General features: G+C 41.9%; 2 protein-coding genes across 2 annotated transcripts; one reads left to right on the forward strand and one right to left on the reverse strand.

Moving 5' to 3' along the window:
* Nucleotides 1-7,212: 7,212 nt before the first annotated feature.
* TMEM100 (transmembrane protein 100) lies at nucleotides 7,213-10,904 on the reverse strand. The gene is made up of 2 exons (XM_009960875.2): nucleotides 10,892-10,904; nucleotides 7,213-7,679 (listed from the first exon to the last, which is right to left on the reverse strand). Exons 1-2 carry the CDS (start codon nucleotides 10,902-10,904, stop codon nucleotides 7,213-7,215), a joined length of 480 nt encoding a protein of 159 aa, XP_009959177.2.
* An 11,646-nt stretch (nucleotides 10,905-22,550) lies between these two features.
* Nucleotides 22,551-32,962, forward strand: PCTP (phosphatidylcholine transfer protein). The gene is made up of 6 exons (XM_086473723.1): nucleotides 22,551-22,697; nucleotides 26,828-26,945; nucleotides 31,051-31,130; nucleotides 31,465-31,636; nucleotides 32,335-32,402; nucleotides 32,897-32,962. Exons 1-6 carry the CDS (start codon nucleotides 22,551-22,553, stop codon nucleotides 32,960-32,962), a joined length of 651 nt encoding a protein of 216 aa, XP_086329849.1.
* The last annotated feature ends 39,127 nt before the right edge of the window (nucleotides 32,963-72,089 follow it).

Here is a 72,089-nt window from a genome sequence, read left to right on the forward strand (position 1 = left end):
GATAGCAGATGTCATTCTTTGAAGCACCATCAGTCGGTAGGCGAAGAATGAATTTTTCTTTGTCTCTATCTAGCTAAAAACAAAACAGAAGTGGCAACACAGATGGTCATAGGTAACATACTCCATCGATTCCAGGGGACTAAGCCTATTCACACAGACTGCGTATCCGACCCCAGCACTCTTAACTGAGGAGCTCTTGAGTTACACGATGTGAAGTACAGTGGGATTTCAGCTCATCCATTCCATGGAAGATGAGGAAAAACGATCATGGCTTGATTCAGAGGAGCAGACCTCTCACCACAAGAAGCCAGAGCTAGCTTGTGGGATCAGACACTTCTTAACCATCAGACTGCAAAGGGAGTGGGGAGGTGGTGAGCACTGGATTACAAATGAACTTCCATTTCAGCTGCAGCCCCCACATGCCTGGCCCTTCCAGCAATTATTCTGGCTCTCGGCCACCAGTCCTGGGAAGAAGCTTCCTTCGGGGGAGTGCATTTTTATGCTGCGAGCACTAGAAGTACACCTAGCTCAGGCTGTTTGCCCCCATGTGTAGTCAAAGAAGCATATGTGGGTGTGTGTATATATAATCTTTTCTATTTTATTTTATTTTTTTATCAATACAGATCAGCTCAAGACATTAAAAAATGGACTAGTGACATTTGGTTTAAAAATGAGATGCCCTTCTGGACATCACAGCTGTCTCTCTCCTACAGCTTTAAGATGAGGAGCAAGAGGACTAATATTCCAGATTAATACTCCAAGTACCTCAGAGAAGAATTGCCATATGAGAACCTAAACAGATCTTGTCACATGTGGTCTGGCAGAGGGGAACGTAGGAACAAGAAGTCTTCCTATCCTCCTCTCTGTGCTCTGCCCAATGTCTGTGAAGGATCTGGGGATGCCAACTACCCAGACTGACAAGGGGCTGCTAGGGTAGTCTTGGAGAACGCACACTTCATTTTGCACAGCGTCACAAACTGAACCCAAGTCTCATTTAAGAGATGATTTGGGCTCCCCTAACCCACCATTTAATTTCCCAAGTGTTTGTCCTGCTAAACACTGAATTGAACTACCTTTCCCAGGGTCAGCGGTGCAGTATCAGCAGAAAGCTAGCTGCAAACCATTTCAAGCTGGTAGCTTATGTCCCCTCGCTAGTGCATTTCCCGAGAAGTGGTGAAAGTCGTTCAATGAAGCTTTTGTGTTCTTTTGGGGAATCTCGGCTAATTCACACACAGGAGTAGTTTGTACCTCTTCTCCTTTGTCAGGCAGCAATTGTACTATCCGCAGCACAGCGAGAGCACAGGCAAGAGAACAAAGAGCAGCAGGCAGCGAGAATGTGACACCATCTCTTCCCATGCAGCTCTGTTGCTGCGGCTCTGCCGGCTGGATGTTATTTTAGTGGCTGTGCATCCCACCCATGCGTTTCTGTGGGCCCAGAAGCCGCGCTGCTGTGACGCCGTGTGAGCTCGAAGCTTATTCATGTTCAGGAATGGGAGGGTCAGGGCCATCGACACACACCAGCATCCTGCTGCCTATTATTTCCTGCCAGTGCTGGCATTGCACCAAGCCCTAACATGACAGGTGGATGGAGTTCACAAGGAAATAATGTCATGGGCCAGTTTTCCAGGAAAGCTGTTAACTCTATTCACAAACTCGGGCCTTCAGATTGAAAGGGAATGTGGCTGAGAAGAGGTGGTGAAGGGCTGCTCTGGTGTTATTAAGGTGGTTTTTTTTTTTAGTAGATTATTCACTGACATCTCTTGCTGCGGTACAGAAATCTTTACCTCTCTGTAGTGCGTACCTCTTTGTGAGCAGACCGGCTGAATGCCTTGTAACTTACACAACCGTGGGGGCACTGCCTCTGCAAATCCCAAATGGCCATTTGATTTCAGTCAGTTCACAAAAGATGGTAAGAAATTAAACTTCTGCCTCTTGTTGAGCTAACTGGTTCCTGGGAAACAGAAAAGGAGAAGAAATATGAGGCGAGAACTAAGACGGATGTTAATCTAGGGACTTCAGGCATGAAGAATGAAACTGAGGATACAGCCAAGGATGCATCAGAAACAAGACTTACAGATTTTTTAAAGTCTCTGTCTTTCAACAAGGCACTTGTGTAAAGCTCTACTATCCCTCCACGACTTTATGCAATGTCCAACATTTGCTGTTGTGTGTTCTTCCCTTTCCTTTTTTCCTCTCTGATTTCAGTTTAATACTTTTTTTCTCTTAATCTAGAAAGCACAGAAGAGTTAAGAAGTGAAAGCAATCAATCTGAAAAAAGTCTTTCAAAAATGCCATATTTGCCACAAATGCAAATTTTTGAATGCAATAGCTAGGACAATAGTTCTCTGACTGGCTGCTCACAAGAGGAAGGATTAGGTCCTCTGTCATGTTAATAGTGACATCAACAACCTGAATAAAAGCCAAAAATTCAAGTTGATTCTGCAGTTTAAGACCATTGTTCTCCCGTATGGTTTAGCTTGTAAGATTTAGTCTACACACAGACTTTTGCCAGGATTTATATAATTTTTCACATCATACAGTGCAATTCTTGATATCGTAATGTACTTTTACATATAAAAAGCCCTTTGTAATTGACAAAAAACTGATATAGCTAAAACATCCTACAGTCTAAATGCATCAGAGGTGTTGGAAATACATATGCAAAATGATGGCTGCCAATATTGTTCTGCTCTTCTTATTTTGGAGTCCATTGTAAAAAAAGAAATCAGGTGAGACCTGCTAATAATATGCAACAACCTCCATCTCAGATATTAAAGGAGACGTAGCCTTGGACTTTGACTCTGGATAAGCAAAACTGAGGCAAGAATATGGGATATTCCAGAGGGCTTGTTCCTGGCCTGACCCTCCTGGCTCCTGACAAGACTCTCAGGCCTTTTTTTGTTCACACTCTGGGTCTGGTTCCTTTTCTGCAGTAATATTGTACATTTGTTATCTGGTAACAGGAGCTCTCCCAAGTGTCCAAGGCAGAGAAACTTTATTCTTGACACAAGTCCACGAAACTAATCTTTCTCTCTCCCTCTTTCTTTTTTTTTTTTTTTTTTCCCCAGCCTGGCAAATTACGGTGCTAGAACCACAGTCACGTACGAAACATGACATGTTAAGTGACTGGGGAATTGTAAATTGGGTGTTTTGACTTGAATAAATACTAAGCATCGTCACACCAAACTGATTATTATTTTAAAATACTGTCCCAGGCTATAACTGGCTTTGTGTACAATAGCAATACAGGGTGTAGTTACAGACACAATTTCCTGTGCTTAGGTTTTGAAATTATTATTTAAGATCCCTGTAACATTTGCCCGGCGCACCAGCGCAATTCCCCTATTAGATAATTTTCTATCCTTGTGAGGGCGATTTTGCTTGCGCAATGCTGCCAGAGTTTTCAGGAAGGGAGAGACAAGCAATTGTGACAATAAAATTTGCATCAGCTCCCACCCAACCTCTCCCAGAACCAAAATACCATTTGTTGCATTCAAAGCCTTTTCACACCAGAAGGGAAGGTGTTTATGAACTGGAAAGCCATTGTCATCTCCACAGGGTTGCATCCTCCAGGCTGACTTCTCCCTCTCAGGTTCCCATGAGAAACACCAAACAGCAATTGCGGAGTTCCAAATAGCTTTGTATCAAAAACTTGGTGGACTGCACGACCCGGCATCCAGGCATGAAACCCCAAATCAATCCAGATTAGGTCACGGCGTTCAAAAGCTGAAGCAGAAATTTTGCTGTTTGTAGCTGACCATTTTGAGAGGGTTGACCCTTGTAAAAGCAGTGTAAACGTGCCCTTGTAAAAAACCATTTCAGATCTAACAATATCACCAGTTTCTGGAAAAATGAAGGTACTAAACCTGCCACGCTGTACTCACATAGCACCTCTCCCACAACGATTCGTTTTTAGGGGTTAAAAAGAACATGTTGTTCCTGTGTTAGAACTAGGAGAAGGGGTGCAGGGAAAGAGAGGATAGCCATGAAAATGTCTGCAATATGTAGATTTGTAGGAAGAAAAAGCATAGACTGTGAGCCTTGTGTTGGATGTCATCATTGGTCGTTCAGGAAACATGCTACTACTACTTCAGATTGTCCCCAAATCGATACACAGCAAGGCAGAGAAGTCTCTGACAGTTTCTAAGGCCAGGTGGCAATTTGGTGATGAAACGCGTGAAAACATCATCTCTGACTGAACTGTTCACAACTTCTGCCTTGCTCCTGCAGGACACCAGGACCGGGTGCTGGCATTTTTCCCCATAAAGTTACTACTTTGCTTCTCTGAATAAAGGACAAACAAGAGTGAATTCTCACGCAGACTTGAGCTCACTGCTTGATCGGAAGATGCCTGTGCATGTCCCTTGCCTCACTAGGCTACAGCCGATGCTACTGAGCTCAGCAGCGTGTGCCATGGCATTCCCCTCACTTAGAGGCCTCTCAACCTGTCAGTTAGCTGGTGTTATGGGGCACCATGCTGTACCTGAAGCTTCGCTAGGGGATCACGCCTGGGGTCATTGCCATGCTCTCTGCCACTGCTTACATGCTGCTTAATGCCTACACGCCCCACAACAGGCGAGGCAGGGGGTGGTGCAGGCACTCTGCTGTGTCCTTGTATACGCAGCACAAATGTAAAAGAGAGCAGAGATAAGGGAAAGGAAATCTCCTCTAGTAGTAGCAGAGCAACCCTTACTTTTATTTACCCTTCCTGAAAAAACCGCTCCTGAAACTCCACTGCCTCTGTTCCACTGAGTTTGGCCTTTTCTTTTGATTAGGAGCAGAGCCTCACCTTGCACCCCTTCCACACGCCGCATGCAAGCTCACTGGTATCACAGCAAGGGCAAAGGGAGCACGCGTGCAGGGGAAAGACTTCTGAAGAGGGCAACAGGCTGCTTCTGCTCGGGGTTCAGCCTGGGAATCACGGGGCTGAGCTGCTACACACGTGTAGTAGAAATCACTGCATCTCTACAGCCCTTGCAATTCTCTCCTCAGCAGCCTGCAAAATTCCACTGAGGAAAAAGAAATGGGGAGGGGGAAGAAGGAGTCAGAAAAACTGTTGTGTTCACAGGGGAAAAAGAAATAATCAGTCCTATTGAGCTTATTGAGCTTTGCTAATGTCAATCACTTTTCTCATTTTAAACAGGAAAGACACCACTTTAGTCCACCTGTTCCATTATTTATCATGCTATGTATTTCCCGTGAATTGTCACTCATGCAAAACCTGTACATCGTAAGGGGACACCCTAATATTTTTAATGACCTTAAGCAAAGCGATTGACATTAGACACCGGTGTCAGATGTTCTGGTGACGCAACATGTTCTCCTAGCAGCAGGAAAGCTTCCTGCCGTGATTAACTTAGGGCTATGGAAGTGCTAAAATGTGTTGTCAGCTTTCCTCTGATGCAAGTGATTTTATTATAGCGTCTGGTAACCACGGAGTGTGGCAACGCAAATACTGACTCCAAACATGCCCTCCCATACATATAGCTTGCTCTATTTAAAACACAAAGTGCACTTTGCAAATCCGGGGATAAGTTATGGATGTAACAAGCTTAAACCACGGAGGGCAGAGGAAAAGGCGGCACCGAAGCCAGAATGCCTGGGTGATTCCAGCAGGAGACGCGTCCGGCTCTGGGGTGACCTGCAGAAGGCGATATCCCCTGCGGCACCTGCTCGGCAGGTGTGCTCTGCAGCGGCGGCGCCACAGCCCTGGATGCCAGAGGCTCTGGAGGTCAAAGAGGAGGCACGCTCGCACAGGCCTCGCTCGCTGTGGCAGCGGAAAGCAAAAATCACATCCAGCCCTTTTCAGTCTGGAGAAAGTAAAGAGGAAAAAAAAAAAAAAAAGAGAGAGAAAAAACCGCAGCCCATCTGCCCTCTGACACCCTTGTACATGGTGGGGTGGAAGTCTGTGACTTGGCTCAGCACCACTCGTCCTTTAAGATTTAGTTGAAGAAATAATGTTCTGGTTTGCTTCAGTCTGCAACCAGCCCCTCAATTATTCGTTACCTGAGAAAAGCTGGAAGATCTCTAGAACACAAGAGTTACAGAATCAAACATCTCAGGCACACGGGGGATACCTGGCACCTGCTTTTGGTAAAGATTCGTAATCCCAAAGCTCATTCAGCAAAAACCTCCTACACAGATGACTCGGCTGCCACAATTATTAATAGTTGTGTCTAAAACTGACTATGCCAGTAACTATCCGCAGCACTGATGGTTATAATTTTTCAGTAACTGAGTCGTAAATCAAGCTGCAAGGGGGATGGGCTATCAAACCAAGATCCATAGTCTGCAGAGATTTTTGGAAGGGATCAGCAGTACATATATTCACAGTTATTGTCACAGATGTTGTTCTACAAAAATAGAATCATAAAGCAGTCAAAGTTGAAGATACAGGCTATTTTGATAGCAATAAAAAAGGATTTTCTAAAGGTCTAGCAGCACTGAATATTATTTTAATGAAATTTACTTTTTAATTTTATAGCAAAATAATCAAAAGTGCTAAACCTGACCACTTTAATTTACAAAAAAAAAAAGTCTCATGTTTTAAGCTATAACCATACCTCGTTATTTAGGTTAGACAATATAATTACACATTTCTACCTATTTCTATTCAATAGTAAAACAAAATTAATATTAGTTGGTTTAAAAAAGGGGGAAAGTACCACAGATATTGGGAGGGGCAAGTTACATAAAATATAAGAATCAGCTTATTGAGCCATCTGCAGTGTGCTTGGTTGCCATTGCCTTTTTTTTTTTTTTTTTTGAGCTACAATTTAAGTCACAGACCATAAGCTTGTAGTCGCTTCAAATGCTACGACTTCTCCCTTGGTCAAATGTCACAGTGTGTATTTTAAGGAGATCTCTGGCATTTCAAGTCAGTTCAAATTATTTTCTTATTTCGCACAAGTTCCCTTTCCAACACGATCAGCACGTTGGAGAATGCAGCTATGACGGTTGCAGTTATGACGACACTGTTTTCTGTGAAGGAAAAGTGTTTTTTCCTCCGTCTTGGAAAGAATCACTACCAAGCTTGCAGTAAGAAAAAGATTAAGAGCACTTGCAGAGTTTTTTTAAGAGTATTTCTTAATCCATTCCATTTTCATTTCAGTTCACTTCCAGAGTTAAATTAAAACCTGCAATCTCTCCCGCTGATAGTCACGTTGACTTACAAAGGTTCTGTCTTCTGTCCAACCTTCTTCTCGGTTGCCTTTAACCAAACAAGGTTCGCTGATTTGCCACAAGTGCCGTCTGGCTCTCCCGCCTCTTTGCTTTCTTTTTTTGCTGCCTGATTTTCCAGCACACTGCACTAGAAGCCAGCAAAAGGAGTCCTGATGACAATAGGACTAATCCAAACACCGAGATGATTGATCCATGGGAATTGAAGCTGTACGCCACAGCAGTAACCACAATGCCGGCTATGAGGATAACCACACCGAAGGGAATGGTACAGCGGTAACAGGAGAGTTCTGCTCCTCCTGTCGCTGCAGTCAGCTGGCACTCACTGACAAGAGGGATGGTGGTTATCACACAGTCATTGTTATTGCTCTTCTCTGCCGTTACAGAATCAGGATGCTTTGGAGCGCCTGGGATCTCTTTAATAGGTTCGTTTGTCATCTTGATCATCCTGACTTCGCCAGTTCTTAGGCTAGAGGAGGCTCTGCTGAGCACGCATTGCACTATGGAGAGAAGAGCAGGAGTTGAACTAAGAAGTGTTACTGTTATGTGACAAATGGGTGGCACAAAAGTATCCCACTCAGGACTGCAAACAAGCAGACACTCTGACCTGACAAGGATTTATGTACAAGCTTAGTTGTAACACTACTGATTGTGGAGGATTGGAATCAATTTTTATGGTAGTCATTAGTGTGTGAAGTAGTGCTAGAAAGAACAGAGTCCCAGACCAAGACATCACCCCCGAAGTGTTGTGGGCCAAATCGCACTTTAAGTTACATCCTAAAGTCAGTACTTCTGGATGTAATTTAGATGTCAATGGCATTACATCTTCTGATGAGGAGGTGAAGTTTTGGATAAAAATTCTACTCTCGCTCACACACTTTTGCACACTACTTCTTTATATATACACCTACACACATATTACACAGATTTGCTCCAATGCACATCGCAGTAACACGGGCAAGAACTGCCCCAGCAGAAATAGTGAACCCTTTCTCAACGCCAAGTGCCACATAACGAAAAAATTCAAATGGTCATGACTAGGCATGGATGTGGGGGGGAATGGGGACGAAGACAGTTCCCTGCGCTCAGCAAACGCCAGCTGAAGGTGGTGAACCTACTGTTACCGCGACATCAGTGCCAGGCTGTCAGCTTGCCGTTCAAACTGGCTTAATGCAAAAAGTAATGGGTCCCCGAAACCACATCCATGTCACTGTGTGGGAGGGAGATTTACAGTCATATTTGCTCATCTTAGCTACAGTACGCTGCTTCCCTCCCTCCTGTCCACATATTGCACGCACGCTCTCGGCCCTACAGCCAGCCTGCGCAGTTTGACTGCATCTGCATTACGGGGCAGAACAGCTTTTGGCTCCCCAGAGCTCAGCGTGTAACTGGAGTCCACCCGACCAGGGCAAGACGAGCCCGTGGCTCTCTACTCCACACTGCCATGGCAGAGCTCAGCCATCTCACCGGGGCTCTGGCGGTGCGGGGACCGCCCTGGAGTCTGCAGCGAGCCTCTGACGGCGCTGAGGCTACCACGGCCGTGCTGCCCTGGACCGGGCTGTGTGCTCGGTGCACCCCACCACATACAACAGAGGCTGGGACACGGGGGAACCACTTGATTTTCCTGGAGCGAGTAGCTCACAGGACTCCTCCACCACTCTCTGGTAAGGGCTGTGTAGCTTTGCTCTTGGGAGCAGCATGATATGCAGCTCAGAGAACAAGGAAGAGCATTGGCAATGCAGTAATGCTTTTATCACTTTTATCACCTTCACATCTGTGACTAGGAAGTTAATTGCCAGATACTTGTATTCTCCTTTTCCTTTCCCACCACTCCCACCCTTGTTGCTAAGATATATTCATCCATTGTGGAGAGCCCTTGGTTTTGTAGCTCAATACCTCATACAACTGTGTTTTGCAAGAAAGAGGATTTTAAACAGACACAAACAGGCTATACTCTGTATCTTGTCAGAAAGTCTGTATCTGAGCTTCCTTGAACCCCAATGAGAGAAGGAAAGTTCAAATCTGGTTTGACAAAGCTTTTATTCTATTGCACTAAGGAAGGGGGCTCAGCTCAGTATCGTATCTTGCTGTATATAGCTGCCTTCAGGGCTCAATCCTGCAAGGGGCTCAGCAGCTACAGAGTGGCCTTTTCCCCCCCTAACGCTGAGCACAACCGAGCGCACCCTGAGCACACACACTGACCACCCAAGAGGCAAAGGGCACAAAGACAGGAGGTTCTGCCCGAACATCAGGAAACACTTTTTTTACTGTGAGGGTGACTGAGCACTGGAACAGGTTGCCCAGGGAGGTTTGGGAGTCTCCATCCTTGGAGATACTCAAAAGCCATCTGGACAGGCTTCTTTAGGTGACTCTGCTTAAGTGAGATGGGGGGTGAAGCAGATGACTCCCAGAGGTCCCTTCCAGCCACCACCATTCCATGATTCTGTGTGTTTCTGTGAAGTTACTGGGGTATCTCCAAGGACAGGAAGGGGATCTGATCAGTGCTTATCAGACAAAGCAAACATATCCGTGCTAACATCGTAGACATCCTAGATTCTCCCAGGTTCTGTTGCTTTGTCCTTTGAATCGTAACACACGTTTAAGCACCTTTTATATCAGTTGAAAGAGCCCAGGAAAGTCATGGGGTTGCTCTAGAGCACCATTGATCTGTCCCCCCATGAATCTGAGCCCAAGTTCTGCATTTTCAATAATGACTTACATGGCAGTGAGACTCACACTGCTGCCATTACGTTGCTGCATTACTCATCCATAAAACTTTATAGAAGTTCAGCACAACAGGAGAATGTGGTCCCCAAATATCACTTTTTTTTTTGATCTTACCACTAGCCATATTCAACTTCTTCAACATTTTATTATTAAACTTGAGGGAGGAAAAAACATTAACCATTTTCCATATAAAAGGTCTCTTTGTTCCAAATACCTTGTAACAACTATTCAAAAGCCCAAATACTCATAATAGTCACAGAAATTGGGAAACTTCCCAATAACTTGAAAAGGCTTTGGATTGGGCTCATAACAAACACGATTATTCTGAAAAACTTTAACATTCAATCCAAGTATATTTGCTCCTGTTGCAGAGTCCTTGTCCCTCTGCTTCAGATACATCCCCAATGAGCATTAAATCTCTTAGATGCCTTGTACACAGATCTATGAAGAAAGAGGACATATTTATACAGTCAAAAAACTTACATGAGTTTTTTAAAGTCTCCTAAACTACCAAAATTAAGTCAATAACAAAATACCTGTTGACCTCTGAGGAGCACAGTTCTTGCCTGCAATAGGATGTAAGCAGACAGGCATTCACATAAAACAAATAAACAAACCTCTACTGAAATACTGTAAGTTAAATAAACAACAGAACCTATTCGAAGTGTGCGTAAAGGTATCCAGCCCTAGAAAACAGGGCATTAGATTCTGATTGCCAGCACAGTCACTGCTGACTTACGCCAACAGGTGACTTGGTTCAAGTTTCAGGGTAAGAAATTTAGGCAAAGATACCCGGCAACACCAGCATCCTCTCACTAATCATACCAGAAGTACTGTCTTAAGGAGCTACTTTAACTTGGAGGAAGAATGCATTTCTGTGGCAATCTGTGCCTAACACTCGATAAAGGGGAGAGGAATGTTTTACTCGCTAATAAGGGTAAGTTGATATTTACTGAAAAGACATTAAATCCACCAGCATGCACACCTACCAGGTCCATGAGAAGTCCATCGTAACAAATCCCTTGGCTCAGCAAGCAGAGGAAGACTGCTTGAGATGTCTTGTATGTCAGTTCAAGGCAGAGTCATGCAGCAGTCAGAGCCGCTCCAGGCTTTGAAGTGTCAGATGTCGCTGAACGATGAATTGGAGGTGACAATATTCTAGCATGGAAGTTTCCTACAAGAGAAGTTATTGGATATTTATCAGCTTCCTAAGAACAAAACTCCTGCATGGAAAAGCTCCTGCTGTGTCCTGACGCCTGCTCCTAACCTAACTGAAGCAGATGTTCTCCCTCTGGCTCTCCTAGAGTTTTCTGCCTTTTTTCTTGGCAGCAGCCACCCATTTCTGGCCCTACGTAACATTTTCCTTTGATGACGTGACATCTTGATGATGAGTGTCACAACCCAGGCAAATCCCCCAGGAAGAGCTAGGCAGGAAAAGGCAATACACATGAATTTCTGTAGCTAAAAATCTCATTTAACTTCATTTCTATTGCTCACTTCACCTGTGTGAATCACAACTCAGAATACTTGGGGTTCTGTCTCTTCTTATGTCTCAGGTTTCTTTGAGCAAATCATATCACCTCCCTGTGCCGTTGTTTTCGTAGCTGTAAACTGACAGTGACAACACTAAAACCCCCTTTTAAATCTATTCTATAACAAAACCTAAGTAACATAATTCTGAAAACTCCCCTTGGAAAAAAAAAAAAAGGCAAACTTAGTCCAAGAACTTCCTGTAATAAACATAAATCCATTATATTTACTGTTGTTCATTTCTGTTATGGGACATTTAAAAACAAGACTCATAACTCAGAATAGGGACAAGGCACAATCTGCAGCAGAGCATTGTGACAGCTCTGCAGAAAGCAGAGCAATGGGAATTGCCATCAACTGCAGAAACAGCTGTGAAATCACCAAGCAGCTGGGTAAAACTTAGGACGCAGCAGAGATGTATGTTGCTAATCTTATTCAACATTCCCTTTCTATATGTGTATGATTATGGAAGATCATTTTGACACTGAAGCAGGAGCCCTAAGTGGAGATGAGAATAAATTCATGAGAATATCTTAAGAATGATAAACTTTAATGGCTTTTTCTCTTTTTAAGTTATTTAGACCATGTAACATTTCACCAACACAAACATTTACAGGCACAAACCGCTGCTGTTCTTCTCTAGATGATCCTTGGAATAAGCCTGCGACATCGCTAAAGTATATTTAGCCGAGAATTGAAGTTAGCTAGTAATAAGGAAGTCTCCTTGCTTATCTCCTTGACTATATTCTTGTGCACACTACCTAGCAAGTGGTTTAACTTTTTGAAAAGTTTGGAGGGAAACACAGAAAAAAACCTTCAGATAAATAGTCTAGATTGCATTAAACCAAAAGCAGACCTCTGAAATTAACTTGCAGCCAGCTTCCACTCACATTACAAGAATGAACACATTTGGTTGAAAAGCTCTTCCTAGTGCAATTGTGCCCCCTAAGCCACTCTGCTAGCATCATGCTTTGAAAAGAGCAATTGCTCTGTCAGTAATATATTTGTATTTGTCCTTGACTACACACAGTTTAGGTAATTTTTTAAAATTAATGTCTTTATCAAAAAACCTGACTGACAGAGCAACTTCTTATAGACAGGATTTCTTCCCTCCTCCTCTCCCTCACCACAAAGCTGAGAAGCTGAAACACATGAAATCTATACATTAAGCTTCCAATATTTTAACTCTGAATCATTCCAATGTGTTGCTCTCTCAGGAGGCTTCCCACATGCTGAATATCACTGTGCAAGTGCAAAGAGCTGGTACTTCTCAGCCACAACAATCCTTTCCCCTTTTTTTGGGTTTTACTCAGAACCAGGGCAGAACATTTAAGTTTTCTGCCTTCAGGCTCTGGACCTGATTCTCTGTATCTTGCACAGCATTTCAGAGACCCTTTTTTGCTTATATGAAATTCCAATAAATCATAATACTCATGCTTCACACTTGGTTTTGCATTAAAGTGACTACGGGAAGCAGCATAAGGCGTCCTTTCTATACCGAAGAAGAGCCAGGGTTCATTTGGAATTCAACAGACTACAGTAATCCTGAACACAATCCCACAGCTCTTCCCTACGTGAACACTCCTGGAAACAACAGAACTAGAACTTGTACTTACAAGACTCCAGGATCAGGCCCTGAACTGGAAGGGCAGGGGAAGAACACGTTACACCCATGCCAACCGCCTGAGCCCCGGGATCCCGAGAAGTTTCCACCACCAAGTCCTTAGGTAATAGAATTACCAGATTTAAGCTCTCACACCTTTTTCGTTGTTTCAGGCGCAGGACGGGAGCCAGCCGAACACCGCCACAAACAACCGGTGTTATCTGCAACTGCAAAACCTTCAGAAGCGTCTGTAAAACGCCGCACGCACCTAGGGAAAACACGGCGTGTCACGCCCGTCCCCGAACACCTCTTGAGAGAGGGGAGAGACGCGAACCGGCCAGGAGAGCTCCATGCACGCCTGCTGCTCTGCAGCCCGCCGGTAACGGACCGGCACGGCTCCGCGGGCACACGCCGACCCGCACGGCAGGGAGCAGCTCCGGCCGCGGGACCCCGAAGCTTTTCACGGTAACACTTCATCCCCTGGGAGGAGCCCCGGTGCCGCGCAGGAGGGAGCGGTGCTGGGAGCCGCCTCAGGACCCGCCGGCCGGAGCGCGGAGGCGCCCTGGGGTGCCCGAGCAACCCCAGCCCGCCCCGCCGGCGCGGGCAGTCGGGCCCCGGGCGCTGCCGCGGCAGCAGCGGGGCCGGAGCCCCGCGGGCACCGAGAGCCGGCGGGGGCGCGGCCGCCGCAACGGGCTGCGGGCGTTGGGCGTGCGGTCCAGCGGCTGCGAGCCGAGCCGTGCCATGCCGAGCCGAGCCGTGCCAGCCCGTGCCGTGCCTTACCTCCCGACTGCCGGGCGGGACTGCGGCGGACACCAGCCCGGAGCAAGCCTAAGAGGGGGATGCAGCTCGCCGCACAAGGGACCGTAAGCAAAGTCCTCGGTGAGAGCGAAACAATTAAGGGACCGGAGCAAATTCAGCGGCGGGAGCTGCGGGCGGGCGGGGCGGCACTCACCGGGGCAGGTCCCGCTCGGGGCCGGGAGGGCGGCCCGGAGGAAGGCTGTCCTTCGGAGGCCGGGCTGGGCAGGGCGAGCCAGGAGCCTGCCCTGCCCTCCGCGGCTTCCCTTGCCCGGGCCGGCGCTGCGCGGCTCCCACGCCCGTGGCAGAGATGCGCCCGGTGGGACACGCGTGTCTCCTGCCCCCGGCGGGCCACGCACCGCGGCCAGGTCTGCAGCGCGCCCCGGCCGTGCCAGGGCAAACGCGGGGCCTGGGAGAGGATTTCCCAGCCCTCTCTGCCCCCCTGCCCAGCACCAGGCGGGTGTCCGGCCCCACCGATGTCCCCACAGCGTGATCCGAGCCGTGCGGAGGGCTCGCTGCCTGTCCCGAGCCCTGCTGGCATGTCACAAGTGGCAGTGCTGGGCGGTACTGGGAAAGGGCTGAAATCCAGAGGAACTCCTAGCTGGTGCTCAACTGCTCGGGAATTAAATGAGGAGGAACATAGTTTTGGATGACGTCCTTAGAGGATAAAGTTTTATGTATCATCCAGAAATATTTCAACTGGCTTTTCTATGCTTTAATCACTCATTTCAGCCAAACACCAAATGCTACAGGGGGTTGGAGCGGATGGGTATGGGTGTGTGTTATTCCTTACCATGATTTCTGTTCTTTTCAGACAAAAGACAGACACATTTTTCTTTTAAGGCTTGTAAAAGGACATGTTTGAATTTTGTGGTTAAGCTTACCCAAAGTTTATATTTAAAAGGCTCTGCTTTATCAATGATTGATAAAAGAGAAGTGCAGCAGATGTATTTAATCAGCCACTCTGTCTCTGAAAGCACGCATGTACTTTTGACTCCCTTTTCAGGGTGAAATCCTGGCCTCACAGAAATTAACAGCAAAACTTCCATCAACTTCACAGGGACCAGGATTTCGCCTTGTGTATCATTAAGAACTCCCCAGTGATGGAGATCCTGTCAAGGGTTCATGTCCTTCAGCTGAATCAGCCAGGGCATTCTGGAAGAGCTGCACTTCTTTATACAAGAAACTGGTATATTTTTCCCTGTTTGCTAGTGTTCTCTGCAAGTACATTGGCATTTCAGCAGAAATGACAAGCAGGCTGGATCTGAGGGGAGCTGTCATTAGAGAGGATCTCTTGGGCATTGAGTCCAGTGCTCCTAATACAGGCAGCCGTACCAGGTAATAACTTTATTATAAACTTGCTGACTTCCACCTCAAACCACCTGGGTTTTCTTACTGCTCCCATTGGAAGGCTACAAGCCTTACGCCACTGATCTCTGGGAACCTGCATCTTGTTTCTTGCTGCATGGATTCATTTACGCATGGATGAATAAGCCTTTGGCTGAAACAGACGTTCTTTCTTTTGGCAATTAATGTTCTAAGAGGTAGAAATCAGACTCTCTCAGTCTTATTTTTGATCATCATTTTTTCAGAAGTGGCCTTACCAATATTCTGCATGGAAGTGCAAGTATTTTCCTGTCTTTATCAGAAACACTAACATATCATAATTATCCTCTGAATGTTCAGTATATCTGGATTTTTCTCCAGTGTCAGTTCCATTTATCACTTTATATCAGAAACTCTTGCTGTTAGCCCATATGTGCATGACCTAAATTTCACCCCATTCCTATTACATCAATTCCTCTGTAGTCCTTCCAGTGTAGTATCTGGTCCTCCTATGCTGATAGAGAACCTCCCTCCCATGCTTACACCATCAACAGTTCCACTAGTACATTCTTACTTTTCCATGCCAACTTTATTACTGGAAGTATTACATAAAATACTGAAAAGTATTGCATAAAATAACTCCCAATACGAATCTGAAGTACACATAAACAAGCATTGAAGCTGGGCTTAGAATTCACATGTTTCTGTACAAATAAATGCCCTAACAACAGGCTAGAAAGTCAGGCTCTCTTCTAGACCCAGCGCAATTGTAACTCCTCTTTGTGAAGCAGAAAAGCTGTGATGGAAAGCGACGGGAATGACGTTTCCCTCTAGTGCTGACAGATTTGCAGGCTCTCCCCTAGAAGGGCGGGTTTGTAGCTCTTAGGACCTAAGGGTTGAGTACAACTTGGGCACCACCCTTCTGGCCCTTTAGAAAAGGGATGACTGACTACCTCTGCCTTTTAAGGTCCTGCTGTGTTCTGAGCATGACTCTCCAAGGATATAAGGAAAGAAGCACCAAACAGACCCGAAGCAGCACGTTTGGCACCTGTAGAAATTCAGTGCAAACAGCTGAGGAAACTTCAGGACTGAGCAACAGCTGCAGTGAGGGGTTACAGGTTCACAGTTTTGGACTGCCATGCTTAAACGCTACATAGCTCCCCTTCGGGACCTGCCCTAAATGACAAAATCTCCCTGTGGCCTCAACATAGCTGCTTTGGAGGAGCTGCAGCCCCAGCGCCTGGGACAATAAGCAAGAAGCCTGTGTGATTCTGGAACTCATGCAGCCTATTGAGAGAGCAGAGTTTTACTCCTAAATTGAGCAATGCTGTTGCTCTGCCTCCTAAGACACACTTGCAATACTTCATGGCTCCTTTGAGTTTCTAACAGTCTCCTGGGCCTTAACAGCACAGCAAACAGTGACTCATTAATCTGGCAAGGCACAACCATTGTGGGCTCCCTATTCAATTAGTTTTTCTTGCCTTTTCCCTAACCCTCCACTGAATTTTCCTTTATTTCATCCCTAAGCCCACACACGGGCACAACACACCAGTTGACTGCATTTACTGAAACTTTTAGAAAGCACTCTTTCAACATTTTAATATGTTGGAAATTGTCACACCATGTATGCGTTTTGTGATGGGGAATGGAGTCCTTAGCAGAGCCAGTTAAGCCAGAGAAGCAAATCATTTCACATGAAATGCTGTAGCTCCCCTCTCATTAAAACAGTTTACATCACACGGCGGTTCAGCCCTGTCGGTCGATAGCTATGCAAACCACCCACTCTGTGTGTAATCAGGCTCATGAAATGGATGTGCTTATAATGATAGTGAGAAACCTCTTTAGTGACTAGGAATATGGAAAGGAATTTTCTTTGAACTCTATTAGATCCTACCGGTACTTTGGTCACCATCAGTTATCCCGCTGTGCATTTGAACTTTGTTATTGCCCTACTCGACTTTCACTTCATCTTCCTGCAGTGCTGAAGAAGACAGGACATCTGGAACTGAAAACAATTATTCTTATCTCCTACTGCTTTCATAATTACACGAAGTTCACATTTGAAGAGCTGCATTCCTTATGTGGACATGTGCTTTTAATCACAGAGGGATGCGCCACACCACCAGAAGCCAAATCCTGAATCTTGCACAAGTCAGTTACAGAACCTCTGAATCTTGAGCCAACATGGCAGCTTTCTGGCTGAGCTAGGAGGAAGCCTGGTAACAAACACAAGACAACGTAATGTCGCCATAACAGTGCTTTTCGTTAGAGACTGTTGCAGTAGGATCCCGCAGATTCAGCTGAGGTTTAAGTCAGGGTAGGAATGATCTCTTCCCATGGCTCTGTAGAGGGCTTTTCTTGGTTTTCCACCTGCACTGAGTACCCCAAAGAATTTAGAGGGTACAAAGGCATGAAGGGAAATGCAGACAAGGAGCTGAAAAAGTGACTTGTCCAAGCTCACCTAGCGGGCAACGTCAAGAGACGTTTTGTATCTTGCTTCCCTGCTCTGCCAGTAGAGGTGGCACAAAGGACACATACCGCTCCCTCTTCACATGGTCAGTCTAATGAATGTGGAGCATTTCAGCCAGTTGTAATTGACCCTCCAGCAGTAGAAAGAAAATTATGAGCTTTCAGTGAACCTACACAGGCCATTGGCTAAATTACTTAGTTTAAAACAGGCCTCTCTTAGGCTCTAGACAACTTGGGAAAATTAGTGAGAAGGGAAAGAAAGTGTTATGGGGAAATCACCACTTGCCAATGGTGTTCAGTGGCGGTTGATGCACTGATACACAGGCTTACGGCCAGAAGAAGCCTTCGCATTATTTTAGCTGACATCCTGAGTAACACAAAGCATTCGATTTTACATTCAGTCCAGGATCTGTACTATGAAAACAAAATTCTCTCCTCACCTGAAGTATATTTTTCAGAAAATCATCCAATCAAGAGATGGAGAATTTGTCTTGCCAATTAATTCAAATGTTACTATCTTCACTGTTAAAAAAATATGGTTTATTTCTAATTTTTCTAATTTCTTTATGAAAATTTTAAATCTCTTGCTTTTACCCTGTCTGATGAGTCTTTGTCCTACTCCACTACAATCCTTGGGACTAAATTTATACACAAGATCTACCTAAAATACTGCATATAGCTAAAATACCCAGATTTTCTCCTAGGTAGTAATTACTTCTGTGAATTTAACAGTAAGTCAAGTGTCTGACCTGAAAGGCAGTTAAGAAAGACAAGAAAGAATTATTGCAGTAAGACCAGTTCTCACTATTCCCACAAAAGACAGCTTTTCATCTCTATCATCCTCTTTAGCATCACATGCTAAAGGAAATGCTTAGACATTTTTCTACAGCCATGTAAACAGGTTAGGAAAGTAGAGGGTGTGGTAGTGACAACCATTTGCCAAATCAAGTCCAGATCTAAATAGCCTTGCTTATCTTTTGAAGGAGTCATTTTAGGTCATGCTGATAACAATGCAATCCCTTCTTTCCTACAGCAAAGTTTTAAAATCCCTGCTCTTTCCTCAAGGCCAGGTACATAGGTCACACCTCACAATCTCCCGTTTATTTGCACCGGGAGTGCATTACTTTCCACAAAAGCTGTGGCTAAAAGGTGTAAATCAAAAGTAAACACAGCCACATGAAAGAGATGGGTCCTGACACCAGCAGTCCAGCATATTAAAACTCTTTACCAAAGATAAAAAATGTTTAGTATTAGAAGGCAGGAAAACAACAGAACTCCAGTTATTCTCTGAATCCTCTTCTATTGGGGGAAACTAGATACAGACACAGTCATAGGTTGGGGTTAAATTCAGCTGTACGAAGAAGGCCCTTACAAGCCACTGTTTAATGGCCACTTAAGACTTCTGACAGCTCAAACAATGCTCGTCTTCCGCTAGTTCTTTGCAAAAGAGATGACTGTCACTCTGCATGCCCCTTCCTGCCGATATACTTAGGCAGAAATATCAAATAGATAAAATATAGAAAGATCTCAGTGTGGCAGCAGGATAGATTTTCTGCATATTCTGAAAGTGTTGAAAAAACAGATTTCCCTTTGACTCACACAGGAGAGGAGAACATAGACTGCCTTACACATGCACGGCTTTGGTGGGAGATGCTATGGTTACTTTTCAGCTGTCTGGATGAAGAATTTGCTTCTTGCAAGCTGCAAAGTCATGAAACAACTTGTAAGAAAGGCTTTTACATAATGCAGTCAATGAAACAACAGCAGCAGAAGATTATAATTGGTCTGTGTGTATGATCAAAGTACGAACGTGCACGCTGTGTAACTGGTGTGTCAGGACTACTCAGCACTTCTGTAGTTTTTGGAAGGCACTGAGTAAAGTGGAATGACGATAGTACATAAGCATCTGCACAGCAGTGGAATAGACCAAAATCCCTCATCTTTAGTTCATCTTCAAGAATTTCTCAAAGTGCACCAGTGCCACACAGAGACAGATGCAAGAAAACACAATATAGCTGGTAGCATTCTGTCACAGATGGACACCCGTACCCAAACCAAACACTGAAAATCACCTGGGGTCTGAAAACATCAACACAGTAGTCATTGCTGTTTTCAGTGCTCACCACATAGGATTTTCTGATGGAGGAGATGTCCAGTTTACTGGTTTGATTACACACCATAGAATTCAATGGATTACTCGGTGCTGATTTCAGCAGCAGAAAGGTTAGGTGCTAGGGTGGAATTAATACAGACTATTTCCATTCTAAAAAACAGGTGGGCAATTTAGGTGCATTAATCCCATTGATAGCCCAGATCAGCAAGTTTCCTTGAAGTCTTGTTTCCCACTGAAAGCAGCAGCAGCTAAATACCTAAGAAATACTGAGTATGTGGGTCAAGTCGTGGGCACTTTTGAAACTCCCCCTCATTGCCCTAGAATAGTAACCCTCTGTTTTCCTTCAGTTAGTATTTAGGTCCCTGATCCATGTGTGGGACTGGATCGTGCTGTATCTAGGCTGCCTTTGGTAGCTGCGCTTCAGCTTGGGTTCATGTTCCCAGAACCAGCTGCCCTGAAGCAGTTGCTGTCCCACTGCCTGTTGGGGCAGAGCGCTAGGAAGTTAGTCCCCGCTGAGTCTGAACTCACCCCAGACTACAGCCACACTGCCCGTAGTGCAGCTATCAAAGGGTCTGGGTTCAAAGTTTAGCTTCTGTCCCCAAGCTAAGGGCGATAAATGGACATACAAGTGATAAATAATAATACTTGCATAAACATACACAAACCCAGAAAATAAAGTCTTCTTTCAGAACTGTTTGTGCTTTCTTAGTAATCACCACTCCTTATTTACCAAGAAAAAAGGTCACACAGTAATGCCTTTTTTGTCCGTAGATAGAAATCTCTTTTTCCATGACAGTGCTGGGGGGAGGAGGGAGTGTCCAGGCAGCTGTAGCCAACTTACAACTCTGATGCCATGTAGACGACCAGATAATGCACAACATTTACTGTAAAACAATAGGCAACTTGAGCTATGACTGCTTTAGTCCTTTTGCACAAACAAGGCTCCTTAAGAGCCAAGCCAAAAGCTCTTTCAGTCTCACGGTGAGTCCTATTTCAGAGCATGAATGGGATTTTAAAGCGAGATAGAAATCTGATAAAAATCACTGCAAAAGTAAAACTACTGTTTAAAGAAATATTTGTGCAAGATAAAATCAATCGGTCTCACCTATAGACCATTGTCTCATACTCCATCTTAAAGACCAGATCCTCAGCTGCATGAGCAGCACAGCTCCACTGATGCCAATGTAGCTCAGCGAAGAATTGACTGGTAAGGGTTGAGCCGTAAGAAATGTATTGTCATGATGTTTTGGAGAACCAGCTGGGCTGACTGAAAGCCCACAGTTGTAATTCACAAAGAACACAAATAAGCCAAAATATTTTAAATGTGCTGCATAAATATTAATAATAAAAGGTCATAATACCTGTAAGCATACTACAAAAATAAAACAAAAGAACTGGAATGCTTGCTCGCTGTTTCACTGGGGAGGTGAAGGCAGGTAATGTATGAGCAGAGACTTGTCACAACTGGTGACATTATTTTAGAAAGATGCTACAGGTGAAATTCTGGCACCAAATTTACATGGTTGGGGAAGTGTCGTGAGATACCATCTTGCCTTCCGCCAAAACTCTCTCTCCAAAAGTTTTCTGGACTCTGCAAGGATGGCACTCACCCTGTACGTCCAAACCAGAGTCAGCCAGAAATCCTCATGCTCTGCTTGCAAACCAATTGACTGGAACTGGAAGGGACAGCTGACATAAGTGAACTCTTTGTCAAAGAACCCATTTGCTTGGCAGGGAAGCTAGAAAAAGCTACATTTTGCCAACCTCGCACAGAGGTTACCACCAAGCACATTGGGCTGGTGGTGTCAGACAGGCTCTTTGTCAGTCAGTAGGTTTGATGATGTCCCATAGCTCAGAGCTGCTTGTGTTTTGTTCTGAAGACACACTGTCCAGCAGGAAAATCTCACAGGAATTAGAAGTCTCAAGTAATGAAAACAGATTTACAATTCCAGGGAGAAAAACCTGCCTTAGCCGCTGACATTTTGATGACCCCAACGCTTTGGCTGTCGGTGCCAGCCTCACACATCAGCATATTGCGAGAGGTGGTGTCGTTCAGCAGAAGCCCAAGTAAGGTGTGAGGGGTTTCCCCATCAGTGGACGACTCCTGTCCGGGGGCTCAGTGCCACTTTTGTGTCCCCGTCCACCCTGCCCACCCCAGCCCGCTGCCGCCTCCTCTCTGCTGCTGCTCCGCCAGGCCGGCCAGGCCTCGGTGGGTGCGTGTCCGTGCCAAGCACACGCACCAGCCGGCTGTACGGCGTTCCTGGGTTCTTTATACACTCCCGTAGGAACAGTCCGTAAGGAAAGCTAGTTTTTAAATGCGAAAATATATATAGGGGTATAAATACACGTGCCCATAGGGAGCGCTCAGTCTCCGTCCTCGGGGAACACCCAAAGGTCAAGGTGCTCACGGACACACCGACGGGACCCGGCCCGGCTCCGGCACTACCAGCCGACACCCGCGTTTCGAGGCCGCTCCCCACGCACACCGAGAAGCGGGGACGCTACGGCAGAAGCGCGGAGACAACCTGCCGGGCAAAGATGCGCCCATAGCCCTGCCGGCGGGTTCCCAGCGGCACAAACCCACGTCCCCCGCTCCCCACACCGCGGCGGGCAGGACCCCGCCTGCCCACACGCCCCGGGACGGCCCCCGGCGCGGCCCTGCCCCGGGCTCTGTCATGGCGCCGCGGCGGCCCCGGGGCGCGGCGGGGGCCGGGCGGGCGGCGGGGAGGGGCGGCAGCGGCGGCCATTGGCTGGGCCCGGTGCGGCCGCCAGTGCCCCGCGCCCGGCCGCCTCCTGCCGCTGCGGAGAATGGAGGCGCCGCCACCGCGGGGCTTCTCCGAGGAGCTGTTTCGGGCCGCCTGCCGGGAGCTGGACCAGCCGGCGCCGGCTGCGGGGGGGCCCTGGCAGCTCCTGGTGGAGAGCATGGGCGTGAGGATCTACCGGCTGTACGACGAGGTGGGCGGGCGGGCGGTGTGTGTGTGGGGGGGGGCTTCCCCTGTGCCTCGGGCCCTCCCCGCCCAGGGCTGAGCCCTGCCCGGGGGAGCGCGGCGGAGGAGCGGTGGCGGGGCCAGGCCGCAGCGCCCCGGGGCGGGGGGGGCGGTGCTGGGCTGCCGGGGGAGCGCCAGCCTGTCCCCGTCCAGAGCCGCCCGTTCCCCGCACAGGTCAGGCCGAGGGGCCGTTGCCCGTCCGGGTGCTGCCGGCCTCGGCTCAGTTTCTCCAGGCTCCCAGAAAGCAGCTTTCAGGGTAATGCTATTAACTGCTGATGGAGAAAGCTGCTCCGCTGCGGTGAACACCGCGCTGACAGGCTGCTGGGGGAACCTGCGAGCGGTGAGGCTCGGCAGGCTCCTTAGCTGGTGCCTGCAGAAGTTCCTGCTGGAAGGTGCTCTCGGCGGCAGGAGCAGCCCTGGCTCCAACGGGGCGCTTGCTCGGCGCGTCCCGCTTCTCCCGCCAGCCCCTCTGAGCGGTGTGTGCGGTGAAGGAGAGACCCGGCCCGGGGCACCGGCCCCTGAGCACCTCCTGTGTTAGAGCATCCTCCTGATCTGCAGACTCCTGCTTCCCTTCCTTCTGGCCCTCTGCAAAACTCCCTTCAAACTGATTTTCCACCTTGCTCCCTCTAAAATCGGGAGATAGTTCCAAAAGGGTTGGAATTAAATTTTCCCCTTTTTGGGGGACCTACTTCTTTTAGGAACTTTAGAAGTTTAGGCTTCCAGAACTGATTTGTGATTAATGTAGTGAGGGTTTCCGTTCTTGTGCAGATTTATGATTTAATAATGACTTTTGAATCCATATAAACATCCTATTTCTTTAGCTCTGTGATCGTAGTTACCTCTGAACTCCTTATAAAGCTGGACTTTATACTGTGCTTTGCGTGAACGTTTTGTACTTGTATTCCGAAAAATCATTTCAGGCCATGGTCATGTTAGAAAAAAGTAGCAAGTAAAGCAAATGCATAGGTGTGCGTGAAAGGCAAGACAGGGCAGGGAAAGTCTCTTTAAAAAAAAAAAGTCACTTCCTACGCCTTGGAGCTTTTTGGTGGTAAATAGTCCCTTTTGACAGCACGGACATGGAACTGGCAATAGCAAGACAAGTTTGTCAGTGAGTGCACACAGCAACGGCGAGCCTGGGTGTCTGCCGGGTACCTGCGCAGGAACTGGATGTGCTGATGGAGTGGAGGGTACTGGGAGCGTTGCTTCTGGAGCGGATGAAATAGAAGCTTTAGGACTGGAGCTCATTGCAAACCTGCAAATGCATCACACAGTGAATGAGGGCAGAGTAATTTGGGGAGGTTGGAGGCTGCGTTTAGCCAAACGTGGGATGAGGCGTCCATGAGGCTTGGCTTGGGGCAGCCTGTGTTGCTGTGGCTTTGCTGCCGTTGTATCAATTGAAGCTGGTTAGATGGAAAGTAGCTCAGGCTTCTCCTTCTCATGCTTTTGTATAGAAGGACTATTGAGCTGACTAAAAACCACTGAGAGGTGTTGTGTGTGTGTGTGTATCGTACAGTGACCCTAATTTAGGTGAGATGGACGGACTAGGTAGGATGCAAGGGAGCTTTTCGAGTCCAGTGTTCTGATTCTGCTGGGAAATAAGTCTTTGTTTTGTCTTTCAGTTGCTTCAAATTGCCACAGGAGAAGAAGACCCTAGGAGGAGGGTCTTTGCTTAAAGTTGTTACTGGAAAAATTGGCTTTTAACACTTACTGAACTGCAAGTCCACCATAGCAGTGGCAGTCCAGGAAGCGGAAGGCAGCAATTGTATTTTCTGTTGCCTTCACTTTCCTCGTTCTGCGCAGGCTACACAGATATATCTCCCGGGCTTTCCTGCTCTGTGCTGTATTCCAACCTGCTGATAGGCCTCTGAAAACTTGAAACATTTCCCTCTTGTTTTAACTTTCTTGTTGTAAATTGCTGTTCTTATTGAATGTCTTTGTCTGTCTTAACTCCTGCAAGATGTACTGTTCACTCTTCAGGTCATGATTTGTTATTTTGTACTTGTGTCAAAATACTACCTTTTTTAGTAGAAGGTATTTAGTGATGTATGCCATGATTTGTCTAGCAGTGGACAAATAGATTGGTAGAGAATAACTACCTAATTTCTGGATCTGTCTTGAGCTACAGCATGAGAAGTTGAAGGCTACAGATGTAAGAATGACTGAACTGACACTGTGAACCAGTTGGGAGCCTACCATTGAATGTAAGGTAGAGTCCCATAGGTTAAGTCAGGAGATTAGGTAGTGCAGCACTTGCACTCTGTATTTGCTGGCTTCTGAATGATGTGACAGTGAATGACATCACTACAGCTCTGTTCTAACCTTTGATGGAGGTTCTGTTTATAGCAAAAAATGCTTCAAAGACCTATATTGTGTGCGGATCTTTTGATAATCCTGAATTAATAGTGTTACAGGCACTTCCAGCTGCTGATTGGGTGGAATATAAAAGCTTTAGAAACAAGCAATGCCCTGTAATAGTTTGTGGTCTTAGAGCTTTTGGTCTGGAAGTGTGAAAGTGTCTGTCGTCACTAAGGTACAAAGCACAGTCTACGCCAGGTCTTTGAGGCAAGCTCTGGTAGCTTAAAGGAGAAAATTACTGCATGGCTTTCTTCTGTCAGACAGATTAAGAGGAAGATAAAGGATACAAAGAAACGGGGAGTGTGCTGATGAACAGCTAGCTTTGCATGTTAACTGCAGCATTAAAGTTGTGGGTGAGCTTGCTTGTTACCTCTCAAGATGCAGTCCTAATCAAAGTCCAAGAAAAGAATACAAAGGCTTCTGTTCTTCGGTGGAAGAGCAGCCCCATGACATGGGGAAGTAAGAGTTTTTTTCTGAATTACTAGAAGAACGAAGAGAATTGTGATTTGCTGTTCTCCTGCCTTATGTGACATTTAATGTAAATGCAGATACGTGCAAGATAATCCACATAGTGTTTCTGACTAGTGACCTGGAAGGAAATAGTGTTTAAGCTAAAACAACTATTTTTGAAGTACCACTGTTTGCTTGGGCATATGCTGTTGGGTGCCGGCTCGTTTTCAGGTGTGGTATTTTAAAAATTAGTCTTAGGAAAATAAAAGTGTTGGTGCCTTTTACAAAGGTGATATGAGTGCAGGGGGCTGCACAGATGCTGAACAGTTCAGGTTTGAAGCTAGTGATGGATGCTTCAGTGAAGCCACAGTGAAGATGAGTAGCTAGAGCTTCCTGGTCCTGTTAGTATCTTCTGGTACATCAAATCTTTATCTTCTAGCGTTGATTTGTGAAGGGGAAGGGAAGAAGAAAAATCGGCCATTAACTGACAGAATGTTGTATAATCCTTCCCTCCCTTTCCTTGGGAATGCTTGAATTTGACTCCTACGGTGTATGTTCAAAATACTGTCATTGTTTTAATTTAGTCCTGCACTGGTACTAACAATAGTACAAACATTGCTCTATAGGCACAGATGGAGTTTCCATATGTTGAGAGCATTCACATAGGAGATATCCTGCACCCCACCCTTCAGTGCAGACAGCTTTCAGAAAGAAAATAGCAAATATTCAAGGCAGATGTAACAGTGCGCTGTATATAAGCGTGAACTTGGTAAAGCATTCTTGTATCACAGCCTGGAGTATAAGCGTACCTAACTTGCTGGAAAGAGTATTCCAGATTGTGCAGTACCTGGTAACCTCCTGGAAATGGCTGAGATTCTTAAGCACATTATATAGGGTCTATAGACCTTGCCACAAGAATTTAATGCTGCTGGTAAGCTTCAGTGTGGGCAGGATTTAGTCCATACTGAGCACGGGAGATTAAAAGGGGCGTGGTGTGTGTGAAGAAACATGCTCCCTTTGGAACTACTTACCAAGTAAAAGGATACTGGTATAAGGGAAGGAACAACCATTGTGCAGGGCAGGTCAGCCTGTCTGGATTTAAACTTTCATGTATAGATCAAAAAGTCGAGAGGTTAAAGACTGAATCTTGTATTGTTTTTTGAACACTTGCTTTCACAGCTTTTGAGCATATTTGTAGTATGTGCCCCACCTAACTTCCTTCATCTGCTCTCTCTGCTGCAGAGTACTTCCCTTTCCTGTGTGACTTTTCCTCTCCCCATTCTGTTTCCACAGCAATCAGGACTTTATGAGTATAAAATCTTCGGTGGTCTTGCTGACTGTCCCCCAAAACTGTGCGTGGATGTCTATATGGACTTAGATTTCAGAAAGCAGTGGGATCAGTATGTTAAAGGTAAGCTCATCTAGGCAGTTTAAAAGCAAGTTTTATGTCCACATGGACTCTTCCCACTGAAAACTTCTTCAAAGGTGTTTTAAGGTTGCTGCGTCCAAAGACTTCAGGCCAGACTTAAGTATCTTTTGGGATACAGTTGCACTCTGCAAATACACGAGTAAACGCTGACGTGAACAGCTAATATCTCATCACCATATAGATTTCTCCTGGAATGAATTCTTTCTATGTTGGTTAAAGTGTATAATTGGCATCATTTGTTCTGCTGGAGCACCTTGCAGCCTCTGGGTGTTGTAATTCCTAGGTTAAATTTTAGATGTTCTAGGGAGAAATGGAGATGTTACCTTTTGTGCATCTTTGCATATTGCAGTGGAGCAATGCAATTGTAGAATCATAGAGTGCCAGGTTGGAAGGGACCTCGAGGATCATCTGGTCCAACCTTTCTTGGCAAAAGCACGGTCTCGGTGAGATGGCCCCGCACCCTGTCCAGCCAGATCTTAACCATGTCCAATGTTGGGGAATCCACCGCTTCCCTGAGGAGATTATTCCAATGGCTGGTTGTTCTCACTGTGAAAAATTTTCCTCTGGCTTGCACCAGTTTGATGTGTGATAGAATGTCTTTTCCTGAAAGCACTGGTTGTTCTTGGCACCTTTTACAATCAGAAATGGGTGTATCGAGAGAATAGTTTGTGACTTTGGGCTTTCACAGAGAAAGGAATAACTAATTTAGTTGTGTTTATTTAATGATGTCTTTGAAAAGGGACATGAACCTGGATATCCATATGGTGTTAAAACACCTTAAGTCAGCAGTGACAAGGCAAGGAATCAGCTGATGTAGGCCTCCAGTAATCTGTTTATTTTAAAGATGGGGAGCCTTTCCCTTTTAAGCCTGTGCTTAAAATCAGTTCCGGCCAGTAAAACTGAAATGTCGTCAGAGTGTTTGGCTGAACAAAGAACAGTATCAAAACCCCAAAAATTGTTAAATGTTGTGCTTGGTAGGTCTAAGACAGCTCTATGGCAAATGGTTACTGGTAATGCCTGTGCCTGTACTGATACAGAGAACCACATACATGACTCGTGTCAGTACTTGGTCAAGCCTAAGAAGCTGTGTCTTCCCTAGAAAGTGGCGTTTGTCAAAATGGGCGATAGCTTTCTTGTAGCAAAGGCCGCTTTGCCATTAGTGAAACAAAAAGAGCTGGAGAAGGACTCAACGTTATCATATTGGATGTAAAAATAATATGTTCTCTTGAGTTACTTCAGTAGTCTTTGATTTAAGTGCATTTAGGAGAACTGAATCCTTCTTAAACAAACACTTTTATTTTTTTTTTTGGTAATGCCTTCTTAGAGAAAAGAAAGGAAGTGGTTGGGGGAAGCTACACCCTTAAACTAAAAACTAGATAACGTTGCAGAGCTGGTGTTTATATCCTTGCTGACCACGATATGTTCATCTGTGAATTTGTGCTGGTACTTCAGGTCCAGCCGTTCACAGAAGTCAGCTTTTGATGGGTGTAAACATAATGTTAACGCTTTCGTTTTAGCTTAAAAATTGACACAAGCCCACCTGTTCTTTAGAACTGTATGTATGATGAACTAGTGCTAACCAACATTTTCAATGTAAACGATACAACTTTGGTTTTTCTCTTTTTACATTGAGGGAGAAAAACCCAGAAAACTTCCATTCAGAGCCTTCTTGCTCTTTGTTTTACTGTTTGTATTCCCTGTTGCTCTTACAGCTATGCAATAATGGCAGTCCAAAGGAGAGTTCTCTGCTGAACTGCTGGCTGGCATTGAAATAAAAATGTGTCCAGCTGCCTTTTTAGTTGAAAAGGAAACTGCTCCTGCACTAAGCATGAGAGGAGCTAATCTCTATCCTCTAGTTGAGCAGAACTCTTTATGAAGGCCTGACTGGAGGCAGATATGGACAGGATTCCTGTGAGTACTTCAGAGGGTCATGCTTTGATCTTCCCATGCAAAGGAGGAGCGAAGGGGTGGTCCAGTCTGTGGGTTTTAACTGGACACCATCCCTTTAATGTGGAGTTATGTTTTTCTTTCAAGGCCAAAAATAAATGCTAGCGAAGGAATAAACAGATGTGAAAAGAAGGCTTGGAGACTTGGAAGACAAGACTGCTTTGTGTTTCCCGAAGCAAAGAGGCTGTTCACAAGGAGGTTACTCTTTTGGAAAAACACATGACCGAGGGTTTGCCTGAGGCCTCAGAAATTTTGGTGTCAGTCTGCCACTGTTCCTGCATTGCTGTTAGTGCCCTGGCTATTTCCAAAGCAGGCTCCTGGATAGCTGCGAGATGAGGGCATCCCGAGGCCTGGTCTGTGCTGCAGCTGCCCGTTCAGCAGCGAGGGGACTGAGGTACCACGTGCTTCTGTGGCATGATACAAAATGCTTGGGCCTGAGCAATATTGAAACGTGCTGCTTCTGGTTGCAACACTGTCCGGAATGAGACCGTGCTTCCCAACAATTTAATGGTAGTGATTGACTGCTGAAGCAGCCAATGCAGCTGTGCCTGTTATGAATAAAATGGACTTGTGATCTATTGTAGTGATGCCAAGTGAAATGTGGTGATTGATTGAAATGCCCCGTATTCTGCTTTGATCAGAAGCTGTCCCCTAGTATTGACAGACTAAAGTGACTACAGATGTGACGTGACTTACTGTGTGTTTTTTCTGTGTTTGCAGACGTAGAGGTAGATGAGTTAGTAACCAATAATTGCATTGAGGTGTTGTTTAAAAAAGAGTGTGTTAATTCCTTTGAAAAAGGAAAGCTTTGCAGTTGGAAAGGAAAGTTACTAAAGCAATGCTCCAGTGACCTCTGGTGGATAGGATAATGTTGCAGCTTGTTACAACGCGGAGTTTTGTGCATCCAGTACTGCTCCAACCTGGAGAAGAGGAGAAGCTGTTTTCATGGGTGACAGCTGACTTGCAGGGCGTACTACCAGAAGCCTAGTTTGGAACAGGTTGTACAGGGAAAGAATCTCCCATCTGTGGCACTCCTCTTGCATTAGCAATGAGACTATCAGTCTGTTCTAGCCTTATTTTCCAAACCAGGGAAAGTGATGTGGCAGATTGTGGGCATTAGCTCTGAAAGATATCTAGCACCTCAGGCAGGAGTCTGCTCTGGAGGAGGAAAAGACCACTCTGACGGTTAGTGTGAACCACCTTTCTGGATCACACCCTTTCTAACTGCACCCGTGTCATGACCAGTCCCTGAGCAGACAGGGATTTACCCTGATACAGCTGCATGGCTCATCGTGTCCATTACCCTGATAATGGTGGTCATGGCCTCGAGGGAAGAAGCCGTACAAGAGACATTTTTTCACACTCAGTTACGTAGTTTGATTTGAACTAGTTTTTCTCCTTTAGGCCGCACTACTACCTGAGTCACTGCCATGTTTTAGGGACTATTCTTAGATACTTTTTTCCTATTCAGCTGCCTTGTTGAGTTTCCAGGCAGACTGAAGATGGTGTGATGAAGGCTTATAACTGCCCAAGCTTCTTGTTCACTGTTGCCTTTATATACTGCTGTGAAATTCCTAATAGCTTTTCCAAACTTCATTAATCCCTCATACAAGACCTCTTCAGGTATTAAAAAGCAGCACTTGTCCTAGTTCCATGCTAACTCAGAATCGTTTACAAGGATAATGACATGCTTGTGAAAAAGCATACTGTACCTGTGGCTCAGAATTATACAGAATGTGCATAGTTGAGGAGAAAGCTTTGAGATGGAGAGTCTTTGAATGAGCTAGCTGTCCAAAAAGGAGTTTGACTCTGCCTCCAGAATTGTTCTGGTTTTGTGTTTTGGGATTTTTGGTTGGTTTTGTTTCTTGTTTCTGGTTGTTGTTTTTTTTTCTTCATCAATGAATTCAATAGCAGCAGAAAAAAATGCCACCTGCTTTTGTGTATTGAGTTCCTGAACAACCCTGCTACCGAACTTTTTTTAGTGTCTTCTACTGCTACAACTTTACATACTATCAATTTTGACGTAAGGGTTGCATGTACAATGTGCTCATTTGGGAAATCTGAGCAGTTCTTGGTGCCATGTATGGTTCTATTGCAGTAGAATTTAAAAATACTAACAATCTTCCGTTTTCAACTGCAGAACTGTATGAGAAAACATATGATGGTGAAAAAGTAATTTACTGGGAAGTGAAGTACCCTTTTCCTCTCTCAAACAGAGACGTATCCTTTCAAGCTTTTTTTCCTCTTGCAGTTTTTGTCAGCTGATCATCCAGGGATCCCAGGAATTTAATGATTCTACTGCTCTGCTGCACTTGATCCAAGATCTTGCAGTCCTCATGCTCCATGAATATGTATAGCGTGCAGAAGCGTGTGGGTGCCTCTTCCCACACATAACTAAAGCACACATAGCTGCATTATTACTCTGCAGGATTGGATCCTGTAGATGCATAAGAAATAAGGTGAAGGGGGTGGTATTTGTAATGGAATTCACTTGTCAATTCATCATATGTCAAAGTGACACTGTTTTGACATGCCTCCTCAACGTGGAATACAGTATGTCTATATTCGTGAATGTCGAGAGATGGATGTCGATGGGCGGAAGATCTGGGTTGTGTTGTCTCAGAGTGTGGCTGTACCGCAGTGCCCTGAAAAGCCTGGTATTATCAGAGTTAAAAGCTATAAACAAAGTCTGGCAATAGAAAGTGATGGCAAGACTGGATCTAAAGGTAAGAGGTCAAGAAAGTGTGATCACAGGTCGTGTAGCCAAAGAGTGCAGAAAGAAGGAGACTGGAAATTTTAAGCTAAACCCAGTTACTATAAAGTGGATGTACTGAGCACGAGGAATATTTTAAAATGAATGGAACTTTTGGAATTGTCCAGTGCAGTGTGCTACTGTTAAGAATCTTATTATTTAGCAGTTGGGCTGGGTAGTTAAGAATAGACTACAGACCACTTCATTCTGCCACCCCAGACCATCCCCTGCCCCCAGCCGACGCTTCTTTCGCTGCCAGTCAGTTCAGTTGGGTAGCGTCAGATGCTAGCTGCAATCTGGTTAGCTCAGCAGTGATTCAGGTATCATGTTTGACAGATGTGTAGATTAAAGGGTTTTCCTAGAATGACTCCTGCCTGAGATTAGTCCTTTAAAGACATCCTTATTTTATAAGGCAGGCTGCCTAAAATGGTTTGCAATAGTCTAAATTAATACTGTGGTGCTGCCAGCTTCCCAGAGGTTAACTGGGAATATGCCTATTATTACTTCACATTCCCCTTCAGTACAAGTTGACTTTTTTTGTGAAGAATTTAGAGCAGAACGGTTGTACTTGGAGATTCAGTCATGCACACTGGCAGTGTCTGTCATACGGTGTTAGAGCTAATGCTCATACTACGGCTGGTAACTTTCTGGTCTCTTCTCTCTTGTCTCTAGTCTACATGTACTATTTTGATAATCCTGGTGGCATGATTCCATCATGGCTGGTCAATTGGGCTGCCAAGGTAAGTAAAGGTTGACAGCACAGTTGTCTTTGGCTCATCTGTTTCAAACAATGTGTTCAGTGCATCCATACCTGTCTTCTGCATGTTGGGTAGAATTACTTTTTTCTAAAATGGATGTATTGACCTTTCTAGCTCTATGCAGTCCCATTTTTTGTCTTGCTGTTGTCTGCTCTCGTGGTAGTTGTCTTAAATTTTATTTTTTTTTCATTCATATGATATTCCTTTGGATAGTCAACCAGGCAGGTAAATTTGTGCAACAAAACCAACAAATCCATGTTCCAGAGCATATGTGAATAGCCTTAACACAAGCAAACTTCAATAATGCAGTCTGTTCATGAAGGGTTAAAAGAATGGTCTGCTATTTTGTGCAAGATCTTAGAATTGTCCTGTATTTGTTTCAAGTCCTTGATCTATATAGTGGGAATTCTCATCTTGCTTATAGTTTGCCTTGATTACATTATGCAAGAATGACTTTTCCACTTTTCTTTTTGCAGAGCGGTGTGCCTACCTTCTTGAAGGATATGCAAAAAGCTTGCCGTAATTATTCTAAGAGCACATAGGTCAAGTTGATCTGAATTGTTTAATTCCTAGAGCTCTGCACTTACAGGAGTGGCTATTATATATTATGCTGGATAAAATCTACCTCTACCATTGGAAGCAATTTTATTTTAGTTCGTTTATGCCTTGAATTTTATTAACTCTTTGTTTCCATCTCCAACTGAAGAGCTAGCCACCGACAAGGTAACACCAACATCAGCCGCATCCTTTTGAAAGTACTTAAGTTCAGCCTTGTCCCCCTTGCTTTGCTTATGCTGATTGACATGTGTCAGCTAGAGGAGTTCTGTTGATTGAAATATTACATCCTCGGACAAGAGACAACAATCTTCCTAGGAAAGATGTCTGAACTTGGACTGAAAATTCTCTGCATGTGTTATGCCTGGATCTGCTGCCGTTGTGGCCTTGCAGGGTGGCTTCCTACTGAAATTGAGTAATGGAACTTGCATTGCGTAAGAGGAAGCACTTTTGATACCCAAGTTTGTCTTTCTTAATCTGCCTGCCTGCTATAAACCTAAAAAATGCTGAGGGCATACAGGTAAATTACTAGAGGTCTGCAGAAGGAACTGGAACTCTGTGTTACTAAGCTTCCTAGTGATGGCTTTAAGTCCAGATATGAAAGGACTTGTGCCTAAAGCCTTGCATTCACATCCCAATACCCTTGTACAGAAAGTAAAAACCATTAGCTGTGTCCAGCTGGGAAAAAAAGGAGGAGTTGGCTTGCATGTCTGATTTAAGGGGAACAAGTTGGATCTTCAGAGTCAGTAGCTTTATAAAGCAGTTTGGATACGAACTTGAAATTGGAAGTAATTTTGAACTGGATGCCTGCAACTGAGTGTGAATGAACTTGATGTGAAACTTGGGCTTGCTTGCGTTTTTTAATTTCATGCTGATGTAAAGAATGAAACTGTAATTTTGGATGATAATCCACTAAAAAGCACAACTGAGCGGGAAACTAAAGTTCCAGCACCTTTGTGGGGGGTGGGGTGAGGGGGGAAGGATGGAGAGCATAAAAGGTGAGAGGGCCTCAATCTCAGGGATTTAAAATGTTCTGCATTGTTACTAAACCTAATCCTGTTACTGAACAGATCTTGTAATGGGGTAGCTTTGTCTTGTTAAAAAAGAAATGGCTGAAGTGATTGCCTTTATACTTTGTCTAAATGTTTGTTTCCAATAAATCATAATTCTATCCATGCAGTGCTCTTTCTCTGTCTCTCACGTTTGAAGTGGCAAAGCTGGGCAGGTTACAAGTGACAGGCTGATAGATATCACGGGCTGCTTTATTTTTAAATGCTTTTGAAAGAATAACTTGGATTCATGAGAACTAAGTAGGATTCCATGTGTTCCGAAGAGCTCGCTGCCAGCAGTTCAGGCATTTTTCAAGTGTCTGACTTTGAGGCCATTACTGAATTGAATATTACAGTGCTTAGACAACTTTCAATCCATTTTAAATTTAGCTGTTGCTTTTTTTTTTTTTTTTTCCCAGCAGATAAAGAACAGAAATGAGAGATTAGTTCTGAGGTGTAATTCTCTTTAACTTTCCATAGTTTTTGAACACATGCGCTTACAGGAACTGGAGCCAAGTTTTTATTTGTGTATATGAAAATGAATTCTCTCCCTCATACCATGATGGTGTTTTGTCCGGGTATATCAATTCTCAAATTTCTTTTTGTTTGGAAGTGTTTAAAAAAAAATTACCTTGAGAATTCAGAAAGCATTTTAACAGTGTGCTAAGTGTGTAGAAATCCAAATGTCATAAGCAATCAAGAATACCAGAGTTGCTTTTGAACAATAGGATGTGAATACAAGTTACGTCCTGAAGCAAAGCAGTAAAGGCGGGACTAGGTAGATTATTCAAAAAAGGAGATAGAAATGCAAACCAAGCTATTCTAGGCTTGATACAACAGAATTTAAAAAGGGGACTAGCTGAGGATGAATCTTCTGGAACGATGATGCAAACTAATTGATTTCCAATTCCTTCTGAACAAAACTGACCTCTGTACACAGTAGTACAAAAATGGTAAACCTGCCTTAAAACTTAGAGTTTCAGGGTTTACAAGAAATGTGTACCTAGTGAGCTGAGTATGTACACAGAGGTGAATCATGTACAGATGAGGTGATTTTTTTTTTCATCCTTTTTCCCCAGCGAATCGTAATTTTGTCTAGTCTTCGGTGAAATGAAAGCAGGAGAAGGAGTGAAAGTGTTTTATATTCATAAATTCATGATTGCGTTTTTGTCTTTATAGTTATTTGTTAGCAAGACATAGTATGCGTTTGTCTGCAGGGGGCTGAAACGGCAGGACGGAGCACTCAAGAGGCTGAAAGGCTCCATTATCAGTCCTGCTGAAAGCTTGGTTTGCTACAGACCCCACACTGAGAGTACAGAATACGGCCTTTGCTCATGTACCCTTATGAAAACTGTCGCACAGGCAGTGTCTTGTGCTGCACGCCGCTTTCCGAATTGAGACACATTGGATGAAACCGTAGCTACTGAAAACAGCTTTTCCTCTATTTACAAGCAACTAACCGATGATGTCAGATGCATGCAAGATCAGATCTTCTGTTAAATTTAGGCCCCCATGGGCTTTAATAGTGACATAAATATGCAGTGACACTTCAGTTTATTGAAGTACACGTTCCTACACCTATCTTGTGTTACTAGGGAAGAAAAAGCCTTTCCAGCTTTGTGCGACGTGGCTTCTTGTCTAAACCAGAGATTACGATCAGAAAGAAAGTGTTGATATTTTTCAGTCTTTGGATGTAAAGACATTCGTAAAGCATTTTAGGTCTTTATTCGTGGCTGATTAAATATTGATCTTGTCTGAACCATACATGCCTCATGTGAATTTTTCTGGATAGCTTGAACAGAAATTCACCTGCTGTGAAAGTTGTAAGGCATTATGCATTATGAGTTCTGGTGCGCAGGGTTAAAAATAATGGAACCCCCCCCTTCCCGTGCTCTATGTTAATGTAGCGCCTGAAAGTTAGCTTTCTGTTTCCACCAGCTTGCCTAAAAATGGAGCTCAAAGTTTGTTCTTTCAGCGTGATCTCTTGTAAACATAGGGTTGTTTGAATAAAAAGAATGAAGCATTTATGTTAGATGGTGATTGAGTTTTTTCTATATCCCACTCCCATTAACAGATTGATAGGTATCACACTCTATAGATTAATAGGACTAAGGAAGTTTTCTGAGTAGCCAAATAGAATTAGAAAAATGCTGTAGTTTCTGGCAATAAACAGGCATCTCATCCAAAGTGCAATAATCAGACTTTCCATAAATCATCATGAGCTTTGGATCTATTCTCATATAGAACTTTTTTTTTTTTAATTACTGGCTCTTACAAAAACATATTTTTGCATGTTGTTCTTCACATAAAGAAGTGGTTCTTCTCGGGGATGACTGGTCACCCATCCCCAGTTTCCGTAAGGCGTGATGTTGTGACAAAGTGAATGTGAACCTTTCTTCCACATTGTGTTCTAGGCATTCAGATCCATTCTGTCCATGTGATCTCCCTGTAAAACTACTGTATTTGAGTTGGAAGGTAAAGGAAAGGAAAGATTCCGAGTAACCCAAAGTCAACATAGATAATGATGTCAGATATGCAGTCACCGTAGTGCTGCCTCTCAGAAGATGATGTGTGAAGGGAAACACAAGTTGTCTTTGCTCAGGAAACATCTGGTTGATACTTCATTTCTCAAGCAGGTCATAGGCTGTTTTTAGAATTTAGTGGAACAAAATATGTGGGTAGATAGGGGGATAGACTTCTGATAGTAATGCACACAAATAGACGATATATCTTCCCACCAACACTTTTGCTTTCCATTATGTTAGTTTTCAGTACGAACACACATACACCCATAAAGAGAATGTCATCTTTCTCTGTTAGTTCAGTATTCCCTCTTCTTTGGGAACTTGACCATAAGTGATTATTCTCATCTGGAATCTGAATTACAGAAGTATCCTGGAGTCCTGCTGTGAGGCAGGAACATTTTAAATGGGAACAACTCTCCGCTGGAGACCTTCATTTCCAAAGTAAGAACTGCATCCTGTGAATAAGTGTTTCAGTGGAACATGCCATAATAAGCAATTATGTAGAAGGGCCATGAATATAGGTATTAATTTTCGCCTTGTGAAAAATTTCCTGCATTGCAGCTGGGCAACTAGTTAAACTGAAAGCTGTTCCTGCAGTTTAAGCACGAGTACTTGTAACATTAAGATTTAAGTGAGTTTGCCTTTGTCTGTCCTCACTAGATCTCATGCAGGTTTTTAGTTTTTTTTCTAAGGCCTATTTCATCACTGGAGGCAGAAGGGGTTCTGTTACGGGTTTTGTGACACTGGAAGAGTCAGTTTTGCCCCAAGCTTAATTGTCTTGTGATTCATCTAGGAAAAAGAATCCTGAGAATGATTAATAGATTGTGTTGTTCCTAGAACGACAAGTTTTCACTGGTAGCAGTTCTTTTATAATATGTAAGGCCAAGGTTGTCTATGTGCTGTACATACTTCCCATAGATGCCTGCTGTTAAGTTACAAGGCTCACTGCATTTCTGCCTAAGCATATCTTGAAAGGTTTTAAGTCTTTTCACCTAGAGTTGTGGGGATTTTGGGTTTTAATATTCCTAGTGCATATCTTCCAAAGCATGACAGAAATTATGTGTAATTGGCTGTAAATGGATATTTCATAAATTGGCTGTAAATGGATATTTCATATTCAGCTGCAACTTAGAGTTATGGTTTAAGAGTGGGTTTTAAACATTTTTATTAAGAGCAGGCTGCTGCCGTGCATTTTAAAAGTTAATGAGTTTTCTCAGCATGGAAGTCATATAATTGATTTGTACATTTGAGTGGAGAGCATGATCCCACAAGAAGCCAAAATTGCCTGGCCAAGCCATTTACCTTGTGAAAGGCTCATATGATGCCGTTCACCTATTCAAATGAAAACAAACTGTAGGAACATTTCTTCAACAGGAAATTACTTTGACACTAAAAGGGTCTATTGTCTCAGAGTGTGAGGTGGGTATGTGAGAGAGTACATTGCCTTCCACTGATTTTTATCTTGTAACATGGGAATAAACTGACCCTTGATAACACTTAAGGTGTGGCTCTAGGAACCATGAAGTTGAGCGCATTACCACTGAATAATGAGCTTGATTAATTCACTACAGTGACAGGCAAGCATGTCAGTAATTTAGAAAAAGGACTTTAAAATCCATTTGGAACAAGTTAGACAGTAAGACTAAACAAGTAACCTGAGGACCGGTGAAGATCTTTCAGCAAGGACAGGCCTAGAAATACCTGCCAGATCACCAAAGGCAATTACAGACATCACATATGATAAATCTTTCCCTTTCATAACATACGTTTCAAAAGTATGTGTTTAACCCATCTTCTCTTTCGGACTAGTGATTCTGTATGCTTAGTGTCTTTGCTGGTATGTTTATTGTGAAAATACTACTTGAGTAGACAACTAATATTTTGCTCTTCGTCATTTTTTTATGGTCAGTAGATACCAGAATATTTTATGACAATATAAGGGAAGGTTTTTTCACAGTGATGATAATCAGCAATGAAGCAAGCTGCTCTGAGAGACTGTGAAATCTCCATTTTTGGAGATACTCAAAGCTCCGTTGGACAAAGCCCTAGGCAATTTATCTGACCTGGAAATTAGAGCCAACTTCATGTTTGGTGCTGTGTTGGGCTGTGGGTTGGACCAGATAGATGATGAGATGATCCCATATGTCCCTTCCAAGGTGAATTATTAGATTATTTTTAATAATAATAAATCCAGGAGATTACAGTGTGAATCCTTCTGAGAAGGCGGCATTATTTTCTTTCCTAGTGCTGTTATTTAACAGACCAACTTGAATGAGCTAAATTCCTATGATATACAATGAGATGCACAAGTATATGAAAATCCTATAATCAAGATCTGTATTAGAAGCAGTTACACACCCATTTTTGACGAGATGCTTCTTGTAGGCTTGCACTATTGCTTTAGTTCATTATTTTAACTAAAATTATTGGTAGGAGTTTGGTGAGAAATCTGGGAAATCTAAACTAAATTAAAAGAAAGCAGACTTTCTGAATCTTTGCTAGCGAAGCTTAACATCGTAATAAATACACTATTGAGTGAAAACATCATGACTACTTTTGGAAAATGACAGCAATAGCAGAAAAACTGAGGCTGTGCTGCACACTCAGAAAAAAGTTATTGATGCCAGTTGTTATTGTTCATTTCCTGTTGCATCCAGCAGCTGTAGATCATGTTTGAAAGGTTAAAGCTGGGAAAGGCTCAACTGAGCAAGGTTGAGAAGTAATAAAAAGAGAAGATGAAACGCAGATTTAGACTACCTAAGTATTTCACAATGATCCTCTAGTTTTACCTTAACTATCACGGCACAGTCTTTTTAAAGACAACATGCTGAGACAAATAGCACTCACAAAATTTTAGCCGCATTAGTCACAAAATGGTGACACTCTGCTTTTGTCAGATGGGAGTATATACTCACATTTAATTAAAATTAAATTATTATTAAAGGTTATTTAGTGCTAGTAAGTAGTGTCTTCTTCACCAGACCTGGTGCTCATCACCTGGCTTATTCAATATTTAGCAGCAGAAGATCAAGAAATCTTTGTGCTGATTCTATAGTAGACTTTCCTCTACCTGGTCCAATGATGGATATTTCCAATCAGTGTTTACTGGTGAATACAATACCCTTTACTGTCACATGCCTTTCCCTTTCCCTTCCCCCTACAATATTGTGTCAACAGTTGGGATGAGCCCAAATCCTAATGTGTGATCTGACCTTCTGACATCTTAGCCCAGTGAGCTACCAACTTAGCCATGCTTCCTGCTCTGGAGAGTAAACCCGAACATCACTCTCAAGGGTCTTCTTCTACCCACCTATTATTTTTATGCCAGTCAGTGCTTATGCGTTTTGCTGTATTATAAAAATCTTGGATGCATTTTCATTCCCAAAATATGTAGGTGGAACTATGTATCTGGATTTATGTGGGAGTAAGAATTATGCCTTTTGGAATTGGTAACTATTGAAACCAAGGAAAATGAGGGGGAAAAATATGAACTGGACTGCAAAGACATTACTGAATATGAAATTATGTTGGTGAGTGCTAAGCAGCATTCTGAAAACAGAGTACGTCTTTGTTTAAAATGATGTAGTAAAGTATATGCATGGTATTTTATAATAAAACCTTTCTTCAGATTTCCATTAAAAAGGGCAATTTTTCAGGAACATTTGTCCCTTTTTTCATTAAGCAGAGGCATATTTTGAAATTGAGACATTTTTGGCTTGCTGTGCAACTAATCAAAGAACAAAAATGTTTGTTAGAGTCCCAGTAAATACTGTCTTTTGACTTTTAAAACTGCAAACCTGTATTAGTTTAGCACTGTTGCACTAATGGAAACACCGAGCTCTTAGAACATTCTTCCTTAGGTAAGATAGCTTTAACTTCGGCAGTTTCCTGTTTTCTCTTAATATTTTGAAAGGTAAAAAAAAATAGTCTGTGTTGCTCCACCCTTGTGTTGCACATAGGCTCCAATTCAAAAACTGTTTTGTTTGGGAGTAATAATAAGTTCATTGCCTACAGTAGCAAACGAGGAGGGAAACAAAAAATGTTCTTTTTTAACTCTTCAGAATGGCAGTATCGGTAATATGCCCTCAGCAGTTTCCACAGCAGAGAGATCAAATGAATGAAACACCAGCAAGCTAGGATAGCGCAGTCTATTTTTGGTAGTGAAGCAAGCGTCCACAAAGCTCATCTGGTTCACTGGGGATACTAGAGGAAATTGCAAATACTGTAGAAGGCTGTTCTGATGTCACGTGCTTTCAGTTGGGTTAAAAGGACAAATACTGAGCCCTTCTTTTTGGATTTCTCTCGGTCAGTTGCTGTTTAGCAGGCAAGGTTGTGTTTTTGTCTACATCACCTACATTGTCCCACAAACAACATTTTTTTCCAAGTACTAATGAAGTCTGAGATGTAGTAAAGTACATAACTAAGCAATGGAATAAATTAAAATTTTTCACTTGCTTTTAAAATACACTGAAAAGAATATTTATTGGATTAATTTCAAATGCAAATACAAAATATTTAAGCTTTCCCCACTTAATTTTCCTCCCACATTTCAATTTTTAATTATTAAAAATAAAATGGGGCTAGAGAAAGATGCAAAGAGAGGGATAGCAGTGAGAAAAATAAATGATGATAATGCTCCAATAGTCATGGAAAACCAAGGAAAATAGTATTTATACTTTTTTTTCTGTGAAACAAATTTAACATTTTTCCACTACTAACAGCCTTTTCCACTGCTGAAAAGCAGCTAATACTCTGGACAAAGCAGAGACGAAGTATTAAGTCTGCAGAAACAAATAACTCCTTCCTTCTCTCACGGCTGTGTGTGACAAGCAGCAGTGGAAAGTCACATACACCCCCCCCCCCCAGCCCTGTTTAAGAATTTTAGCCTTGGCTTCGCTCCATAGTTTACTTCCCTCTGAGCAGAGCCTTTAGAGGAATCCTGCTTCTTTTCCCCATTCACCTGGATCGATCCTGCCTGTGTTGAAGAGTTGCTGTACAGGGCAGCACGGTCCAGGTACAAAAATGTTAATTTCTTCAAACTGAATGTGATAATGCCTCGTAAGAGACTAAATTCCCATCATGAAGCCAGCGATCTCAAAGTAAGGCAACTCAGTCTGCCATATTACTTCAAATATGATGTTGTTTCATTTGTGTTAGAAGGCCACAGTTTGGGAAACCAAAGGGGCCTCTTAGGATAGAAATAAATATATTTATTATTATCCTAGCCTTGGCTTGAGTAGATTTATCTAGACAGCTAACCGCATCTGCACAGGAAATAAGATCTTTGGTTAATGGACTTAAGACAGCAGATACTGATTACTTGAGGAAGCTGACAAACAAAACCGCTGGGTTCTGATCCAGTGGATGATACTGCTAAATTGGCAGCCTCATTGTCTTACAGAATGACCTCGCATACGCAAGCTGGTGAGTCAACTGGCAGAGATTGCAAGCGCAGGATTACTGCCTGAAATGTGGCAGAGGGGAAGGAAAACAAAAATACCTATGGGAAGAAAGGCATGCATGTGAATTAAATGAGGGCAAAGCAGCACCTGGAAAAGGGCAGTAAATAGAGCTTAATAGTGAGGAAAGACTGCAGGAAACTGGGTACCCAAACACAGGAGAACCAGGAAGGCATATCAAAGCATTAGGAAAGGGCCACAGGTACAGTGTAACAAACAAGGGCACCACCGGGCACACTCTGCTCAGTGTCTGTGCAGCCTACAACATCAGGGATTTGGGGAAATAGAAGCAATGTGGACACAGTATTTTTCTTTTTCTTTTTTTTTTTTTTTTTTTATCTAAGAAGTCACATCAGCATTTGGTTTCCTTTTTCCTGATACTTTCCTGATGTTTCACGTGGGGTTGGAAAAAGACCAGAAAAACAGAAAAAACAAAGGTGATTTGGTTTTTTAAAAATAAGCATTTTGTTAATTCATGCTATTCAGAGGTTAAAGCACAGCTCTAATACTTCTGTCTGTGAGAAAAAGTAGGTTGTGGCCATTACTTGAAGAAAACACTGGGGCAAATTCTGAGTTTCAGTCCCTAGGAAGGACTCTCACCCGGGTCTATGTGAGAATTTACTCACTCACATGCACAGAGGTAAATTCTGATGCAGATATTACACGGAAATTTTACCCTGAAGTTTCACTGTCTCAATGAATCAGAAACCTCAACACAATACCTTCAAAACTGTATGAATACCCTCCTTACACAAACACACGTGCACATGCACAGAACACATCTGACAGTAGACATCTTAGAAAATTTGTTTCCTACCTTCTTAACCATGAAGACTGCAAATATGCTTGAAAACCAAGTAAATGCTAAGATTTGGCAACTGGAAGTTTTAAGTCTCCCCCGAATAATACAAACTCAGAAAATTATGAGCTGTCAATTTTGTTCTTAGATATATTAATTACAGTCTGCAACTGCCTGCTGTAAACACAGGGTGAAGTCCTACACTAAGACAGTGGGAGTTTTGCTTTGTCTTCCACCTACACAGTCTCTTTTCAGTTCCTGTTCACTTCCAGCACGACAAAAGAAATTAAATCTTTTTATATTCTGAATTGAATTTTTCCTGGTCACCATGTGAACAAGGACTCAGTTTCATGCTGTCATTTACTACACTAATAAAAGCACAATGAATGAAATGCTGTTTAGTCTTTTAAACTTCTAGCTGGTAATATCTTTTGGATTGTTAGTCAAAACTGCCCCGATTAACATAAAATATTCCTTCCCCTCCTCCCCAAATTCACCAGACTGTATTTCTTTAAGCAAATGAAAAATCTGATTGGTTTCTTTTTTCTAGTAGCTCTTCTGTGTGATCAGTCTGCCCTTGGTAGGTCTGATTTATATGTGGATCTTTGCAGATATGAAAATCTGGAGCTACACCTGGCTGGCTGTGACTTCACCACTCAGCCATAAATTCTGATGTCTTCTCAGTCCCATGCTCTCCCTTTTTTCAAAAAGTAACGCAGCAGTCACCTGAAGGAGTCCACCAGTCTCTCTGGTAGGCTTATAACCCAACTCATGGATTTTCTAGTATTCCACCTACTTGCTTTCTGTTTCAGTGCTTATGTTTACTAAACCTTACAGTGCCTCAGCATTAGGCCCTCTTCTAAGCCAGTCCCACAGGGCAGAATGAACAGTGCTTAGAAACTTGTCACATTTTCCAAATCACTTTCCAAACGCACAGGAGAGATTACAAAAGAGCGTCATCTTGCCCTGCTGAAGTGAATCACTGATAGTGAAAAAAGGGCAGGAATCTGCGGATAAATTCTCCTCAGGAGATATCAAATCAACCTATCGGAGCTTTAAATTATTCTCTCATACTGAGGAAATTGTATTTTTAAACATTCTGTGATATTATCCCATATTTAAAACAGCACCTGTGAGGAGTTATGAAAATTTTTTTGGTGACACCCTAGTGGTGATGATTGTATAGAACAAAGTTCCTGGAAAACAGAAGGAATAGACCGTGGCATCACTGAGCAGACTGGGGCCATTTCTCTCCGAATTTAGCAAGGGTGTTTGCTTCTTGCTTTCTAAAATTATGGCCGTAAAACCTTACACAAATTGTGCACAATGGCAGGAAATCTTCTTGAAAAGTTCTGCCGATGTTTTGTCCCCTCTGCAAGAAACCACACTGAATGACAAATAAGCTGTTTTAGATGGTATGACTTTTCCTTCCAGTGTTACAAAAGGCACCATCCTAAAATACTTTTTCTCCCTACTGAGTACTCTGTTTTGCAGTTTTATGATGGATGCTACAGCTGAGCATTAGCCAGTTTCAAAGAGGGCTGTTCTGAAACGAATTAAGAAAATACAAAATCCCCAAGCTCTATCTGCACTGTGGCTGCTACCACTTTCATTTACAAAAGCAGATTATAACGTACATTCAATTTGCATATAATTCACTGTGATCTAAGAAGTTTTAAAAAATAATTAAACTGTTTTATTATAATTAAGGCCCAAAGCTAATCTGTTTAGGTCATGGACACTTAATGACAGAAGCCTTTCAACATGTCTGGACTTGTAGAGACAAGCCTTTAAAAGAATAGCACTAGCTAGATTAAAATTTTAGAAATTTTTGTTAATCCCATTTAGGGTTAGAAATCTGGCCTTTAGATTCAGCAGGGCTGAACTGAATTATTTATTCAATTCTGTTACTAGTTTGCTATAACCCTGTAAGGGTCACTTAGTAGTTGTGTGCTTCTCTTCAGACCGTCTTTCACGTGGGTCTAATTACTGTGCAGAAGATTGATAGTTTCAAGGAACGCTGAAATTCCCCGTTAGAAGTCCCACATTACTGATGTACATCACATTGGGATGGGATGGACAAAAAAATGGGGAAGAGACATTTATTCCTCTTTGAGGGTGTTATAGTAATGACTCTACTTCTGTAAGATACAAAAACAAAAAAAAAAAAAGAAAAAAGGCAAGTAATGAAAGAAAAAGTGAGACAAAAAATGAATGTAGCAGTAGATTTGGGCCGTTTAGTTGCTTTTTCTGTTTGAAGTCAACAGGAACAGTGAACTGGAACTGGGACAGCTCAGTGCTTTTTCTCCCCATTGGCTGGCAAATGCGATTCATTCAACTCAAATCTCTGCCAGTAAATGCAACAACACTCCATCAGAAGTCAAGATACTATCTCTCTAGCTTCACAGCCAGGGAAACAGATTAAAATATTGTTTCCTACCTCCTGGGAACTGACAAATACTAACTGCAGCCTGCCATATCTCGCAGCCCCGTACACAGGATAAACATTTTAGCAACGTTGGTAGATCACTCATGCTGATCACAGTTGGCCATGAACCAACACCACTGTGCTATTTTGTATTCTTAGAAAAGAGTTGGTGGGTTTTGTCTTACCAGGCACAAAGAATATTTTACAATAAAAATGTAAACAATGTTTACAATGTTCTTTGAACATGGAAGCATAGAAATTTCATTAAACTAAGCTTTGTCTTGATCAATATTTAGTGTGAAAGGGCACGGAATAAGTTTAATTAGTTCTATGAAAGGCAATTTGCAGATTGGAAGGAGAAATAATAAAGACTTATTCAAAATTAGAGCTGTCGTAACCAAATACGAATACACTGACACAATCATTTCAATGTTACTTGTTTAGCTAGCTGTTTAAAAAAAACACCTAAATCTTTAAAGCCTGGTGCAAAGTCCCTCTGAACCTTGAACTTACTCACCAAATCCCAAAGTTCTTTTTCTAAGAGGCAAATAGAAAGATATTATAAAAATCTGCAATGCAGAGCCAGGTCTGCTTTAGGCGAAGACCTTGTCATGACTTGGCATAGAAAAATACCCTCTTATTACTCTCCAAGTCTTCCAAACTCCACTTCCAGCAAAACTGTTTTTAAACAGAGGTGTTGGCCTGAACTAACCTCTCCTCTGGTGAGATCACTCCAAAGCAACCGGAAACCTTAGCACATTAGGAAAAATCTTACTTTGCTTCATTACCTAGGCTGTTTGAAACTGCACCATCATGGTGAGGGTGTTTTCAAGAGGAGCTGGAATTAACATTTTGAAACAAATTCTGATCCTTAAAATCTTAAAGAGTAATAAATGCATTTCACAGTAAGTAATCTCAGCATCACAAAATTTGTCATGGAGTAAAATACCAAACAACCTGAGCAGGAAGGTCAGAGTACAGGTATTTCACTTAGATTTTATAAAATAAAAAAAGGGCATCTTAAAAGTAGACCAAGAATAATTTTAAGCGTTGTCCAAAATATCACTCATGGAACTTTCTTATTTGCATTTCCTCACGAAGACTTACCAAGGTATAATATTACCAATATTTCAGACTGAAGCCTTTTCTCATGCATGAATAAATGTTGGCTCAAGAGATGAATTCTGACACTACCATTTTCATTTGAGGAGAACAGCGTCTGGAAAGATGTAGATTATTCTCTCTGGCTCTCTCAAGTATATATAAAAATAACACTATATATCACCACATAGCTGATGGTAAAAATATATAAGCATTTGCCTCTAAAGAGATTTACTCTGTAAGGACACTATTTGTGAAAAATCAGAGGGAGAAAAGGACCCAGTGTAAAATTAAAGTGACTTACTGGTTCTGTTCATAGAATACTGGTTCTGCCTGAAGGAGCATGGAGTAAGGAAGTCCGAAGAACAGGATAGAATCCTCATTACGGCTGAAATGAAATGAGAGGATATGACTTAATAGTCAGTAGTAATTGCAACTAAAATCTGCCTTCATTAGGCTATCATGACATGCTTTCGTAAACAGTTAAATAGCGTGATTTACATTTTAAAGACAGACACAAGATAAAGTGATCCACTCAGTCAACAGCAGAACAAGAAGTGTAAGTTGATTTTTCTGGATCAGTCACTCCAAAACCCTACAAGGGACTTTGACTTTATCATGAAATAAACAGCGTATGATCAACCTTCCTTTGGGTGAACCTTCACTCGAGATAGTTCATCCAAGTTCACTCACACAAACCTTTATTAGTCAAAACTTTGCCTCGGCAAAGAAGTCTGCTTGGACCACAATCAAGAGTTGTTCTGGTGAACGCAAGAGACAAAAATCTATCTTTGATAAGAGGGCTTGGACATTCCTTAAGTCATAGCTCCACATCTTTTGAGTGAACACATCTATCATTTCACTGTCAGCACTTGACTAGCAGAAGCTTCTGCGACAGAAACATGCAAGTGTTTAACAGTTCACGGACAGTTTCACATCTCTTTTGGACAATAAGAACAGAGAATTCCCTACAGTTACGCCAGTTTACACCTGATGAAAAGTCTCCATGCAAGACTAACTGAAACTACGTTTTTGTACAGTATGCCGTTCACATTAATCACATTTATCTAATATTCAGTGCAATTGCATGATGGCAGATTTGGCTAAACGTGGTATGCATGAAGCTGTTTGATTTTGCTGGAGTCTGAACTAACAATATCTGCAGTTTTCTCGGCAGACACATAAAGAGCCTAATTAGCTCACCCTTTCAGGGAAGTGTGCTGTATGCAGCATGAGAAATGGATTTTGTGGTCAGCTTAGATCAGCTTCAGACTGTAGACCAAAACAAACTCAGAAAAGAACTCTGCTTTACACTTAGTTGACGTTTCCCGACCCAGATGACTAATAACACAGCGACTTGATGCTTTCACTGGGAAGTGTAATATGTTACTGCCATCTAGTGCTGTGCGCTAGGCTCAGCCTCTGTCATACAACTGAAATACAATATTTTAATATGACACCTGGGAGCATTAGATAAAAAGGTTACATTTCCTATCAGTCAATCTATGAAGCTTAAAATACAATGGAGTGACATGGTAACTTTTGGTCTGGCCCTTTGATCCGTCCTCTATTTGTATGGAGTAAAATAAGACTGTAACAACAGAATAGCTCCAAAATCAGACAACAGGCATGGTAGAAACTATGCTGAAAAAGGGAAGACTATTATCTTCAGCGACAACATCAGAAGAGTGGAGTTGCTCAATGAGCCTAGCCAGGATAAGGCTGTCTTTCCCGCTGTTAAATAAAACCCCCAGAACTCTCAGATGGCCTACAGATGGTTTCCCATCAAGGTTTTCCTAAGATCATATGGTAAAAATTTGTCAACATTTGAGACTAAAGCAATTTCTTGGTCAAAATTTAGACCCTTGACTCATAATGAAAAGAATATAATTAAAGTTTTGCTGTTTGCTTTACGAGACCAACTTCTGGATGCCGATAAGACACTTGGAGGGAAATGATGCTGAACCACATAAAAAGGCGACCAAAGGAAAAACATATTTTAGCTGTACAGACTCCGAGGACTGTTAGGTAGCATGTGACTAAAATAACTTTAGCTGTCGGCGCTGAGTATCTCATGTTCATTGACAACTGTAATTATTACTGGTGCAGTAGTAGGAAAGTTGAAATTAGTGCAGAAATAGTTCAAAATTTGATCCAAAACTTATTAGAGTCCATGAGACTCTTGATTTTAATTCTGGGCCAGCATTTCAAAATGTGTAAAGAGAAATTCAAGTATGGCTTGTAACTAGCATGAACAATGCAGAGTTAAAATATTTGTGGGAGAAGACTCATGCAAAACTCTCTTCTGCATTTCTCTTAATTAAAACCCATTATTATTTCTCCAAATAGAGATGTTGCTCAGGAACTGGAAAGGTTAGGGTAATTATTCACTCAGTTTGGACAGTATTGGAAGTAGTCCCTCAGCTATAGTCTTCTCTTTTATAGCATGTTCTACAGCAAGTTGATAAACTGAATGTAAGCAGTATGAGCTTCATCTAATACCCACTGAAATCTTTAAAGGTCTTCTATTTACTTCAGCAGTCATCTGATCAGGCCCTAAAGGTAAAATTCTAAGTTTAAATTAAAATCTAAAGTTTTTAAAGGATTCAAAGATTGTTTTTTTTTTTTTCAAACATGGCTCAAAGTAATAATTAAGAAAAATAGATTCTCTCTCAACTCTTTATTTTGGATCAAACCTGTAAGTTCTTATTTATGCTTTCCTTTTTACTGAACCAACTGAACAGTATCTTCATGGTTTTCCCACTGAGGTTCAGTAGTTTAATAAATTCTATAGGGTATCAAAACATGCTATTGTAAACTTGCTTTTTGTTATTGACAAAGGGTGAAATGTCACACCAGCTGCTGCCAAGTGCAGTCATTCATGTTTTCATAAGAAGTTGTGACAGCCTCTTAGTATAATCAATTGTACATCACTTAGGTAGCTGTCTTCATTCCTCCATTTGGTGAAAGTCTAAGAAGTCTTTCTTTTCCTGTTAATAGAATTACATACTTTGCAACTAGAGGCTTCAGAGTAATTTCTAGGAGAGCACATATAAAAGCAGCCCATTGCGATTCTTTTGTGATAGTTCAAAGAGAATTCTTTTCTATTTCTAGCCACTTCTACCTTGCAATGCGCATGAACCCTACAATAACATCTCGCAAAACATGCTTCAGTCCAACTTCATCTTACAGGGAACAGAATGCTAAAAACTGTAAGATCCAAGTCAAATTTGTAACATTTGTTTCTTGAATTTAATAAAAATACCAAATAGGAGTGCTGGTGAGATCCGCAGCAGCCCTCTGGTGTTATAAGAAGCAGATTACAGATCAAATCTTCATTTCCTTTTGCCCTGCATTGGACTAACATTTTATAACTTTTATGAAACAACAAAACCAGTGGAATGTTGTCATTTTGCACTGTTGAGTGTAAGAACAACCCAGAATCAATCCCAAAGCGGTATGTTTTGTAAAAATGTGAATGTGCCTACTGTTTGGGGCATCCTTTAGCCTTTTTCCTACCCTATAGCCAAAGCTGTGGCTTTTCCTTTCAGCCTCCAAGTCATCCTCACTGCTGCCATCATTCTGGTTGCTACCTCTGTGTTTTATCATCATGGGATATAGCAGTGATGCATCTATAAATGATCTTCTTGAGCAAAGGCCTGCAAGCTTGGTTGCTTCCTCCATTTTCTGGTCCGTCTCCCATCTTTATGTATATTCAAGTCATCATTCAGGCTCTTCTGAGACAAAGTTTTCAACTTTCTAGGATCGATACCAGCTCATGTCTTCTAGCATCTGCCCAAGATGGATGACCAATAACTTGGGCTAGGAATGAGCTCTTTATTACTGGAATTCCTTGTGCAGTGCAAACCCACACAGTCAATAACTCAAACCAGGCATACAAATCTCCTGGCTTGGCAAATAATACATCTCCCCTCAGGCTACCAAAGAGTGAAAAAAGCATCTAAAAACCTGCCCAGTAGCTAGTTATTTTCTTTGTAATGTACGTAACCCCAAAACAGTGGCAAATGTAGTTATTTCCCACTGAAGAGAAACTATTTGCTTTTCCTAAGTTACAATCAAAACAGGCTTGATATGCATTAATAGAAGAATATTATTTCAAATCATACAATTTCCTGTTGTTGCAACCATAGCAATGGAATAAGAAACCAAGTAACAGAAGCAGCAATCCTGGGAGCTGTAAATGATGGATCTGGAACTGCTTTTGTTCTGTGACCTTAATGATAGGTGTGATACAAAAAGAGAGGCTGCTGAAGCATGTAGGAAACAGCCCTCTTCACAAATCAGACTTCGTTAAAATCAGCTTCTAGAAGAGACTGAGACAAACTACTTAAAGGATTAAGGGAAAGGCCGTTCCATTACGGAAACAGAAAACGAATCTTCAATTTCCAAATAAACACCACTACTATACTGATCCATGGGACCTTTTCCTACGTCCTCTTTGCAGAGACCAGCATCTCTCTTCTACAATGCAAATGATGTCCTGTAAACTAGGCAACACAATGATAACTGGAAAAGCTGATCCAAAAGAAGAACATCATCTGAAACGGATTAAGCTTGAGGAGACAATTAAGCAAGGACTTAACTATAAAATTGAAATTGCTGGTCTAAAGTACGGAAAACAGCCAGAAAGATCATAATTACTGATTTTAAGCTCAGTAAGTCCTACTAATCAAATATGCAAATATGTCCCTATCTGAGCCTGAAAAAAATGGGGCACTTTCCGATGGTAGGATGGATTTCCTTCAGATTATATCAAGATGATAGACAGGAATGATTTGTGGCATGGGAAAGTTTGCTCTTGTCGCAAGGGAAAGAGCTACTGAAAAGGCAGCCTTGGATTGTCTCAGGGGTAAATGTTTTCCTGATTGAGATTATTTATAGAGAATTAGTTTTTATGGTGGGCGTTTTATTATTTTCTTTTTCTCTTGAAAATTCCATCCGTTCCTTGTTATTCATTTCAGATGTTCCACATGAATGAAGCATATCAAGGTGTCCTTTGTAGAAAAAATCCAGCAACAACTCAGTAAACTCACCATCGCTGTAAGTAAATTCAACAATCAGAAAATTACTAACACTTGTAAAAAATGTTTTGTCTTTTCCCTGCTAATCAGCTAAATGTATTGGAATAAATGGCATACTTTAAAATGAATCATCCACATCACAGAACATATATATGTATTATGTACGGTGTAATGAATTTCTCTTCAACCAGATCAGAACACTCATGAGCAGTCTGCATGTTTAAAATATTTCCTGAGTTGTATCTGCCAGAAAGGATGCTTTGCATGGGAAACTGATTGCTACTTAATTTTTATTGTACTTGCAGAACTGGCTTTTTCATAGTGCCTGATTAACATTATTATATTTTATCAGGATTAGTATACCACACTCTCTTCTATACTATTAGCTGTTCTATTATATTCAACATGATTATGATTGAGTTTCCATTCTCTGGAGTTTTCTATTCTTCTAGACTTCTCATTAGGGATTCTAAGGAAAATAACACCTTCCTTGTTTGATTAAAATAGCCCATGTTCATGCTTTCATTGATAGAAAAGGATGTTTTAAATCAACCTTTAAAATGGTATTAATCTAAGAATGTCTGTATTTATGAAATCATGAGCCACTTCAGGATGATGACTAAATGATTTAAAATTCAAAAAGATACAACCACACACCCTTAAAATTTCAGGACATATGCTTAGGGGGCTATAGCGGTAGATTATGTCCTTGCCTGTCTTCCAAACTGTTCTTCAGATCATGCTGACTCTCCTCTGGATCTCTGATACCTCCTCCCCAGAAAGACTGCAGGAGGAAAACTGGTACACCGTGTCTCACAGCACGCTTTCTGTCCCATGCCCATGCTATGAATACAGAGGCTTTTAAAGGTAATATATACCCAGGCTGCAGGAGGCATAAGAGCTACGGGCAAAGTGTTTTCTGGGTGCAGATCATGCGGATGCATCTTCTGTTGCAGTGGTGCTGTGGACGTATTCATTTTTGTGTTGTTTCTCGGCTAACTCTACAAAAGGAGAATGAAGTGATGACTGACGTAGTGGTCACAGAAAACACATCCATTTGTCTTAGAATCTGTGCCGGGTATAAGAGCAGAGTTTTGTTTGGGTTTTTTCATGCCTATGGCTGTTGCTTCTACAGAAAACCTCCACCTTTATGAGTGACTTGGTCTTTATGGTTTTTTGTTTCTCTGTGGCATAGAGTACCAGATAAAAACTGAAACAGAAAAAAAGTGAATTCTGTCTCTCTCCATCCCTTGCCATTTTTAATAATTTATGTGGACACCTGGCCCCTATACAGTAACAGATGCAGAGAGCCATGAAACTGTGGACTGTTCAGCACTGAGATTCTAAAATATGATCCTAATGAGTCCTGAAGCAGCTAGAGTTATTAAAAAACCCACAAAACAGAAAAATAAAAACAAGCAAACTGAAACAACATTATAGTCTTTGATTCAATCCTACAGCTGGTGTAAATCGGCTATTGTCTTTCAACGTGCTGTACAACAGCTGCCTAGAAGACACTAAGGCAAAGTGTGAGACACTGCAGGTAACAGCCGTTCCCTTTTGAACCATCTGTAGTTCTGTATCATTGGAAAGAAAGTGCTTTAGATGAGCAGAGCTGATTTATGAACCTAATGGGCCAATCCTTGCTTAAGCAATTAACATCCTTCCCACTTCACATTCTCTTCAGATTTCAATTGTTGAATAATTTCTTGCTTCACTTTCTAAATACTGCAGTGTATAGTTTCTGGTAGAGAATTGCTTTTATATTCTTTTCCAGAAGTGACTGCACTGTAAGAGTACCAGTTTGGTCTTTGTATATGACATGTGAAGTGCCCCTTCAATATCTTTTAAATTGCACAATACCATATGAGTGCGAATTCTTTCTGTATAATTCCAGTAATTGTCAGGAACTGCAGACTTTGTAATAAATTGTTGGAGGTGGAAGAAATCTGTTCTTGCAGGGAAGATTTATTCTGAATTTGCCCCAGAGAAAACAGAAGGATCTGCATGCTTAGCATTAAAGAAATTATTACAGTGATTATGGATTTCTTAGTTGTAGAACTCTCAGAACAAAACTTCCTTTAAGAAAGATTTAATGTCTCACTGTGAATTTATTCCTGTATTTGCCTGTTCAAATTACTGTATTTAAGACCTTTTCAAATGATAATGTGTGTGTAATGCAAGGGATGGGAAAGAGTGAACTGGTACAAATCAGAACACTTCCACTATTTTAAATGGACCAAGAAGGATTTATTTCAGCTGAAAGGCTGATTAATGAACTCTAATCTGTTCCAGATGTGGATGTTTCATCCAATTCTTTTTGATAATTTGCCTGTCTAAAGAGCGTTTCAAAACAAAGTGATCATCAATCAAAACAAAAGGAGCACTAATTTCTTTGTTCAAAATTAGAAATAGCTTCTCTGATGCAGTTTGGCTTGACAAGAGTCTGATGTTTCCATATGTAAACCAAACATAATAAAAGAATTATTGGTGGTATTGTCTCTACCCCAGAGAGCAACAGCAGTACAATATTTGATTAAGGCTCAGAATGTGTTTAGCGCTGCCTAAAGGAGTGAAAGATTAGCAAGTATATTTGTCAAACTGAAACTTTATGCAAACAGAGGAAGTAGAGGATTATGATAAAGCAACTTCTCTTACAACATAAGCTCCACACCACTGTAGGTCCCACTGACGCTTTACAGTGGTATCCCTCCCTACTTCATTGCTTACTTTTCTTCTGTTAACTGTCTATGGAACAGTACATGTGACTTGCACAGCAGCAGTTCCATTTCATGGTGTCCTTGTAAGACAAACAGGGAATTTCTTGTCACAATATTCATCAAGGACATCGTTCTTGGCATCAGGGGTGGTTTACGCTTTGTACATTTACAAGAACTTTTTTTTTCCCCTCTCCACTCACCCAATGACTGCTGTCTGCCTACCATGGTTGGACACTCTTAGATCAATCCATCTGATTTTTCATCACATGTTTATGTGATGAATTATGTTTATTATTGCTTTCTGTCCATGAAACTGAATAGAAATGGCTACCAGGGGATTTTAATCTGTTCTGGTGCAGCTTACACTTTTCAAATAGTGTAAAGCTATATGAGCAGGAGATCAAAGAATCCACTTGTCCCATAAAAAGGTTGTTATGTTTTGTTTTCCATTTTAAAACCAGAACTCAATGTCATATGGTGGCAAGAAGTCTTCTACACTGAAAGATTAAAGCTCCAGGACTTCACCAAAGCTACAAACAGATGATGTAGTACTAGTCGGTAAGGGATTTAACAACTAGCATATCCAACAACTGAGGATACCAGAGTTTCTGTTCTTTCTTCCAATGTGGCTTGGTTCCTCATCTGTGAAATGAAAATGATCTCTTGTTCCCTCAGATGGTAGCCACTGTATGAGCCAGTAAGCCTATTCCCTATTTGAGCAATATGAAGCACTAAATAACTGACTAGATGTGCTGCAAGAAGATGAGTTTGTTGGTGTCATAAGTAGCCTGGAAGCTACTCATCTCTTCTTCATGAATAGCAATAATGGTTCACTGTTTCAGAAGTTTGATTCAGATCTGCTCTCTGCCCCGTGAAACTTCAAGGTTAGGCCTGGCACAAACAAAAGGCTGCTGACACAATGCACTAAGAGATTGCAGGAGCCCCAGATGGTGGGCATTTATCAGAGTTCAATGCTGAAAGGCTTTTTTTTGGCATGCAGTGCATTTGAACAAGTAGGAAAAACTAATAGCTTTGACTTCAGGAGGCCAGACAGTCTGTAGACAAGCGCTGTGCAGATCTCCAGCCCGCCCTGCGAAGGCTCCTCAGTTCTTGCCCTCAACACTCCTATTATTCCCTGGCAATTGCTGCCAGTTGGCTTGGTAACTGTGGGCATATTTGAACAGCCAAACGCTTCCCTCAGTTACACTTGGCACCACTACGGACTTCAGGGGAGCTACAGGGTGTAACTGAGGGCAGAACTTGGCTCTCGGCGTACACTACAAATCAGGTCAAGGCCACCAAATACGTTTTTATCCTTAATGTTTTAATCCATACTATTAGCAAAAGGAACCTAAAGCATTAACTGTATCACCTTGACTGAGAAAGCCTGGCTCCTTCATTTGGACGTAAGATTCTGCTGTGCACGAAGCTTTGCCAGTGTGCCAGCAAGTGTGGAAAGAAACTTATTCCTTGTGCCTGAAGTGCAGACTCGGTGTCACTCACGCTGCCGTCTACCCACCCATCACACTGCGTCCAGCCAGCTTCCGGAGCTGTACTTGAAACAGCGCTTTGTTTTAACCACGTATTTTTATTTCATGAAACAGAGCTAAGTATCCTGAAACTAAAGAAGTATTTTTTCATGCTGCTGTAATTTGTGAAATAATGAGACATTTTGGTCTGTTAACTCCTCTTAAGTCTCACCACAATGTTATGCTTTGACTTCATTTGTGGTTGCAAAATATTTACTTTTCTCTTTAGCAGATTATATGAAGCTGTGTATTTTGTCTTGGGAGATATATACATATATTTATATATATATTTAATCTCAGTAGAAGCTGTTAGTAAAGTTAACTTTGTGCTCTGATCTGGTTTTGGATCCTCTTTAAAAATATTTGCCAGGATATTGTGGATTTATTTGCTGATGCTATCTTTTCTCAAAAAAAATGTTAGGACATAATAATAAAAATTTTTTAACTTTTTTTTTTTTACTATGCAGGTCACATGCACACAAAGAAGTCTTCACTTGTATTGGGAATATATTCCCCAAACAATTATTTAGTAATGTTGAACTTTCCCTCACTGGAGATTATTAATACAAGGTGGTATTTCTAAAACTGCCAGAGGGAGTTAGAATCTTAAGCCTTCTAAAAAAGTCAGAGTGAGCTTTTACCAGGACAAACTCTACAGTGAAGGAGACAGTATTGTCCACTTAGGATTTAACCAGCAGGACACCTGGGCTTACTTTCCTTCCTTTTCTACCAACATACTCTAGGTTCAGTCACCAAAAACCTGATCACTCATTTATCAACCGAGCTGCTATCCAAGCAAAATTCTGATAGTGAAGCTCCTATCCAAAACCAAACAGCTGCAGTGTTCAGGAGACTTCTGATTCTACATTTAAGCCACCTGTAGTTTCAGTGTTGCTTATACAATATAACTGTGAAGTAATTTAATTTAATGCTTATAAGAGGTTACGATATCCTTTGAAAAAACCAAATGTGCATCCAGTCACACTTCTCTCCCCCAACCACGCCAGTGAGAATTCACATATAACTTCCTCATTGTCTGGAAATGCCCCTTTACCAAGTTTTTTCTTGGTAATTAGAGTCCATCTCAGCTAGGACCTCCCTCTTTTCATTACTTACCAGCTTAATGCCTTGATGTCTCCACTGCTGTCACTATCTCGGGCAATTCTCTATTTTCCTTACAGATTCCCTAAATTTGGTAGCTACTGAGTCTTGTAGGGACAAGTTTGACATCAAGGGAAAAAGGAACCTACAAAGGAATTCACTGCACACGAAGACACTAACACTGGATCATTCCAGCAAGCTAAAGGAGATTTTAATCTTCTTCATCATTCCTGTGGCTCTCACTTATGTCTGCCCAGACTCTCAGCAAATTTAAAGACATATAGCACCTGAATCCGGCAGTGATTTCAAGAGCTGTATCACCGGTGCCAAACACAAAGACAATATAATCCCTGTACTTTTATTCAGCATCTCCTTTTCCTAAACACAAGGATTTGCATTCACTCTGTTGGTTCTAGAGCAGGAAAGCCTTCCGCAGAATTCTCCGCTCTTTTTCACAGGTAGCTTTTCCCATCTAGGTGGTGTTTTACTTGGTTATACTGAAATGCAGTTTAATGGTCGCACCATACTGAGTGTTGCAGACTCTTGTCAGTGATCTTAATTTTTCATGGCTTGTCAGTCTGCACGTGACCTGCAATTCCTGTCAATTAGCTTACGTTTTCTTTATGTCTGACCTGAGAAAAAGCAGATTTTCAGAAGTCTTTAGACACCTAAGGAAAGGCACCTTGTTACATTAAAGGGAGGGGAAAGAGGGAGGAATGAAGGGGAATTTCTGATTTTCCACAAGAGAAATCTTGGGAAAAAAATGAATTAATTTAGGAAACAACAGATCCATATGTCTTTCAAATGTCTCTCTTTTTTTTTGAGCTTGTGAGGAAAAACGATGTGCTTGTTGTTGTCTTTGATGCCTAGTACTGATCAACTACTTTCTTCTAGTAGAGTCCCAGGATTTCTGAGGCTTAGGTTACATAGGAGCCACAAAAGCTTGATTCAATGAGCAGCCTGACACAGGTCTTGCCCCTCTGGACAACAGCACTCAGTTGTGCTGAGAAACCTCAAGCTGCTGCTTCTAAACCAAACATTAAAAGCTGCACTGAAGACTTTCAAAACAAGCACTGAGGTGATATTACAATAATCCTGTACATTTTGGTCAAATGCTACTGGGTCCAGCCAGGGATGAAATCCTACGTAGTAACACATATCTAGTGAAAACATGATACGGGTCCCAAAAACTCTGGGCTAAGTGAAGTGAAACACTACATATTAATCCTCCCTTTCAAAGAGCTTAGCCAAGGCTTTACTTGTTCCAGTGATAATTTTCCTGGATGTAAAAAGGAACAACAGATGCCTCTAAAACTTTCACCATGCACATACTTTGTCACTGTACTCCAGAGGGCACTATGGTAGTACCTGTGAGATCTGTCTATCAAAGTCATGCAAGAATCATCCAAATATTTATGCTAAAAATAAACATTAAATTATTTACTAATATTTTTACACAGAGAAGCCACCAAATACACAAAAGCAACATCTGAGGAAACACTGTTCAGACTTGGTAGGTACCTATATTAAAACAGTTCATAAGGAGATGAGGTTTAAATTAAAAATATCGATCTTCCTATACAATATTTTAGTTTTATAAAAGGACTGCACAGTTTCAAGCTAAATTCAAACCAAAAATAAAATAAAAATAGCTTTCATTTCTTTAAAAAATGTTTATTTTCTGATGATTTTCCTCCTCAGCCTCAATTTTGGATGAGAAAAATATTAATACATTAACTGTGAGTGTAACATACCCTGTATTAAGTACTTTCTTCAAAGTCAAAGAAATGTAGGAAAGTGCTGCTTGATAGTAACCTTCGTAATTTGTAACATATAGGTTAGAGAAGAAAAAAAAAATCAGGCTTCTAGATACTTTACTTAAGAAAATATTAGCTGTTTGTGCTTCCCGCTCGTGGTGCTTCTAGATATTGCAGCCTAAGAAATTGCTTTCTTTGTTTTTGTGATTTGTATTTAAGACAGATCTTAATGAAAATCACAGCTCTTCACAGCAAAAAAATTTCTGCATCCAAAAATTTGAATAAAGTTTCCATTATCACTTTTCTCCAAAGTATTTTCTCCAAGTAAGCATTCTTGGTTATCGGGGCAGCGCAAATCTGAATAGCAGAAAACCAACTGGGCAAATCAAGTTATCCAAATGTCTCAATAAGGAAACTGTTTGCCACAATATGTTGAGCAACATGCATAAGCACAGAAAAGCTAAATCTTTGGTGTGAGAAGCTTATTCCTTAGAACAGTGGGAGGAAGGAAATACTGTATTTTACAACGCTTTAAAATTTGAGAAATTAGGTAACATGGCCAGAATCAGTTTGCAACACTTGGGCCAGTAACTAACCCTCATCTTCTCAGCCTCAGTGCTGCTTCGTACACAAGACCGTGTACCCAACCACCTTCCTTGTGCAGACACAAATTTAATCAGCTAAGGAAGAATCCCAAGACAGTACACCAACGGATTCATACAAAACCATGCAAGCCTGACCTCCCATTCTGCCTGATTATATTAAATACAACATTTTGTATTCTCTATGCAACCACATGTTTACGAGACAAGACATTTTCCTCTCAATGTAACAATTTGTCTGCATAAATAGCATCTTGGTTTCTGAAGCTCTGATTTAGCTGTTTTAAAGTCTCTTGACTAGAAGTAAGGATGTGTATTACAACTATCCACCTATAGTGAACGAACTCTGAAAACAAGAATTCCTTCCGGCTCTGTTCAAAATTAAAGCAGAAATGAACTTTGTTTAGGTACATCTCTGTCTTTCAAGGTGACAAGTACTCCTGAGAAATCAGTTGCAATGGCCAAGAATATAGTTGATTCTTATTAGTGTGGGGATTTGAGATATGTGCATGTGATTTCCTGCCCATATTTAGTGGCTATGGCTTGCTCCAAGTCTTAGTATGGACTGTCCTAATTTGCACCTCCTGCTTCAAAAGCCCCAATGGAGTTGTTAAAATAGTGCGATAATTCACTTGTCCTCCCCCTGTACCAACTTCTTTTTTTGTTTCCTATAAGTCTCTTGACGGCACCTTTACCAGTCATCCTTTCCCCCGCTTCCTCTATCCCCGCCGTACACACAGAACCGGTACCGGCAGCTGTCTACACAGAGGGCTTTCTTCTGCCAAGCCCCTGCACCACAAAAACTTTTGTTGTTTCACTTCCTTGAGCAATTTTGGATGGGACGTTCTGCACAGGCTTCATGACTGCCTAAAGCTCACATGAGCTACAGCATAAAGCTTTTCCCAAAGGTCTGAGATCAAAGGGTTGTTGCAGTATTTGACCACTTTACATTACTGGAGTAAAATTTATCCCCTTTACCATGCTCCTTAGTATGTTCATCTGGCAAGTAGCCAGCCCTCAGTTAAAAGTGTGCATATATATAAGTATGTATGTGCCAGAATGCTAAGCAGCTAAGAATCAATAGCCGCCATTACAGTAACAGTAGAAAACTGTTCCTCAAGAATATTATTATATAAACTAACAATAGGATCATATTCCAATTGTTTTAGTAAACAATATAGGGTATTGTTTAGTCAGGGTTGGCCATGAAATTCTGAAATTAAGCCCTAACCTGTATGTAGCAGAAGGTTTCATGTAAATAATGCCAGCAAGACAAATGGGAATCCCTATATATTGCAACCATAAAAAAGCTTATGGAGTGTTGCTTTGCTTATTAGGGATTTTGTCAGGGTTTTATTGAGTGAAGTAGCAATTAAACTAAATATGCCGGCCCAGAAGGCATTTATGGCTCTTCTGTCTACATAGAGCAGACTATACTGAAAGAGATCATGACCTGCATTGCAAAACGTGCTCTAGGCTTTCTTTTCACCAACTGTAAAGAACCTTTCGTAAGTGATCTGATCAAGCCAAAAATCTACTGGGTCAAATTTTTAGAATTTTGAGTTCTATGCCACTTGCCTAACACAGTAGGTGCCTTCCCCAGACAATTCTTAGGTCTTTTGTGATGACTTCAATAATTCAATACAGTGTTTAAAGTCGGAGGAAGTTTTTGCTTTTGATGAGCTTTGGAACAAGCCTTGTAGCCCACAGATATTTTTCATTCTCTAAGTTTTTACTGGAGTAGTTTAGACACAAGAAACCTTCACAAGGAATTCTGGGGAAAGTCACCTTTTCCTGTGAAATTTTAACAAATCATGATCGTTTGAAGGAAAATGTGCAGAATCACTTTTACACTAAGGCCTCCCCAGTCTTAAGCAGTGCTAGGGCTGTACCAACATAAAGCATCTAAAGATGCTGCAGCACTTTTGCCCACAGTGTCCCCCCAAAAGAAGTATGTATTTAAGGAAAGGTCAGTATGGGGGAATCAGTGATTAGAATCTGTAAATAATTAAGCTTAGAAGGAGGTTGGCTAAAGATAGTATCTTGCAAGGGAAAACATCTTTTCTGCAGTCTGAAAAGACATAGATACTGACACAGAATGGTTTTGACAGTTCATTAACCTTATCTGCTAGCCCTGCCCGTAGAAACAGAGACTTTTTGGCCAAGTTCTGCTTCACCATTTATCTGTGTCTTGCAGATCCAGCAAAGCTGCTTTTATTTCCCTTTGTCCACTTGCTTGTCATGAAAATAAATTTTAATAGTCCAGCCAGGAATTTTAATATAGGAAACTCAAACTGCAAGCAACATTTGCTGTCTGTGTTCAACTCTGCACCAACCTCGGCAGCAACAGCATTGTTTAGGCCTGTAGTAATCACGTCTCATCCTGCCCTGGGCATCTACGATGATTACAGTGGACACGTAGACAGACAAATGTGGACAAATTGTGATAAAATATATGGTAAATACGTATCTAACTGACCTCTTCAGTTAAACTACAGTAAAAATATTTCCATTACACAGTAAAAGTAACAATGTGGATTGTCACAAAACTGACGGGAAAGAATGTTCTTGTAGGTACAGTATTCCCTCCAGACTTGAGATCTGTATTCAGCTCCTCTCTCACAATTTTTTTTTTTTTTTCACAGAGGAAAAAACACCTTTTCTATGCTGTATTTCTCCATGTGTAAAACTCATCCTCTGTCTGTTAACTCATCACTAAACCAGCCAGATGTTTGGGACAGAGCCTGTGTAATTACCCTGTTTGTGGAACCTTGTAGCAGTATCGTCTGATCTCAGCTGGGGCTGCTAAGTGCTGTATGTAAAAAAAGCATTCTTGGATTTGGCTTGATTTCAGTGCCAACACTTCAGGTCAGCCCCTAAGCTGCTTTAATTTTTAACTAAAATACATCAGTAATACCCTTTGAATCCTTGTATCTCTGTTGCTCCCAGCTACGCACTAATTTTGTTGCCCTCATTTATACAACATTTAATTTTCTGGTGGTTAGCTGGAGAAACTCCATAGTACTTTTCAGAGCTTTTTTTCTTGCTGCCACGGGTATGCTGGCTTTCTCCAAAAGACACCTGCCCTGAAGGTAAACCAGACTCTTTGCCATCTTCTTACTCGCTCCCTCCGCGATTTCCACAGGATAACAGCATCAGTCATTGGCCTGTAATTACCTTTAATTCACTGGTACTTTCATTAGACCAGCTGCGTGAGGGACTGAAACTGGTGCAATGAGAGGACTGAAGCAGATACATAAAGCAATCCCTGGAAGAGCAAAGCTACACACCCTTACACCTAACTGCAAGTGCATCACTTAGCTACAACTCCTGCCCCAAAGAAATTCTGATCCAAGGCATTGACGCTGCAAGATTTAAGCAAGTGATTCAGTGACTCAGTGCTGTATTGCCTATGTTGCCAACTCTCTCAGTTCCAACCAGGAATCTCACAATGTATGACAGCTGCCTAAAATCCCATTGCTGAAAGTCATAAGTCTGCATGAGAACCTCCAGATTCATTTAAGGAAAAAATAAAGTTTCTGTCATTGCACAGAAAGACTGGAAAACATGATACAGATGTTTCCTCAAGGCTCAGTAAACAGAAATCAAATTAAAAAATACCTTTTTTAAAAAGTTCTTTGGTTTAAAGATCATATCTTTTAAATCCTAAAGGCCAGCCTGATGATGTTTTAGTACTTCAAGTTGACGGAGGGATCAGTGGGACTATTCAAAGAGTATAAAGATAAAAATGTGCAAAAGATCTTTGTCAGATCTGGGCCTACAGCCAGCCTCTCACTCCCCAAGAGCATGTCATATGGCATTACTTCTAAATTTGGCTCAAATTTGTTTTGGTGAGTGCAAAATTTGCCTAGATCCAAAGCTGATTCTGCATCTACCATTTAGAGCTTTTCCATCACATGTAGAAACCTCCAAATAAACAAAAATTACAGAGAAGTTTTTATCTGGATGTAGATGTGTTTACAAGAAGGTAAGGGTTGTGAAAGCAAAACGACATTGGGCAGGGAAGCAGAGGCTGATACCTGAGCTATAAACTATCACTGATTGCAGTATTTAGTAAATTCTCCAAAAATCTTTTCCTCAGTTTCACTGTTTGTAGTTAAATAGCTTCCCAGCTTGTCTTGTCTGGACTAGAATTTGCCCCCATAAAGCCCCAGAGAATCAAGATAAAAGCAATGGCAGAAACCGAATAGGATAATTTCCTTCCTCCCCAACATTTTCCATGTAATGTTGGCAGCTAAATCTGCAAAGTAACTGTTTAGCAAAGGAAATCTTTGACAATGACTGCACGTCTCACATTGCAGCCCCTTCCTCCTCCTTTTTAGCTGTTTATGCTAAAACACTGTTCACATGGAAAAAAAAACTGTGTCCAAGATGAGGATACACTGTGCCTGCCGTTTCTTCCTTAACGCCTTTCAAGCTACAAAAAACTCATGAAAAAAAGGTAGTTTGCTCACCTCCCAGTAAAAGCACAAAATGTAGAAACCAAAATACAATACCTGTCAAAGCAGCAAAGAGTCCCTTCCCTTAATCTGCTAATACACACAAAATCACACATGAATAACCCCCCTCCTCTGTCCCTTCCTGATTGATTCTTCCCTCTGTGAGCACCAGTTTTGCTCTGAACAGGGGAGGGAAAAAAATTACAGCAAAATCAACAGCAACATGGCAGTAAAACATCACGTGGTCCCCAAATGAAATCCCAGACCTGTAACTAGACCAGCCCTTTACCATTAAAGCCCTCGTGATTTTTCGAAGCAAGGACCACCAGATCGGTGAGATGGCAAGCAAAATGGCACTGCTGTTGAGCACAAAGGCTAAAGTGGATGAAGGAGAGTTTATATTCAAACCTTCCAGCACGAAGAGTAGGATTTTCCCTCCCAGCTTGCCCTCAGCACAATGCTGAGGTGCTGCCTATCTCTTGCGCTCAGGCCTTTCCCTGTGGGAAGGTCCCTTTCCTGCCACCTGAGGGACAAATCCCTGTCATCTGAGGGAAATCTCCTGTTACCTGAGGGAAAGTTTCTCTTCTGCCACCTGAGGGAAAAACTCCTGTCATCTGAGGGAAAAATCCTGTCCCCTGAGGGAAAACTCCTGTCACCTGAGGGAAAGCTTCTCTCCTGCCACCTGAGGGAAAAATCCTGCCCCCTGAGGGAAAACTCCTGTCGTCGGAGGGAAAACTCCTGTCACCTGAGGGAAAGCTTCTCTCCTGCCACCTGAGGGGAAACTCCTGTCGCCGGAGGGAAAGCTTCTCTCCTGCCACCTGAGGGAAAACTGCTGTCACCTGGGGGAAAGCCCCTCTCTTGTCACCTGAATGATGGCTGCTCTCCTGTCCAGCCCTGCCCTGGAGCTGCATTCGTTCTGAGGTGCCCCACTTTGTCACCTGTGAACTGCCCTCCTCCAACCCACCTTCGAGAATCTTCCCCAGCCCAGCTCGCCCAGGCTCCCTCAGGGCAGCATGGCTCCTTTCCTGGGGTACTGGAGCAGAGCCTGGTCCTCGCAGGCAGGACCAGGGAAACAGCCGTTCCTCATCTCAGTTTCTTCTCAGCCATTTAACAGAGTGTGTGCTGGACTGCATGCTGAGGAAATGCTTCTGGAAGGTCACAGTCCCAGTGAGTTTTTGGCAAGATTGTTACAAATTAGTGTCTCCTCCGGGTGACAGGGTAGAGCAGAGGTACACTCAGGCCTGTTTCAGGGGAGGTTCAGTGCAGCTGGTGAAAGGGGATGTAATCTCAGAAATAAAGTGGTGTTCTGAAGGTGAAAATCCTTAGAAACCAGGGATGAAATTGTAAGCCTGTGAAATGCACCAAGCATGTTCTCCAACATATTGGCGGGGCCTCAGAAGCCTCGAGCCTGAGAGATTTTTTTGGGGCAGCAGTGTGTCCTCTGAAGCATTAGTGGTGGTGGAGCCAGATCTCAGACATCTTTGTTCCTTACTATTTTCCCGTCATAGTCCCTGGGGCTGGAGCGCAATAGTCTGACGAAGCCAAATGCTTTTGGGCTTTCGGGTTGTGGATGTTAGTGGAAAGGCTTGGCTGGAGGCTGAGCTGTGTGGGAAGGTGAGGCAAGATTTCTGAGACTGCAGTGGATAATCATTCAGCTCACACAAAATCACGGCTTACATTTTAAGATGCAGTTTTGAACTTCAGCCACTTGATGGCCACATTTAAAAATTTTATTACAGATAATGCTAGTGCTGTAGTTGTGAGATAATGAGCCTAAAATGTATGTGGTCAGAAAATCATCTATACAGCCTCCCATACAGGAGTTTGTGCATGTGTCTATTTTGAGTGTGTAAATATTTATTTCAATACCTCTCTGAAATAACTGTATAATATAACACGGAAGAGAGGCAAAGGTTTTGTACTAGAAGTGGCAATTCAAATTCAACTCTCTGGTCCTGTGGCCTGGGGTGTGGTGGCTCTTTGGCACCCATGGCCTTGGATCCCATAGCCTCATCTCACACTGCAGCTAGGATGTGACTGTTCAGAGGCTTGGAATAAATGTAGCACTGCCTGTATATACTTGTACACAACATAATAATACAAAAATAGATATATTATAATATTATTATAATAACAGATACATTATTTCACACCGTTTGTGAAAGAACTAGCAGTGGCATGAGAGAGTGGCTAGCCTATCTATCTCCTAATTTCAATACTGAAAGAAAACACAGTAGAATATGTTTTGAGATTTGTTAAGTTCTAGGTTTATAAAGAAATGTGGAAATCTAATGGTGGTTTTAAATAGAAAAAGGCACGACACTTCATGGGGAAAGTGGGTACAAGACTGGCATTCTGAAAATTTTCAGATTTCATTTCTTCCTAAGAAAAACATTAGATAAGTCAAAATTATTTTTTTGACTTTTACAAGCTTGTTGTTTGAGCCTTTGATTGAACCCTAAGCCATTCTGTCTGAGATCATGGTCTGAGCCTTTTACCTGAGAAACGAAAACGTGCAGTGGTTTGACCTCTTATTTTTTTTTCCAAAGTATTGACTTTCAAATTATTCAAGGATATAGTCCTAATGGATGCAATTTCCTCTTGGAATTTTGTTCTGATGTGGCACATTTGAAAATTGTGGGACCTGCTGTCATTGCTTGTACTAAAGTTCTTTGGCTGCTACCATAACCTCAGGGTTACAGGGGCTCATTGGCAGGATAATGACAGTGCTACTTCAAACAGCATGGTTCCTTTTAACTGTCTTGAGAGCACTTCCGACCATTTTATAAAAGGGAAACAAATAAGTTTAATGTTGCCAAAAGATCTTGAGAAATACAAGGAAAAGAGGCTGCGATAGGACTGAATGAAAAAAAAAAAAAAAATCTTGTATGTTTCTATTGAAATTCGATAAGATCTGGACAATGAAAAAAGCATACTTCTTTGGATTACTTTAAAAATAATTCTTGGTGGTATTTTTAGACATTAGAATGTTTGTTATAAACTTAATGCAAAAAAAAAAAAAAAAAAAGAAAAAGCCTGGTTAATATTTTTTCAGCATAGTTTATCAAAGAGTTTGGGACAGAATCTGGCTACAAGATGCAGTGTTCAGTTTAAACTTATTGTAACAGGTGATCTTCTAAGATTGCAGTATATATTCCTGTCTATACACTCAGTCCATTAAACAGAGAAACTAAGTCTATGTCTAATCTCCATCTCATAAATTTGACCTAACTACATCTCACGAGCCAAAACCCAGTATCCTGCACTTAGGTTTACAATCCTAAGAACAGTTGACGACAGTGAATAAGATAACAGAGACTCAAGTTTTAATGTGGTTGAGGTGGTACTAAATTTAAAGCAAGCAAGCAGGTGTTTGATCTGGAGTTGGAACTTTTGGAGCAGTATCGTACTATACAGCTTAAGCTGGGGAACTCCTGGGCAACAGCAGTCTCATGAAATTTCACTAGGATCTACAAAATGAAAGACACAAAGGGAAACCAAGAGTTAATTTGTGCTGTTCCAGAAGCTGGTGTTTGGAGCTCTCTGTGAAACATAGTTCCTTCTCATGACTCTTTCTGTTCAACTCCACGTGTATACGGACTGCTGAGCAAAAAGAGCTGTTTATTGTTCTTTCCTAATTTTGAATTTGAGACTTTGCTTGGTAAAATCTAAAATGACCTATCTTCACTTTGGCCACCATGAGTTTCATATGCTTCTAGTAGTTGCTTATGCTTAATAATGAAGAAAAAAATCGTGCTGCAATTATTACTAATCTTTGCTTTCTTCTTTCACTCTTTTTCCCTTTCCTCATTCTCCAGTGTAACTGTGGCATTGAATACAGGCTGAGACAGAGCTGGTTCCAACCTCTGGTACTTATTTTTGGCTCCTTAATTTTTGGCAAAGAAGGAGTACTTAATAGGTCTGACGTTCCTGGCTAGGTGGTGATCGATCAAAAGTCAGCACAGTCAATGTTGTTATTTTTTCCAAACTCATGGTAATGTTATTCCCTAAGAGCCCACAAAACCAAAGCAATTAGGCTGGCTTGATAGGGAAGTTGGTGGCTAAACCAGCAGCAGAAGTGAAGATAACCATTTTCTATAGGATTACCTTTCCCCTACTTGTTTCTTAAGTCTGCTGCAGTCTAATTTGTAAAATGACAAGGTAATGCACGTTGTATTTAAAGTACATTATCTGGATCATGCCAACCGTGCTCTTCAGGAATGTGACATTGTGAAATGAGATTTCCACACACCTACAGGAATGAGCAGACACTGTATTTATTAGCCTAGTAAAAATACAATCTTATATCAATAACACCCAGGCTCTCTCTCCATTTCTTCCTGTTTGTGTTGTGTGTCTGTGTCAGCCTTGTTCTGAGCCGGTGTTGCCAGGTGTACTCGCCAGAGTCTACTCAATTGGAGCTGTGAATACCAGCCAAAAATAGCTAGCACTGATCAGATGCTCCAGCAGAGTCAGTAATTCAGAGTCGGTAGGAGTGCCTGCAGAAGGTACACACAGCTATTGGCTGCTGGAGGTTTGAACTTCTCCACTGAAGATGAAGTTGTAACTGACATGGGGATGTGGAACGATGTCAGCTGTCTGGACAGGCTGGCTAGTAAGGAGCTGGCTGGTAACTTCAAATATTTAGCTTCAAATCCTGCCTTGAGCTGTGATGTGCTGGGTACTTCCACTCAGCCAATGCCTTTCCTGTGACTTGATTTCCCCATGTCTGAAGCAGAACGATGATACTCATGAGATGGAAAGATTAGATATTCCAAACAAAACCCAATATTGCTGTTATTGACACTGGATTGATGTGGGTTTTCATACTGTAGGTATTGCACTCCTGAACAAGGCAGTGCTGCGGTATTCAGTGGATGACATTCACCTTTGCACAAATTAGTAGGTTTACAGGTGACTGTTGGAATCGGTGCTATAAACGAGCTCCACATACAGACACATTTCACTAATTCCCCTTTGAATCTGTCAAAGAATCTCTGCAGGTGTGGATCAGGTCCAGAGAGACTACCAAAACTCTGGCAGGATTTTCTGTCTTCATTTGGACACGTACACCAACTCAGAAAATGGAGAATGTCCAGTTTGGTTTTATCTCCATAGATTTAGTGTCCCCCTAATTCTGATAACAATTTTGTTAATATTTTGAGAAAATTAGGTTTTGAACGAGCCCTGAGAAACTGTGCTTTCAGGATTAATGCAAACAGTAAACGAGTCTGGTTTGGGACCCAGTAAAGCAGTTCTGGATTGCCTGCTGCAGCTGACGGGCTTCCAGGAGGGGTCTGAAAAGGGAAAACTCAACTTCGGTTAGGAATACAGTTGGAATACAAAGGCATGGGAGCCTGAAATGAAGAATTTCTGTCAGAGTCTTCCTATATAGTGATAGATGCAGCAGAAGATTGCTTTCTTTGGATGTCAATGTCTGACTCATTCTTGTCTGAGCCTTAATAAAGCTGAATTGTGGGTGCTTCAGAAAGCCAGGGAGGTGAAAGAGATCTGCTGAGGTTTGAGCTTGAAAGGAGTGAAAGACTGTTTGTGTGTTATCTGAACTTTAGGAAGGAATGAAGAAACTGTTATCTAGCTGTAGTGCTGAGTCATCTTAGCCTGGAAAGTGTTAGGAGCTGCTTAGGTCAGCTGAAAGACTGGGAAGGAAAATACTGACTCAAGTATTTTCTTGTGTCAGCAGAGGGTCCCTGCTGCAGTATGGGCTAAAACTTGGAAGTGGAGATCTGAAAGGGAACATTATGAACAGCAGCTGCTTTAAAAATAGTATCATTCTTTTGCTTCTGAGGGCTGCCTAAAGTCATAGGAAAACCTGCCATAATTGTCCCTGCTAATCTTCACATCTCTGTTAGTTATTTTCTAGCCTAGTTACAAGGCTTGGTGCTTGTTTAAGAAAAGCTTGATTATACATTTTTTCCTTAAGTTGACTTCATCTGAAGCAAATATTTCAGATGCACCTAAGTGATATAGAAGCCTAGTCTGACTGAGCTTGAATCACTTCTGAAAGTTAGACCTGACGTTTATGAAAGTCTTATCTGTGGCCTATCGCTAAAATGAATCATAATATAATATTTTTCAACTTCTTCGTCTGAAGGTCTCCAGTATCTTGTGAACTTCTACATGAATGATTTCATTCTGTCTATGTGTAAAAATATTTATAACCTTCCCCCCATATGATGACATCAGTACAGCTTGCCCTTGCTGATGGGAACAGTTTGGGAAATTTCTGACAAAATAGTATTTTGGAAAATGCTTCACCCGGGGCCCTCAAGGCTCCTTTCACTGCATGTTCTACTGTAACTCCTGTGAGCTCCAGTCATCAAGACCTTTACTCTGGGCCTTGAGCACAATTTGGTGTGTGCCTCAAAACCTCGCTTCATTCTCCGTTCTAAAAGGGTCTCCAAGTAGTAACTACTTTCATCTCCTCTTTGTTTTTTGCTTTCCACCTGAATTAGAAGACATATTACGTTCCACTGCTTCTTCCAGATATATTTACTGCATCTCTAGCATGTCAAGATCTGGTCTATTAATGGCTGTAAATAGCTCAACTTTCTTTACAGAAGTTGTGAAATGGTTTGTGTTCTATCAGTTCTCTGCATGAAGTAGAAAAGCAAAGATTTACAGCAAAATAGGTTCCCTTTGGAGTGCACTAGAAGATCTTTCATTCAGGGAATGGAGTACTATGCACTTTCCACCAAATTCCTTTCTCCTCCCTTTTCCTCCAGCTTACTGTCTATCCAGGGGGGTGAGACTAGCACCTCTGTAGCTAGTCTTGTCCATAGAAAGGTCATGCTTAAAGCCTTGTAACTGTGATTATTTTGTCTCCTTGCTCTCCAACATTGCCATGTGAATGAGGTCATGGTAATAAGTGGTTCTAGTCTGGCTCCATAATATCTTTGCTTTACGTCCTTAAGGACTTCTGGGATCTGAGCACTATATTTGGGGACTACTAGGTAGGAATCTTTTCTTAAGAATTTAATGACATTGTTGGATTTATATCCTTGTGTGCTTTCTGTCTTTAAGTGATTATTTCTTTCCTATAATATAAATGCTTCAGATGTCAAGATTCTGATACTGTCTATTCTGCAAGGAAGGTGGGGGGCAGATATCCCAACACATTGATTGCAATTCATACAGGCAACGCCCTCTTATAAAAGCTGTGCTATCTCAACTATCGCCACCAGATTCCGTTTTGGAAAACGTAATCAGGGCGCTTAAATTTTTCTTCTCCCACTGTGTTTAACATTTCTTTCTTTTTTTTCACTTGGAGTGTCAGGAAGTGGTGCTGAATTGGCAGCAGTATATACCATCCCAGAGGAGGCTGTAAAATAAGTGTTAAAAATGTTTAGTCCTGTCTATAAAAATTACTTTTACTGAACTCTAAAAAAGTTGTAACAGAACTGCCTCTTCCAGCACTTTTTGTGGTAATTAATAGATGTTAGCACATTGATTATTTCCTAATGGAGATATACATACTTATCTGAACTCTCTGTCCAAATCAAATGCTATCTTATCCTTAGTTATCTGATAAAATTTCTGTGAACTCTTTAGATAGAATGAAATTCACCACTGTGTACATTAATAGACTTGTGGGAATTGTTATTGATTCATATAACTAGATCTTGTGGAGACTTCTCTTTTTGATGGAGAGCTTTCCTTGAAGGTTCATGTTACAATTCGTCTGTTCACTTCTTTCACCACAGAAGTTATTGTGCTTAAGGTCTCTCATACACTAGAATGAATTTAGAAAGCTGTATTAAAAAGATGGCCCTTCATCAGAATATTAAAATTATTTCCTGTTATTTCTTCTAAACAGAAGATTGATTATTTAAACAGTTACACCGCTTCTGATCCTCATGCAATGTAATTGTCAGCATTATGGTGCTCACATCAGTAATGTAATTTAACGTGTTGAAGTGGGACATAGTATCCATCAGGATTATTTCAACCTTTGCTTTTCTCCTGGTAAGGAGACACTAATTTTTTTTTCCTTTTATTAAGACATAATATCATTTTAAAGGAACATCTACCTTTTGAATGCCATGATATTCATGATACTGCTTGTTTAAAAACCCTTTTTCACTGTTGTTGTGTCCTCACAAACATATTAGCAGTATTTTAGAGTTTTCCTGAGGGTTCAAAATGCCACTGGAGGACAGATGACGTACTCCGGTATACCATTACAGTCTAATGTGTTACTTTGTGGTCTCGGGTTGCTTTTCCTTGGGTAGTTGGGTACTATCAATTGTCAGCTTCTCAGCTATTGTTTCTTTCCTGCAGAAGCTCAATAAGTAGGAGATGACAGAGCAGACGTGCTGCCTGTGTTAGAGGAGCAACAGAACTCTGATAGCGATATAAATTATTGGAACAGTGTTCATCTAGGGAACTGCAGACAGACGAAGCTGCTCTGAGGAAATGCCTCTCTGTCAAAGGCAGTTTGTTTCAGCTGAGGCTTGAATAACAGCAGAAGTAAAAAAGAGAGTAATCTGGTGAGGGGGAAAGCAAACTAGAGCCACTGTATGTA

Source organism: Leptosomus discolor, chromosome 15 (assembly GCF_034619465.1).
Source record: "Leptosomus discolor isolate bLepDis1 chromosome 15, bLepDis1.hap2, whole genome shotgun sequence".
Lineage (NCBI taxonomy): Eukaryota > Metazoa > Chordata > Aves > Leptosomiformes > Leptosomidae > Leptosomus > Leptosomus discolor.

Excerpts from the sequence above, each read along its gene's own strand:
- PCTP (XM_086473723.1), top strand. The coding sequence starts at position 22,551 with ATGGAGGCGCCGCCACCGCGGGGCTTCTCCGAGGAGCTGTTTCGGGCC. Across the intron at positions 22,698-26,827 it reads TCTACCGGCTGTACGACGAG|CAATCAGGACTTTATGAGTA; the intron begins GTGGGCGGGCGG and ends CTGTTTCCACAG. Across the intron at positions 32,403-32,896 it reads TGGTCAATTGGGCTGCCAAG|AGCGGTGTGCCTACCTTCTT; the intron begins GTAAGTAAAGGT and ends TTCTTTTTGCAG.